General features: G+C 44.1%; 1 protein-coding gene across 1 annotated transcript; it reads left to right on the plus strand.

The window, feature by feature from the left end:
• Positions 1 to 8,147: 8,147 nt before the first annotated feature.
• MTAP (methylthioadenosine phosphorylase) lies at positions 8,148 to 60,739 on the plus strand. The gene is made up of 8 exons (XM_037167991.2): positions 8,148 to 8,295; positions 22,659 to 22,745; positions 23,906 to 23,964; positions 25,886 to 26,053; positions 48,281 to 48,383; positions 52,959 to 53,198; positions 57,290 to 57,412; positions 59,844 to 60,739. Exons 1-8 carry the CDS (start codon positions 8,263 to 8,265, stop codon positions 59,880 to 59,882), a joined length of 852 nt encoding a protein of 283 aa, XP_037023886.1. The 5' UTR covers positions 8,148 to 8,262; the 3' UTR covers positions 59,883 to 60,739.
• Positions 60,740 to 60,948: the final 209 nt, after the last annotated feature.

The following is a 60,948-nucleotide window of genomic DNA, read 5'->3' on the forward strand; positions in this document are numbered from 1 at the left end:
AACAAAACCCATTTAATTTCTAAACTCAGCCCACGGGCCCACCTTTGCAGTGCTCAGCTCTGATGTCCATCCACCTGTAGGACTCTACCACATACTCTGCCACTGAAATACCTACCTGTGCTCTGTCCATAGGCTCACAATGGTTGCTCTGTAAGTGCATGATATCAGCTCTCATGTGCCCTTAGTCACTCGTTCCCCAGCCCCGCCTGTAGTCACATGTTTGCAAGCCCCTTCTTGCCCCCTCCCCATCCTTTTTTAACTGCAAATGTTAGATAGGACAAGGGTCCTAAGGTCTGGGCAGTCCTTAATGTTCTTTCTTGCCAAATGTGAAAATGGAGTGTAGTATTTTGTAGATTCAGCTATAAACAGGATGAGCCGACAAGAACTCAAGGGATGAAAAGTACCCAACTGCAAAGAAGAAATCAACATGTAATTGACTGAATAGTGTATATAAGCAATGGCTAAGCCTTCCTTCAGAGAAGCAGAGCATTGGATATGAATCCAGTCTCATTTACCTGCTGCAAGCAGATAAACCTACCTTGCAACAATAATGTCTCCTTGAATAGAGCACCCCAAGAGGTGAACCCCTTGAGTTCAGTAACACAAACACATAGTCATAGTTCATGATTCATGAAATCTGATTCATGATTCAGCTCAAGGGCCCTTCCTCAAGGCCTCCCTCCCCTCTACCCAGGCCATACTCACCACACTGTCCCACATACTCTATTCCCCAAATTCTATACAGTGTCCCTATTGTGCCTGTAATATTTCATTCTTTTTTATTTACCCAACTTCTAAAATATTCTAAGCTCCCCGAAGGCAGAGGCAGTATTTCACTAATCTCTGTATTCTTAGTACCTAATACAGTGCCTGGTACATCATCATCATCATCATCATTAGCATGTACAGTACTTACTGTTCCTTGCGCTTTACTAGTATGAACTTGAACTTTCACACCAACTTTATACTCAGATCCTCATTTTACAGATGAGGAAACTGAAGCAGAATGTTTCAAGATTAACCAGCAAATAGTGGAAGAGTCAGTGACCATGCTTCCCCCCCATTTCCTGCCCTGTGAAGCAATGTTACTGCCACAGTGTTGTGCCATTACATTACTAGTCACTCCTTAAACTGTTACCTTTCTTGTCTTCTCTCATGCTCACCTGACAAAACAGGCTGAACTCATCAGGAAAGGGTGGAAATTCCAGAGCAAGCTAAGCCTGCTGGCAAGGACCAGATGAGAAACCCAAGGACCACAGCTAAGAAATGAGTCTGCACCAGAAAGATTCAAGATGGTGCCATAAACCCCTTCCCAGGTGACCTGTAAGGAAATTTCCCTCGCTGGTATGCTAAATATCATGCCTATTGGAGACTTAACATTAAATGAGACATGTGATGCCTGGCTGGTGTAGCTCAGTGGATTAAGCACAGGCCTGCAAACCAAAGGGTCGTGGTTCGATTCCCAGTCAGGGCACATGCCTGGGTTGCAGGCCAGTTCCCAGCAGGGGACACATGAGAGGCAACCGCACATTGATATTTTTCTCCCTCTCTCCTTCCCTTACTCTCTAAAGATGAAAAATAAAGTCTTCTTAAAAATTATTTTTAAACAATGAGACATGCGATGCATGGCCAGGCATGTTCCAAGCATGTTTAGAAACTGTGCGTGCTCCCCTCCAATTTAGAGAATTCAGAGAACGCTCCACATTTTCTCAGAAATCTGTACCCCTGAACCCACACACCTCCCACTAACCTTTTAGACTTTCTTGACTTCCTCAAATCAGGGAAAAGGTATCTTTAGACAAAGGGGTGTCAAACTCAGTTTCACCGAGGGCCACAGCAGCCTTGCGGTTGCCTTTGAAGGGGCAAATGTAATGTTAGGGCTGTATACATGTAACTGCTCCTTAAGCAAGAGCTCAGCACTGCTGCCAGGTGGACATAAGGTGCCAGGCCCGCATAAAACAAGGAGGGCTGGATTCCGAATGCAGGCCTTGTATTTGCCACCTGTGCTTTAGAGCGTAAGCTCATCCTTCTCCATTCTTTGATGAAAGAATAGTTTTTACTGTGCTTTACAGAATACAGCCCCTTCTATTGGTGCAAGTGACTCTGGGTAGAAGGACCTTATTTTGGTGTCCTTGAACCATAAAGTTTGAAGACATTATTCTTTGGAGATAAAATTAAATCTAAGGGTCATTTCTTAATCCCTTTCTTCTGTATCTTTCAGTTGCGAGTCGAATAGAAGGGCTCAGAGACTGTTTTGCTAAAAAGGCAAAACTTTACTTAAAAAGTAGTCTTCAAAGGACCTAAACCCACCTAACTTTCTGAGTTTATCTGCCCTTGATCCAGCCCTGGAGAAAAACAGTGCCACCTGACCCAGCGATAACCCCACTACGGGAGTTTCTTTTGGTGCAAAGAGCAATTTAAGCAAATAGGCCTGTCTGTTTTTTCTAGAGCACTTTGTTATTGTAGTAAAATCCAAGTTGAGCTTCATGTGATGGGAAATCAAAGAGCCAAAGAAAGGGGACTTTTCATTATGTGCAGATATGCCACAGAATGCTTTTTATTCACATTCAAGCAATTATTACTTCTCTGCTAAGGGATGGAAGATGCCTTAAAAAGACACTGAGTGCCAGACCAGTCTCTGCCTCCTCGCCCCGATGGAAGCTGCACAGACCTTTTGAAGTTTCAGAGCAAGTGCATTCAGTCTCAGAAATCAGCAGGTCTGCATTTTCCTTTGCATTGAAAGTACTCAAACAGGAAGCAAGGGAGGGAGGTGGGTTTGGAGAAGGTGGGGGAAAGGGGTGGGGAGAGAATACAGACAACTGTAACTAAACAAGAGTAAAATAATTTAAAAAATAAATAAAAATGCAAAATAAAGTACTCAAACCTCAGACATTATTCTTGTTTTTGATCTGATTATAAATATCCAACTAAAGTAGTTAAATGTTTAGAAAAGGTGAAGACCTGATAATACGTAAGAGACTATTAGTTACTCTGTTGACACTTAAATCATGTAGCCGAGGACAACGCAGGAAGTCGTTTACTGCTATTAATCAGTAATCCAAAAGCACTGTGCCTGTGTGCAAATGTCCTTCTCTTGGCTAACATCTGGGGATTGATTATTGAAAAGTCTGATAAAGGAACATTGTTAAAGTACATAGTAAAATCCAAATGATTTCTGTCAATTACAGCTCACCTTCTCTGAGGCTCAAACTTGGTATTTTAAAACATTTTAGTGCTTGCTTCAAAATGAACGCTGTACCTGTGGTTAAAATTCTACTTCCTTTTCATCAAGATATTGAAGGACTAAAAAGCCCGATCCCTACTTAATAGTAACTTTACTTCTGTAGCTTTTTAAATAAAGATTTCATGTCCAAATATACTTAATTTTTTCCTGCAAATCTTGTTCTGTATATATTCCTGATCCTTGAAAAGTGCTGCCATCTGCTGACCATTGGTATATAACTACATGAACAATTTGGGGTTCTTGAGGAACTAAGTAAAACCACACACATTTTCCTAGAAGCCACTGAAGTAAATTACAGTAGAATACACTTGCCTTTCAGAGTTGACCTTGAAACTGTAATGCCCATCTCTCTTTCTCTTTCTTTTTTTCCTTTCTCAGATGAAGCCACCCTGACTCAAGTATTAGACACTGTTGACTCGCAGGTAAAAGGAAAAAAAAAAGCAAATATTTGCTGCCCCCTGCTGTTCAGGTGCGTTGCCATTTCTGACATTTCTTTTGCTGAAACTGAAAACAATAAATGTTTTTTCATTCAATAAATGAATATAAGCTGTACTATGCACCTATAACCATGCTCTATGCAAGGACTAGGACACAAAACTGACCAATGTGACAAAGAAAAATGAAGAATTTCAAGGCAAAATTACATGAAAATCTGTTTTTAAGCGTACCGGAATCCATCAGATCAGTCGTATCAAATCTGTGATGCCTGGGCTGAGTAATAGTCTGAAGGAGAGAGGGAAGGGGGATGGAAGCAGAGGACAGGCAAGCAGTGGGAGGGAGAGGGGAGGGCGGCCAGGCACGGTGAACGCAACGCGATGTAATGCAGCCTTGACGGCGTGGAGAGAACACGTGTGGCTTGCTCACTATTTTAAGTCCATTATAAGCACAAAACTTTTAAGTAAAGAGCTAAATAAGTTAAGAAGGAGTGTGTTCTTTTTGGAGCAAGATTTGTACTGATGTTTTATTGTCAGATGGTCCAGAATAAAACTTTGCATCTGGCACAAGATTTCTGGGGAGACCTGTGTAACTGAGTAGCACGCCACTTTGTTTCTCTTACCTCTGCTCCTTTTGACGAGCAAGAGATAGTTTCACAGTTTGATCAGAAGCTGCCTCAGTGATCGCCAGTACTTCAGACCTACTCTTCAATCCAGGCACTTGGAATATAAGGCGATACCACAGAGGTGCTGTATCTCCATGAGATATTAGCCCTCGGTTTAACACTTGACACTTACCTCTCCTTTCCTCCCCCCTCCCTCGCTCCTTTACTTAGCTGAGTAGGACCTGTCTTTCAGGACCCTAATCATATATGACCTCCCCTGGAAGTTTTTCCTGAATCTTCCCAAGCTACCAATTTGATGAGCAATTCCCCTCTTCCATTTTCCCTCAGCATTTTATAAATATATTTTCCACTGCACCCTCTGAAATGGTTGTTTAATAAGCTCCTCTACAAGCTCAACCTCCTTCCAGATCATCCATTCCATCTCCTTGACTTTACTGAAACTGTGCCACGGTTTCCCACCACAGGCCTCTGGTGAGGATGTGTATATACCTCCCCCCACAGCAGGAGACTCTGGTGAGGTGCAGCATTCTCCTGGTTCCTCACTGCCACTTCCAAATGCTTTGCTCCCATGACCTCTATAAAACTATGACTATTGTGAGGTCTCTACCGTCTTTGTAGCATCTCTGACCATCCTTATGGCTCCATTTGCCAGCCTCTCTGGCAATCGGATCCAGACTGACCCTCCCCTCTTCCCCAGGCCCTGCCATTGTTCCAGAAGATGCAGCATTAATGAAGCACACACACACACATGCACATACACACAAACAACTTCCACCTTATCTGATTACCTGATTCAGTTGTTCACTTCCTGGATCTTGTCATAACTTCAGGTTACAATTCTTCTAAATCTTGAGCTTCCATATCACCTCCCATGACCCTTCTCCTTCCATCTTCCACACCCTTTCATTTTACCATCACTGCTCTTAGATTCCTTCAGACTTCTAGTTCCTCAATCCTTCACTTCCACCTATCACTCAGCCCCTTCCTGGCTTCTTTGCTTTCCATAAGGCTAGACTGCTCTAGCTGATAATATCAACCCACCTCCCAAACACCTTCATTCCTTGAACCCCCATCTAATTGATAAATAGGGGTCTATCAGGTAAAGTTATAAAGGGATTCAGAACAGGCCTCCCCAAGATGTGCTGCTTTGGCATGTGGATTACTTGGAGCTGAAGGCAATAGAGACTGTGGGCTCAAGAGAAACCTCTGTTCCCACCTAAATACCTGGAAAATTAAACTAGGTGCCTGGTCCATAATAAGAGTTATTACCAGAGATAACTTTTTCCTATCAAACTATTAATTATTTTCCTCTTCTCTGATTAGTCAAGCCTCTCACCTCATTCCTTAGCCAACTGCCAGGATGTCATATATACCTTATTTTACCTTTCTGTCTCTGAATCTCTCATATATGTGGGGTTCCCATACATATTCATGTAATGAATTTGGTTATTTTAGCTTGTTAGTATATCTCATGTGTATTTCATTATTAGAGTAGCCAAAAGAACCTAGAAGGGTAGAATAAAATTTCTTTCTTCCTCACAATTACATATACTCTAGCAGATGGGCACCATTTCAAATTCATGGTCCCTGATCTGACATGGTTCCACAACCATGCCAAAACTTTGCCACCAATTTTTAAACCCCTAGTTCCCACTTTGCTGAGAAAATTAGGCCATCAGGAGTGATGCCCTGTAGGTTTACAAAACCTAGCCTTAAATGTGTCTAGAGTTCCCGTTTACCCTCTTTCTTCCAGGCCCATGTCCCTGTCCTCTGATGTAGCACGATGCCCCCGGCCATCCCTCTGGAATTCTTTGGTATCTTGCACCATTAGTCTCCTCATTCTATCAGTAGTATCTTCCAATTTTCCTTCCATGTGAACTTCCCCCTCTGCTTACAAATATATTAAAAACAGTGACTTCCTATCCTTTTCTTATCATGTTCCAATGTCTCCTCCCTTTTCATCCAAACCTGTTGAAAGAGGAATCCACCATCTCTCTTCCTCACCTCCAGACTGTCCCTCATGCCCTTCAGTCCGGCCAGTTTCCACTCTCGGTAGAGTAAGCAATGTGAGTATTTTGTTTCCGTGTTTGCTATTCTGAAGTCGAGGGCTCTGCAAGGAAGTGTTTAAAAGCTATTTGGTTTTAAAATTAACATTCAATTTATTAAGGTCACAAAATCAAAAACAAGTCTTCCTTAAGTATTTAAGTTCAACTTATAAATTTTACTATTCTATTTCTAAATTGGGTATGATGAGAAATATCATCAGTTTTTCAGTGATTAATCTTTTTATACCAAACAGAATAATTTCCCTCAATCCTCCTTTGTAATTATCTCAAATATTTTGAGCGTTTTTCAAAATTTTAACACATTTTCTTTCATTTTTAAGATTTTCAAATTCCTGACAAGACAAATTTATACCTATAAGCAAAATATTTTCAAGAACTCAAATATTTTTGAAAGAGAATTATTTGTATACTTGCAGAATTATCTACATTATTCACAAATATAGCAAACAATTTTTTCCACAGCTTATTATTGTCAGGCTAGAAGGGAATGCAAGGACTTCAATAATAGCAGCTGCTTTTATACTCAGATACTTCCCAACTCTATATATCTATCCCATCAGAAAAATTATTACTTTCGCACCATGAATGGTTTCAAGAACCATTGATCTGTCTCTTAATTCATAAACAGCCAATTACAAAGGTCCATCTAGCATTCTTTAAGTTCCTCCAACAGCCAATTACAAAGGTCCATCTAGCATTCTTTAAGTTCCTCCAAAACAGAATATAGATCACCGATAATCCTACCTGAGATTATTTCTTAGGAAATCTCACTATCTGATCCTTGTGGTCAAAAATAGTATGACCACCACTAATGGGTCGAGGCACTCAACCAATTTAATGGGACAGCCCCAGGGGTGCCTACACAAAGGGGAATCAACTATCATGCTAGAAAACCAAATATTTATGTAAATCACTCTGTAAATGGTTTATAAAAACATTTAATGTGGAGTCTTGCCATTTGAACTGTAAATGACCATATGTAAGTAATCAAGTGATTAGTGTGTTGCTTATATCTTGGATCTTGAACCTACAAAAACCTTCTTACCCTTGAAGCCACTGACACTGACTCGGGAATACATCTGTGCCCCCTTTCCTCTGATCACGACTCCCCTCCTCAAGTCCTGCTTGTCCAACTCCCATATCTCTGTTCTTAAATTTACTAGTCAATTATGACACTGTGTGTGTGTGTGTGTGTGTGTGTGTGTGTGTGTCTGTTTTGGAGGTGACCGACCAATGTGAAATGATGAAGACAGGAGTCTGATTCTGAATCTAGGTGTATTGGATGTTGCTTTGGGTGGGAGGGGTTACAGATGCTCCAGGCACTGTTGAGTCAGGACGGGAGAGTTAGGCAGTCTCATCTGCTTAAAAGACGCCCTTCAAATTGCAGATGAGTAAGCCATAGTGCGCCCCCTCCTGGTGATGGATTCACTCTCCGTGAGAACTGGAAGGCCGACCAGACAGATTTCACAGATGAGGCAGCTAATAGCTGGCAGAGCTGAGTGCAGCTCTTCCGTGTAGGGTTATTAAAGTTAACGGAGGTGATTAAAGGGCGGGGTAAAGAATCTAGAACCATAAAAGCCTCAGTAAATAGTCTCCATTATCATGATCATGAACCCGTTACTTATAATTGGGGATGGAATAAATAAACAAACACACCGACTAAGAAATAGAAAAGTCTGCAAAGGGGCGGACCGCGGGAACCTGGAATTGAGGAGGAGGGGAGATCCCACGCCAGCAGCCAATCCAGCTGTTCCGGGGAGGAAGAGGAGGAGCCAGAGCTGCTCCCGGATGCGCACTGCTCAGTTCTGCAGAGCCAGCTCTATCCCGCTCTGTTACTTCGTTTAGCGCGCAAGCCCCGCGTGCCCACCCTGCGGCCTCTCCCTGGCACAGAAATGGCCTCAGGTGCCACCCCTACAGCTGTGAAGGTGAGATTAACCATCTCAGCGGCTACCATCCACCCTGCAGGTGCTGCTTTGCTCCTCCCTCGGGGAAACGCGCCACGGGGCAGTGCGCCCCCGCCGCGGTGGGAAAGGTCTGAGGCACCGCAACCCTGGGCGGGTTTGGCTAGGGGCGGGGAGTGGGGCGTGAGGGAATGCTTGCAAACTTGCCCCCTCCACCTTTGGTCTGAGCTGTATCCTCCCCGCGCAGGACGTGGGCAAGCCCTTTGGGGAAGGACTGTGGGCCAGAGTTCCGCCCGCGCTCCAACCTTTCCCGAGCACTACTTTCCGGGGAGGTGGGTCCGGCTGAGGTGTCGGTGTGCTTGCAGCCGGTGAGACGGGCTCAGCGTGCTCTGCTGGACTCCAGCTTCCGCTGTGATTCCTCTCCGACTGCGGCCCACGTGGCGGGACGGCCTGCTTGCTTCCGGCTTTTCTTTTCATTGCAAACGTAGGACTTCCCCTGAAGTTTTACCCTGCAGCAGTGCTTCAGGCATCCGGAGACTTTTGCAGCACCAAAATGGAGTAGAAGGCGGCGCCCAGTTTGTAGGCCTCTGGCTTTAAACTGCTTTCTTTGCAATCTTGAAAGTTAGAGATCAGTTTCGTGGTGCTCACGGAATTCAGAACTCTTGGTACTAGAGATCTTGTTGAGGTAGGATCTTTAGCCCGAGGAGAGCACGAGTTCCGAAGGGTGCCCGGAGTTTCCCCGGGGCCTTTAAACATTTCTTTCCTGGTTGGTGTCTTCAGAGAGAGTGTGGAATTATAGTGCATAAGGAAAGATTGATCTTAAGATCTCGTCTCAGATCTTTATGATTTGCTAAGATGTCAGTTAACTTGAGAAATTTTTGCGATAGGGATTGGGGCCCCGCCGTCTATCCAAGTATGTCTTGGTTCCTCCGGAGAGAAGGCAAATCTCTGCGGTCTGCGTGTAATCAGGCAGAGTGATTATTAGTCCCTTGCAGCTTTTAATGAGACAGTTATGAAAGGGAGTGTGGCAGTCACACCTAAGCTATGACACTCCTTTTGCAATTTTGAAACGAATCTTGCGTTCAGAAATGTTTGTAGAACGCTTCTCCCTTTCCAGTTATGGAGAGCAAAGCAGAATTTTTATGAAATTCATTTGCAAAGTGAGTTCCTTAGGGTACCCATCCATAAAGTGGAGACTTTACTGCAGGGTTTGCTGGGACGTTTAAAATTGTATAGTCTGGCTAGCGCATGGTTGAAATTCGTTCAGTGGTAGTGCTTTTAAGTGGGGGAGCTGAGATTAATTCTGAATATCTTTTCTCCAACATACTATGTTGGTATCATGATAGGTATTATGATAGGTATCATGGCCACTGCTTTCAATGGGCAAGCAACAAACTCTTACCTTTAATATTACACTTACAGTGATAGTAAAAACAGAGAGGGGTGGTATTTTAAACAGTCTCATTTGAATCTGGTTCAGCATTCTCCCTGCCACACAGTTTTCCTGTAAAATCAGTGCCACGCCTTCAAGTGGAGAGAGGGCACTGTGATTGGAGCCTGATGTAAGTATTGAATGCGGTATATTTTTGGTCTTCTCAAGCTGCTGAAATTCAAATTAAGAAGTATAAACAAGGCCCTGGCTGGTGTAGCTCAGTGGATTGAGCTCAGGCATGCAAACTAAGGGATCTCGGTTTGATTCCCGGTCAGTCAGGGCACATGCCTGGGTTGCAGGCCAGTTCCCAGCAGGGGACACGGGAGAGGCAACCATACATTGATATTTCTCACCCTCGCTCCTTCCCTTCCCCTCTAAAGATAAATGGATAAAATCTTTAAAAATTTATTTTAAAAAATATATAAACAAGGTTAGGCCAGCCTGTTGCTTTCTGTCTTTGAGGTTAGAAAGGTAATAGTGCCTTTGCTGCTGAGAATCCATGGTGCTAACACCAACTTTCCCAGACTGCTGAGGCAACATCCGGTCTAGAAAACAGGAGGTGCTAATGCCCAGAGAAAAATAGGCTAATAAAACCACATCCTGTCCCCAGACCATGGAATGTAGAGCTGGAATGTCCCTGAAGACCAGATAGCCACACAAACCCCTTTTTGTGGATTTGAAACTGAGGCTCAGAAAGGTCAGCTAGGGTGTCCAGCATTATACAGTCAGACCTAGATAGTGACCGGATGGGGCCTAGTGCCTGACGTTCCACCACGTAGGTGTTCTGAGGCATTTCTAATCTGGCATGTGATCTCTGTGCCCGTTTCATTGTGGGTAGAGCCTTAAGGATCTAGAGGGAGTGTAGAGTGAATGCACAAAGCCAGCTGCCTCCCTGTGCTCAGTGGACGCTCACCCGCCATACTAATAACAGCCAGGGTCTGGGAGAGCCTCCATCATCAGCATTGGCCGTGGCCAGGTGGTATGCTTGACCATGCAGAGGGCTGAATGGGTCAGTGGGTTCAGACACAGCATTCTGGAGGCCTCCTTCAATGGGCTGTGTGTGGCTCTCCCACGTAGCTTCCCAGCTTTCACTCTGGGGAGTTAAAAATAAGTCTTATTTATCATGGTTGCTATGACAGAGAGAGGGTATAGTTCCATTACAGATGGGTAATGGGCTGTTAACAAAATGGTACTAAGAGGGGTGGGTAAGTCATGGAGTCTAGACTTTGGAGAATGGGCCCCTTATGTTCATCTCTTGGCTGTCTGAGTGTAGTTGGCAAAGTCCTTCAGATTGAAAGTCCTTGAGTGACCCTCAGAAAGTGGGGGACAACCCGCATGCCCCAGTTGGGTATGACCAGCGTGCCTTTATTTTTTGCCCAGGGACATGATGGCATTTTGGTTAGGACAGTTCCTCCTTTCATAGGACTATCCTGAGTACATCCTTGGCTCCACAGCCAACCTACATACCCCGCCCCTCCCTCCCCCCCCCACACACACACAATGTGCCAGTAACACTCCTTCAAATCATCGTGACAACCAGAAATGTCCCCATGGGTGTCTAGACACCCCCAGAAGGGCTGGTTCACACTTGGTTGAGAGATCCTGGCCTAAGTCCCTGAGGCAGAGGCTGCCTGGTGAGGAGATGTAGGAGCAACCAGGTTTGTGTCCTGAATAGCAGAGACAAACAAAATAAAAGAGATCTGTGTTGCTTTGAGGAAGTTTATTTTGACCTTGTCTTTTGCTGAAGGTAGAATGGTATGCAGGGATAGTGACCAATACTAATGCATTTGATTTTAATAATTCTGGATATCTTTTTTTAAGACTTATTTATTTTTAGAGAGGGGAGAGGAGAGATAGAGGGAAAGAAGCATCAATGTGTGGTTGCCTCTCGCACGCCCGACAGCACTTACAGAGATAACATGAACTTTTTCATAAACCCAGACAAAAAAAGTATATTTCACGTTAATAACTTGAAGAGACATTAACTTAATATAAACTATCTATTTGGATTCTTGGCGATTTCTGCATTTCTAAAGTGTGCTCAGAAGTCAGCTGTTTTATTATCAAATGCTTGTGGCAACTCAAAGCAGCCTGGAGAAGAGGCGGGGGAGATACCAGCCTTGGGCTTGTTCCTGGGACCACAGCTCTTGGGCATCTACAAGGAGGATTCAGAATGTTTAAAAGACTCATTTTTGTAATTTTTTCTTAGTTTTACTGTCTGAGAGGAGAATGAGATCTCCCCCCCCCCCTTTTTAAACCATGAATTTTAATCCTTTCTGAGTAAAATCCTCATGGTATAACAACATGAAAGTTTGTACATTAGAGATCTTGTCCCATTACCAGGCCTTTGGCAAAACAATTTGAGATCAGACTGAGCCATTCCTTTCAAAATAGAAACAAGAACAGTATATAAAGCAAAGACAAAGTTTAAATATGTACATGAGTATGCTCAAACTAAATCCTCTAAAAGTGGGACTGGGACTAGCCTTAGACTCTTGTCTCACACCTACCAGTACCGCGAATGACCCTGACGAGATCCAAATGCTGGAGGCTAAGGATTCCCAGTATGTACAAAACAGCAGAGATCAAACCAAGTTGCTAAAAGATAAGAAAGCAAGCAAAAAACTGTAACCAAAGTTTTATTTCAGACAGGTAGAAAAGTTGAGAGTTCTCAAACAGAAACAGACTTGTTCCTACAAAGGAACAGAGAAACCAAACTAATAGATGATTAAAAAGCAGCATGCAACAAGAAAAGCAAATAATATGCCAACCCAAACCAGAAAAGTGCTCCAACCAAATCCCACACTTGGGAACTACGATTTTCTTCATGTTGCTGACTTGTGCCTCCTGCTGAGCAGCACCTGTTGACTCCTACCAAATCCCAAATGGTCACAAGGAACCCAAGTGGTAGGGCAGGTGCTCCCGGGTGTGCACGCCAAGGAGTTACCCAGTCTGGGCTCCTCAGCCCAACAACCTGTTTCCTTTCACCAGCAAAGCATGTAAAGGTGGCTGATGCCTTGAGAGGGAGAGCAGGAAGAGTCCCCCAAGTAAAGAACGCTTGGCAGCTCCTGGGAAATTCTTGCAGTCCCAGGCACAGGGTCGTCCTGCCACAAGCGGCTGGGACTCTAGTCTGGGCCCTCTGGGCCTTCCGGAGTTCATGTTTTCCCATCAGGGTTGCCAAAAACTAATCGAAATGCAGGTCCAGCCAGCTGTTGCTACAAAAGCCAATAGTCGAGAGGCAGGTGCTGATGTAATGGAAAGTGGTTTATTCAGGTGCCAGCCAGCTGGAAGATGAGGGACTCGTGTCTTGAAGCCCATTTCCTGGGAAGATGGGAGACTCACATCTCAGCCCATCTCCCTGTCTCAGTGGAGGCAGAGGTTTTTATAAGGAAGGAGAGGGGAACAGAACAAAGAGACCATGGGAGGGGGTTGCAAAGTCCTCCACGTGCAGACGAGCACAGTCCATTCCAATACGGCAAGTGGTGGTCCAGTGTGCATCCTGGTTCAGTCATTCTGGCTTTACAACATCCTGGTTGAAGGTCAGCATATTTCCTAAAGTTGAGATGCCTGAAGGTTGGGGGATGTATCTTTTGATACATCCTAGTTAGTTCCTAGGATTCTTATGCAAACATGCTTTTTTTTAAAAGATTTTTACTTATCTTTAGAGGGGAAGGGAAGGAGAGAGGGAGAGAAATATTAATGTATGGTTGCCTCTCTTGCGTCCCCTGCTGGGAACTGGCCTGCAACCCAGGCATGTGCCCTGATAGGGAATCAGACATCGATCCTTTGGTTCACAGGCCTACGCTCAATCTACTGAGTTACACCAGTCAGGTGAATGTACTCTTAAAAGAAGTCAATAAATAAAGTTAATTGTGGTAAAATAAAAGCTTCCATTTATCCCCAGGTATGCTACTTTACCATTTTAGCAAAGATCTTACCTCCTTCAGATAATGTTCTTTAAACATTTTTTTTTACTTTTTCAAAAAATTTATTAATTATTGTTCAGGTATAGTTTTCTGCCTTTTACCCCCATCCCAGCCCACCCCCCCCAGGGCTCCCAACCTCCCTCCCATTTCCAGCCCCTCCTTAGTTTTTGTCCATGTGTCCTTTACTCTAGTTCCTGTAAATCCTTCCCCTTTTCCCCCTGAAATTCCCTCCTCTCTCCCCTCTGGTCACTGTCCCCCTGTTCTCTATTTCAGTGTCTTTGTTTTTATTTTGCTTGCTTGTTTGTTTCGTTGTTTAGCTTCCTGTTAAAGGTGAGATCATATGGTATTTGTCTTTCAACACCTGGCTTATTTCACTCAGCATAATGCTTTCCAGTTCCATCCAAGCCATTGCAAAGGGTGTGAGCTCCTTCTTTCTTTCTGCTGCATAGAATTCCATTGTGTATATGTACCACAATTTTTTGAGCCATTCATTTACTGATGGGCACCTAGGTTGCTTCCAACTCTTGGCTGTTGTAAATTGTGCTGCTATGAACATTGGGGTGCATAGGTTCTTTTGGATTGGTGTTTTAAGGTTCTTAGGATATAATCCCAGCAGTGGAATTACTGGATCAAAAGACAGGTCCATTTTTAGTTTTTTTAGAAAATTTCATACCGTTTTCCACAGTGGTTGTACCAGTCTGCAATCCCACCAACAATGAACTAGGGTCCCCTCTTCTCCACAACCTCTCCAACATTTGTTGTTTGTTGCCTTGTTTATGATGGCCATCCTGACTGGTGTAAAGTGGTATCTCATTGCGGTTTTAATTTGCATCTCTCTGATAGCTAGTGATATTGAGCATCTTTTCATGTATCCCTGGATCTTCTGGATGTCCTCCTTGGAGAAATGTCAGTTCAAGTCCTTTGCCCACTTTTTAATTGGGTTGCTTGTCTTCTTAGAGTGGAGTCGTGTAAGTTCTTTGTATATTTTGGAGATTAAACCCTTGTGTGAGATATCATTGGCAATTATGTTTTCCCATACAGTTGGTTGTCTTTTTATTTTAATACTATTTTCTTTAGCCACGCAGAAGCGTTTTATTTTGATGAGATTTCATTTGTTTATTCTTTCCTTTATGTCCTTTGCTCTGGGGGACATGTCAGTAAAAAAGTTGCTGCGTGAAATATCTGAGATTTTCTTGCCAATGTTCTCCTCTAGGACTTTAATGGTGTCATGGTTTATATTTACAAACATGCTATTTATTTACAAGCTACATATTAGTCTGTAAGAGACAGCACTTACAGAAACAATGTCAAAAGAATGGTAAGGTGATTTTCCGCTGTTATGCACCCACCTGAGTATATATTAGAAATGCAAATTCTCAGGCCTCACCTAAGTCCCGAATTAGAAGCTCTAGGGGTTCCCCGGGAACCCCACAATCTGGGCTCAGAGGAACCTCAGTCTGTTTAGGTGCCCACTCAGGTGTGGCAACCACTGACCCAGGGAACTTAGAAAAGGCTGAACTGACACGTGCACCGGCTCACAGTGCCCGCGGCATCATGGGTGAGACGGGAGACAAATTCACACGGACTACTGAGTCCTGTGGAGGAAAAGGGACAGCACTGCTACTCTCTCAAGGGTGTTTTTTTTTTTTTTAAGATTTTTATTTATCTTTAGAGGGGAAGGGAAGGAGAGAGGGAGAGAAATATCAATGTGTGGTTGCCTCTTGTGTGTCCCCTGCTGGGAACTGGCCTGCAGCACAGGCATGTGCCCTAACTGGGAATTGAACCGCGATCCTCTGGTCTGCAGGCCCCTGCTCAATTCTGTCAGCCACACCAGCCAGGGCTAGACAGGTTTTTATTGGTTTTTTTGCACAGGAGTTCAGGTACAACTTATTAACCACTGTCAGGCAGTAAACAGTAGATAGCATACAAAGAACTATTAGAGCTTCTTCTAAGTCAGGGTCTATCAGCTAAAAGGCTACAAAACTTTGGAAAACAAATTCATTTCCTGCTCTGGCCTTGATCATTTAACTAAGAGCATTCCTTTCTCAGACCCGATCACCCAGGGCCCAGGGCCATTCCCAGCACAGGGCTGCACCACACTCTGTCATTGTTTCAGGCTTAAGTCAGGCAAAGGAGGCAGATAGCCGAGGAATTCTCGGAGACTTACTGCAGACAGACAGGGCTCAGGCTTCGTCAAAGCCAAGGGGCGAGGGTCCATCACCCCCTTTCTCCATAGCCCCCCAAGTCCTTCCCTGGTTCCTCCACGTGATCATGCCTGTCTTAGGTCAATCCTCCCTTGAGGAATTTCACCCATCATTGACTAACTGACCAAGCATTGGGGGCAGTGATGGATGAAGCAGAAGCAGCGCTCCTGCCAGGGAGATAAGCTTTGTCTCCTTAGTGGCTCACAGTCCAGAGGTTGCTCACTCAGCCTTATTTGGGGGGGGGGGGGGGGTTACAGCTCCTGAAACCAGGCGGGGCAGTTCCCATCACTGAACACCTGCACTTTAATCGGCTCCTCGGGTGATTCTTAGTGTACTAGTTTCCTGTGACCGCTGTAAGGGTTACCACAAACCGGATGGCTTAAAACAAGGCCCACGTATTCTCTCACAGTTCTAGAGGTCAGAAGTCCATGAGGAGTGCGATGGAGCTGAATCAAGGTGTCATTGGGGCAGGGCAGGTTGCTTGGAGCATCTAAGAAAGAATCTGTCTCCTTGCCTTTTCCAAGGTCTAGGGGTCATGGGCAGTTCTTGTCTCTTGACCGGTATCACATCGCCTTTTCTCTCTCTGTCCATCATCACATCACCTTCCTCCATATTTGATCATCTCGTAAGGACCCTTGTGATTGCATTTAAGGCCTGCCAAGATAATCCAGGATAATCTCCTCATCGAAAAGTCTTTAATCACAGGAAGTAATAATCACAGATTCTGGGGATTAGGACAGATAACATCTCTATCAGGGGCTATTATTCAGCCAGTGACACTCCTTATTTTAGAATTTCACTATCTAGCCCTGGCTGGTGTGGCTTAGTGGTTTGAGTGCTGGCCTGCAAACCAAAGGCTTGCCAGTTGGATTCCCAGTGGGGGCACATGCCTGGGTTGTGGGCCAGGTCCTCAGTGGAAAATGCATGAGAGGCAACCACACACTGATATTTCCCCACCTTCTCTAAAAATAAATAAAAATGTTTTTGTTTGTTTGTTTGTTTGTTTCTGCTGTCTAGCCCTGGCCAATGTAACTCGGTTGGGGCATCATCTTGTAACTGAGGGGCTGCAGATTCCTTTCCTGGTCGAGGCCATGCCTGGGTTGCAGGTTCAGTCCCCAGTTTGGATGTGTACAGTCCCTAGTACGGGCACATGCAACCCCTGGTCCAGGTGTGTATGGGAAGCAACCAGTCAGTGCTTATCTCTCACATCGGTATTTCTCTCCCCTCCTCTGTCTTTAAAAAAGTAATGAAATAATGTCCTCCGGTGAGGATTTCTTTAAAAAAATTAGAATTTCACGAGAGCTAGGTCCTGGAGCAGGGGCTCAGTTCTGGCTGCACATTTGATCCACCTGAGGAGTTTTAAGTAAACGAATTCTGCCTCGGCCAACTCATCAGAATCTCTGCAGTGTGTGGCCTGGGCTTTGGTATTGAAAGCTCACTGGTGAGTCTAATATAATACAGCAGCGGACCCAGGGGGACGCTGGGAAGGAGCCTGCTGTTCTCAAGCAGAGGCACACTTTAGACTCTAAAGTCTGCAGGGGTGTCAAACTCACTGTCACTGGGGGCCATGTCAGCCTTGAGGTTGCCTTCAAAGGGCCGGATGTAATTTTAGGACTGTATAAATGTAACTACTAGGGGCAAGGAGCGAGCTCGGTGCTGTGCCTGATAAAACAAGGTGGGGGTCCTGATTCGGCCTGCGGGCCTTGTGTTCGCCGCCTCTGCTTTGGAGATTACAGCAAGCTCTCAGAAAAATCCTCAAAAAAGTATTGACTGTTTCAGGAGTTGAACCGTATCTCCAAGAGGATGTCTACCCCTTAGAATAATATCTTGACTTTGCAGTTGGTGAAATAAAAACTATGGATGTTCTAAATTCTCAGTTATTCCTGACCAAAATATATAGTCTTACTCACTTGTTTATTAGGGCTACCATAACAAAGTACCATAGATTGGGTGGCTTAAGCAACGGAAATTTATTTCATCATGATGCTGGAGGCTGGAAGTTCAAAATCAAGGTATTAGATTTTATCTGAGGCCTCTCCTCTTGGCTGGCAGATGGCCTTTCTGTGTCTTTACATGGTTGTCCTGCGTGCCTGTGCCCTAGTGTCTTATAAGGTCCCAGTCGTGCTGGATAACGCCCCCCCCCCCGCCCTCCCACCTCCCCCAAAGACCTCATTTAACTCTGTCTCTTCAAATAACCTATTTCCCCAGATAGTCACACTCTGAGGTATTGTGGGTTAGGGCTTCATATAGATATGGGGGACACAGTTGAGCCCATAATCATCACCCACAGGGGTGGCTTATACAGGGGTTATCTTGTCAGAGATGGAGCCAGCAGCTCTTTCCATGGACATTATTGCAGGTTTTGAACAGGCCTTCCACCCTGACAGAACTGTAGCCACATTCTCCCCATACAACTGGACTTCCGGGATCTATCAAGGCCCTGGGAGGCCTCAAAACCAGTTTGGCTCAATAAGGAGGAGGGCTTCCGTCCGCTGCACTGGCCAGACTTGTCAGTGGCAGCCAGAGCTGAGGGACTGAAGAGCTCAGACCAGCGGTTGCTGCCAGCTCCAGCTCTGGCTCTTTTGCTTCCTGAGCTTGAACACTCAGATGCGGCCCACCCGCTTGGCAGGAGCTACTCTCAGCTGCTCGGGGTTCTGGTGTTTGGAGAGTGGTACCCTGGAGTTCCTTAGGTTGTGTGTCCAGGTGTCAGTGATGGTGTGTGGTTCCTGAAACCAAGCGGAGTGTATGGAATCTCCTGGGTCCAGGTTTAGTATGAGCCCTTTCAGCATTGCTGGAAGTAACCATTCTGCCCAAGTAAGTCAATATTTAGTTACGTAAAATGCTTTCATAGTGTCTCAAAAAGTCAAATTGTCTCTTAAGGACACTGGCTTGATGGCTGTCAGTGGGAAAGTGTGGGATGAATTACTAGTGGTTAAAATCTGGCATTGACCTTGGTTGGCCAGGAATCCCTATGCAGAACTTTGTCTTGTGTAATGAAGAAGTCCTGGCAGGGCAGAGTTGGCCCAGAAGTTCCGTCTCAGTGCTGGAGCATATTTCCTAGGCAGGCAGCCAGCCAAGATGTGCCTAGACCCAGGGCTGTTGCTTCTGGCCCAGGAGGCCTGGTAAGATTGTCGTTGCTTCCTGAGCTGTGCGAGGTCACTAACAGAGAGTCCCCCAGCCCTCCAAGGTGGAGGGCTGATACCCGGCATCACTGTTTCTAAGCTTGCTCGGCGACCTTGGTCTACAACTTGACCTCTCTGAGCATCAGTTTTCTCACAGGATGGAGACAAAAATTGTCTAATAGGGTATGATGTTGTAAGGAATCCCAGGGGATATTGGAAGGTAGCACATCGTAGTGGTCACGCTTGAAAGACCAGGGTTCCTATTCCGGCTTGGCTCCTTGTGATTGGCTCATAGAGGGGGCTTTTAATTTTTATGCTTTCTCTTTTCATTTTGTAAAATGGGTACAGTACTGTAAGGTCTGTCCTGTAGGAGAGTTGTGAAGATCAAACGAGGTAAAGGCCGTTGAAGCACGTAGCATAGTGCCTGTGACGTGTAATAGCTCAGATACAGTTTTTTTTTTTTAAGATTTTATTTATTTATTTATCTTTAGAGGGGAAGGGAAGGAGAGAGGGAGAGAAACATCAATGTATTTTTTTATATCGTCACCTGAGGATATGTTTACTGATTTTTAGAGAAACTGAGGGAGAGGATGCAGCGGGAGGAGCAGGGGGGAGTCATCAGTGTGACAGAAACATCCATTGGTTTCCTTCTGCGCTCACCCTGTCCTGCTCCTGACCTGGGATCGAACCCTGAGCCTAGGTACCTGCGCTGACCAGGGATTGAACCCACAACCTTTAGGGCAGCACTGTTACTTTTTTTTTTTTTTTTTTTTTTTTCATCAAAGCATTACCAATGCTGGCATTGAGTTGACTTGAATTTAGAAGTTGCAAAATTAGGCTATCCCTGCTTGGAAGTTTCGTCCTCGTGGTACTTTACTGTGGGGCCAGCAGGTGGCGACATTGCCACATCTTGGCACTGCGGCCTCAATCTACAGCTGCATGAAGAAAATGGTTAGATGGGAGAAATAGACAAAAAACTGTACTTGAAAAACAGCTAAATAAAATTAATTTAAAAAAAAAGAAAAGAAAATGGTTAGAAATTCAATTCCCTGGGGTGGCAGTACTCACTTGCTACACTTGTTTTGTGTCTCTTGTAAGGTAAATGTTTCCATAAACAACTAGCACCAGTTTGGGGACTGGATGGACTCTCCTGTAGATAATTCCAGGGCCAGAGACCACATCCTGGCCTTTCCGGCTAACAATAGCAGCCCTTGCTTTCATGCCGGGTACTACATGTTCCTTGCAGAGGGCTGAATGACCAGCTCCCTGATGCAAGGTTATCATGTAGCCAGTGTGGTGTGGGCTGGAGCTTGGGGCTGCTGAGGATGGACGGACTCAAAGGCCCTGAACTTCAGTAGGATCCCTGTTAGCATTTCTTATCTGAGCCTGGTTTCAAAACAGTCAGGTGTGTTTTGTGTATATGAGCCTGACAGTCCAGAATGTGAGATGCGATGCCCCAGGGGACATCCAGAAACAGCCAAGTCAAAAAAGGTCATGTGTTTAAAAATAAATGGAGGTTTTCGCAGAGGCTGAATCCCTGAAGATTACACTGAGAATAATTTCAGAGTCAGCAGTTCAGTTCCGTGGGGCATGTGCCAGACAGTTACTAGTCAGTCCCCTGTGATCGGTGGTGCTACAGAGGGACTTGGAATGAAGGATAAAATGGAGAAGCCAGCCAGAGGATGGGTTAGGGTTGCATGAAACTGTGATCTTTAAAAAGAAAAAATTCTGTTGGACTGGCATGATTTAAATTCAAATGTTCCTTTGAGTGAACATTTCAGTTGATTTAAAAACACTAAATGTGGCCAAGTGGTTAGTCTGTACCTTTGATGTTAAAAATTGTAACAAGGTAAAGACATGGGGTTGGCATAGATTTTTTAAAACTGGTTTAGGCACTTGAGGAAGTTGGGAAAGTTCTACATCATTTAGCAGCCAGGCCTTCAGCAGAGTCTTACCAAATTGCCCTTATTTTCTCTTTTGTTGACTTTTTTTCTTGAGGAAACTGAGGGCCAGAGAGGTAACCATTTTTCCTTATATGCTAATTTTATATTTTCACTTATATTAATATAAACCAGCTGACCTGATCTGGAAAGTACTCAGATGTTCAGTTAATTCTTAACTCACAATTTTTTTCCCCAAGGAGCTGCTTTCTTCCATTTAGTGGAAATTTTTCTCAAGTGAAAATAGATTTAAAGCTTTTCATTGAAAAAAAAAATGTTCAGCTCAATTTCCATTAGGTTTCTTAATAAATTGTCATCTCTGTTGCCTGTTGCTGACAGTTTTTAACATTTTTTAGAAGGAGAGGCATTGATTTGCTGCCCCACCAATGAATTTATTCATTCATTGGTTGCTTCTTGTATGTGCCCTAACTGGGGATCGAACCTGCAACCTTGGCATATTAGGATGAGGCCCTGAGCTACCCAGCCAGGGCTCTTGCTGACGACTGAAATACCAAGATTTTGCTGGGAACCTAACCTCTACAGGGCAGGGTCTCTGAGGAGTCAGGAGGATTGGGGTGGTGGATCCCCCAGGATGAGAGGTGCCGGTCAGTCTGGGGGGGTGTGGCGGCCCTGGCCCCTGGGCCACACAGCAGCGGGGCCTGAGCTCTGCAAGGTGCCGTGCCCGGGAGTCTAAGAGGGGCCATTGCCTTCCCCTAGGGAGCAACCTTCCTAACGATTTCATTTATTTAATTTTTAGTTGGCTGGCTAGTTAATATTTTTGTTATCTTTGTAATCATTCTTGTTTGTGTTTCTTAGTCATCAAATTAGAGTAAGTCTAGACAGCAGCACCTGGTTTCTTTCCCTCCGAGTGGTTCCTGAAGACAAGGACTATTCCGTTGTTTTCTGGAAAATGCAAGGCAGCGCTGGGATTTTTTTTTTTTTTAAGTTAGGACTACTTTGAATGACTTATTTATATTTACATTTGGGTTTTGTAAGTATATGTGAGGCTAACTTTTTGTGCTATTCCATACTCTCCTACCTGTGATCCCTGGCAGTTCTGATTTGAGTGGCACAGGAAAGAGAGAAAATCTGTTTTGTTTCTTCAAATAGGCATATTGTAGAGAAGTGGGGAGAGAGAATGAGAGAAACAAACTTTGATGTGAGAGGGAAATATTGATTGGCTGCCTCCCATACACTGGTGAGGACTGAACCACAGCCTAGGTATGTGCCCTCACCAGGAATCGAACCTGCAACCTTTTGGTGTAAGGGACCTTGCTCCAACCAACTGAGCCACTCCAGCCAGGGCTCTTTCTTGTTCCTTTAACTAATGGAGCAGTGAGAAAGCATGACAGAGTGCCTGTACAACATACTTTCTATCTCGGTAATCTTTTGAATACTGTTTATTCTGTAGCCCATTTGGTAGAGAGTGGAAAATCAGAGAGTACTCTCTGCAACCACATTTGCCTATTTTTAAGTTTGGTTTTCTGTTTAAACTAAAGTACTGTTCACTGCTAATTTTTCAAATTACCAGCAATAAATGTGGTAAAGTCCAAAAGGGTGACCCACATGTTGGTTATTTCTGGAATACAGATGGCCTTCAAATGGTTTCTTGAATGACTGTTTTTCAGTAATTTCAGATTTTTAAAAACAACTAGGGCTTAGCAGGAATGGAGAGGAGCAGCGCGTATGAGGAAACAAGTTTGCTTAAAATAATGATTTTTGTTTTCTAATGAAAAATCTGGTATCTTTTTTTCCTCCCTTAGATTGGAATAATTGGTGGAACAGGCCTGGATGATCCAGAAATCTTAGAAGGAAGAACTGAGAAATATGTGGATACTCCGTTTGGCAAGGTTAATACCCAGTTAATGGAGACATACTGGCTTTTTCCTGTCTCTTTGCTGACTTTGTTGTTCAGTTTTTAAAAGTTTTTTGATTACTTTTGTCTTATCTGCCCAGGACTGCCTGCCCCAAGCCGGGAGGGGCCGGGAGTCCTGTCCCGGGTCCCGCCAGTGGGTCCCACCAGCCACCACCCCCCCCCCACAGGGTCCCTGAGGATGGCTTGCACTTCTTGTTCTGAGCATGTGCAGAGTACTTCTCACTTTATATTCCTAGAAGCCACCTACTCATTTTAGACATAGCAACTGTACCCTTCCGTTCTCTGCATTTAAATCAGTTGCTAATTTGGAGCCAATAGGTCACGCATCATGGTAACCTAGGAGATGGACCGTGGGAGGGAGCGTCTAACGAAGTAAAGCCCTGGCCCAGGGTGGGATTCGTAACACAACTGCACAGCCAAACTGGAAATAAAACCCTCCTTCTCTGTTGGAAGAGGCAGCTTGCTCTCCCAACCCCCGAGTCACCCAGCTCCGGTCAGCTCCTAGTTTCACGGGGTTACTTCCACCCATCGCTGTTCTTTGATCCTGCTGTGAAGATCCCTGCACCTGCCAGTCCCAACCCAGCCCTCTGTTTCAGCCAAATTCTTACAGTGACTTCATGTCCCCCAAGTTGTGCTGTAAACTTGGTTCACTTCTTAGCCTTCTTTTTTCTCCCCCCCCCCCCCCCGGAATCTCAGAACGTCACCTCGGGGCATCCATGAGTGTCTCCTAGCTGGTTAGCAGAGCAAACAGCTCCAGTGCCGAGTCCTTAAATCCGCTGACAGCAGCCTCCCCTCCCCTCTGGGCCTCCCTCTCACACCTGACAGGTGCCTCAGCACAGCTGTATTTGACCAGTCTGCTGTCAGAGTCCCCCTGGGGTGCTTGCTACAAATAGGTCTCCCTGCATGACACCTACCCTCGCACCTGTGGCAGCCTTACGAGTCCTCTGCTTGTAAAGGGCTCAGTAAATATTTATTGAGTGATTATCTATCACATCTACACTCTTCTTTAAAGTGTATCTTCAAACCCTGGGTGTCCATGAATCTTTTCAAGGTCGAACAATTAAGTGACAGCTTTTTAATTGTTTATACATGTTTTCAAATCACTGAGTCGTAACCATTATTCATTATGTGCAGCCTTCTGATGCCTTAATTTTGGGGAAGATAAAGAATGTTGATTGCGTCCTCCTTGCAAGGTAAGGTGTTTTAAGGTTTTTGAGTGTTACTGCTAAAGGAGAATTTAAATTTAACTTAAAATCTGGAAAGAGTTTTGTGTGTTGAGGGAGCCAAAGCATTTCCGTCACTTTTACTGACCACTTCCAGTTTGGGGCTAAGTTCGACCGCCTTGGGACCATCCTGTGAGCAATCAGTTTGACTAAACATGAAGCTCTGGTTTCCTTCGCTTCCGGCTGCAAGAGGAAGTGTTTCTTCTGTTTTTGTTTTTTTGTTTTGTTTTTTCTCTACTTAACAAGAGAAAGAAAAACTGCTTTATTCATGACCCCTTGTGGATGTTACTACAGTTCTAAGTTTGTGGGGAGTGGGTTGGACTGAAGTGGGTTCTCCATGGTTTCCACACCCGTGTTTCCTTGACAAGTCTAGTGCGGTTCTAGACTGTAGAGAAAGAAAATAATTTGTTACCACGTTGTTAGAAGCTACACGTATTAGTTTTCTATTGCTGCATAAGAAATTACTGCAAAGTTAGCCGCTTAAAACAGCACACGTGATCTCACAGTTTCCAGAGGTCAATGATGAGGGCATAGCTTAGCTGGATCCTCTGTTTGGGGTCACACAAGGTAGATTCAAGGGTTTGTTTTCATCTGGGGCCCCAGATCCGCATTCAGGCACACATGGTGGCTGGCAGAATTCAGTTCCTCGAGGTTGTAGGACTGAGGCCGTCGGCTCCTAGAGGCCGTCCACCTTCTCCGCCACGTGTCCTCTCCATGGGCAGGCGGTTCCTGAGACCAGCCTTCTCCTTCAAGGCCAGCAGGAGGGTCTCTGCTGTCAGGGTGGAGCCTAACCAGGGGCATGACTGCCAGTGGCAGCTTTGCTGTCTCCTGTTGGTTGGAAGTAAGTCTCACATCTACCTAGTGGCAAGGTGTCAGCAGGATTGGTTTCTTCTGTGGGCGTGAGGGAAGGATCTGTTCTGGGTCTTTCTGGCTTGTAATGACCATTTTCTTCCTGTATTTTCCCATGTTCTGCCTTCTTTGCATGTCTCTGTCCGGATTTTCTCTTTTGCTAAAAGTGCCATTTATGTTAAATTAGGGCCCACTCTAATGACTTCATTTTAACTTAATTACTCTTCTTTTTTTTTTTAAGGATTTTATTTCTTTTTAGAGTAAGGGAAAAGGAGGGAGAGAGAGAGAGAGAGAGAAACATCAATGTGTGGCTGCCTCTCGTGCAGCCCCTACTGGGAACCTGATCTGCAACCAAGGCACTTGCTCTGACTGGGAATAGAACTGGCGACCCTTTGGTTCACAGGCCAGCACTCAATCCACTGAGTCACACCAGCCAGGCCAATTCCCCTATTAAAGACCCTGTCTCCGACTATGATCACATTCTGCTTGTGCTAGGGTTAGGAATTCAACCTGTAAAGGGGGGTCACAGTTCAGCCTGTAATACGGGTCATGTGTGAGGTGATCTGTTCTCGGAGGAGTCCTTCTGACGTCATCGTAAACAGCTGGGAACCCTCATATTCTAAACATGTCAGTAACTTATTTGGGAAATGGGGCAGAAGGAATGGAGAGATTCAACTGGGAACTTGAGTTTTTATTTCTACTTTGTCTTTATTGGCATCACTCGTTTTCTGTGTCATGGCTCATGTGAGAAAGGATGCCTCAGATTGGGAGGTTTTGGTGCCACAGAAAATAGACACAATGCATCTTCCTAGAGAGGGCGTTCTAAGTAAGTTACTACCTATTCCTGGTAGGAAAATAAATATACAGAATGTAAAGCTGGCCTGCATGGTAGAGTTGGCTGGTTATCATCCAGCCTTTTTTTTCTTCTGCCAATGAAAGCGCCTTGGTGGAAAAGGCTGGATGGCACCGCTGCAAACTAGCTTTCTTTTCTAGCAGTTAAGATGTGCTGCTGTCTCACCCGCCGTGTCAACCCTTCCCGCAGGCACGGCAGGCAGCACACCATCATGCCTTCCAACGTCAACTACCAGGCCAACGTGTGGGCTCTGAAGGAGGAGGGCTGCACCCACGTCCTGGTGACCACCGCCTGCGGCTCCTTGAGGGAGGAGATTCAGCCGGGCGATATTGTTATCATCGATCAGTTCATCGACAGGTGAGCAGTCCTCTGGGACACGTTAGGTGCCGGTAAGGTCATTGCCAGCCCACATGAACAATGTGTGGGGGCTTGGGGGTGGAGCACAGGCTCAGACTTATTTTAAGCTTTTTATTTTGGGGGGGTATTAAACAAATACAAAATAGTATAATAATCATAAACTCTCAAGTTCCCACTTCCCAGATTCAATATTTATCAATTCACTGCAGTTTCTAACTTTGAAAAATACGGAGTATTTAAAAAACAGAAAAGTTGCTCAATGTTTCTTCAGTATTAGATGTCTAGGCAACGTTCTCCTTTCCCCTGTTGTCTCACACGCTTTCTTTTTATAACTGGCTTGTCAAAGGAAGGCCCGGGGGGGTGGGGTCCACTGGTCACACACCCAGCGTGTCACCGAGCTTCTTTGTCCAGAGGTTTCCATCCCCTTGTTCCCTTTCTTGTCCTGGGGACTTCCCCCACAAGCTGGGTTTGCTGACTGCATCCCTGAGTGTCACTGGGTGTCTTCCACTGTGTCCTGTTGCGGCCGTGAGTCAGTGGTCAGCTCCGGAGGCCTGATCACAGCCAGGCACACGTGCTTGGTGGGAACCCTCTGCGTCATAGCAGGCGGCACGAGATGTCCGCTTGTCTGCTCCTGGTGTAAAGATCCACGGTTGGCTCAGGAGGTAGTAGGGGTTTTGCGTTACCGCACAAGTAATACGTAACATTTTCTTTACCCCCCACGTTAAATAAACAATGACAGGCTGCCACGATCCTGAGCTGCTTCTGCCTTTAGAAGTAGTTGAAGAAATCACAGAGAAAGTGGGGGGGGGTCCTGTGCGTCCCCCCCACCCCGCCCTGTTCCTGGTGCTCCCAGGGTGCTCTGGACGGAGACGGGCGACTGCTCTGCACCTTGATCTGGAGGCGGAGAGAAGTGCCAGGGGGTGTAAAGCATTTGGTGGTTCCCGCCAGAGGCCCCCGTTCGATCACGGCCCGCAGCCCGTCACTCTGCTGCTTCCGTCCATTACCTCTGCACCCGGTGCCTCTCCTCTGTCTTCTGTTCGGGGAGGAAGTTTGTCCATCCCAGGTCTGTGTGTCTTCCGCCTTCCCGGGATTCATTATAATTCGTTGTCATTGGAAGCATTCCTCATTGTTTCCATGTGAAATCAAACTATCCGATTCATCCATATCAAGTTGGCCGTGCTATAAACTAGAAATGCGTGGAGATCCAGTTTCATGGGGTTCCACCCAATACGTAACAGGGTAGACTGAAATCAGTCCATCCCCCGCCCCTGGCATTTTTCCTGGCATTTTTGAGCACCTGACACTGTATGCATATTGTCCGTCTTCTCTAGAATTTAAACTCTATGAGGGCAAAGACCCTTGTGTACTCTGTGTGACCGTTTATCCCCGATACCCACAGTGCTGCCTGGTCTGCAGTTGCTCAGTCAGAGTTTTTTGAGTTTTTTAAAAATCCTCATCCAAGAATATGCTATTTTGATTTGAGAGAGCAAGACGTGAGAGAAACATCAACCAGTTGCCTCCGGTGTGTGTCTCCAACTGGGAATTGAACCTGCGACCTTTTGGTGTACGGGGCAATGCTCCAACCCGTTGAGCCTCCCAGCCAGGGCAGGTCCATAGTTTTTTGGTTTTTTTTTTTTGAATGATTGGATGAATGCGATTACTTCAAGGGTGAGGGACGCCAGAGTTTGTGTTTAGGGGACACCTTCCTCAAAATCCCCATGGCTGTCAGAGTGCACATGTTTGGAGATAGTGGTTCAAGAGAATGGTTGTAATGTGCCCTAATAAAGCACAGTGTAAAACTCCATACTCAGAACGACCTGGATTTGTAAAGTGTTCCAGATGATATAGAGAGGAAAGGCTGACATGGGGGCCGAGCCTGGGATTCGTTTGTTACGTCGTGTGCTACGGGGCTGTCGCATTGCCCACGTTTTTCTCCGCGAGTGCTCTTTCAGGAGAGCAGGTGCGGCCATCAGACCTGGTTTGGTGGAACCCTGGTACTTCTTAGCAGTGCGAACCTCAAAATCTTCTGCTTTCTGTTGTTTTTCGTGTGCTGTGTGGATAAACTGCCTTCTTAGTCTTGCCTTGAAAGTTCAAAATCTCCAGCAAGTGCCCTTCGTGGCATCCAGCGTGTTTCACCTGCCCAGTGTCTGGGCGCCGTGGCCGTGGCCTCGGGTGTGTTGGCTGAAGGAGTCCACAGTCGATGTTACTTAGCAGCAACAAAAGACAAGGTCTGTTAAAAGAATCACTAAAGGAATATCATTTAGAATGAAATATCAAATTTTATATTGACTATGTATCACAATGATAACACTTTGGATGCCTTAGGTTAGATGAGATATTAAAGCTGATTTTACCTGTTTCTCTTTTACTTTGTAATGTGACCACCAGAAAATTTTAAGGGGCACAGGTGCCTTGCAGTGAATGGCTCCTAGGGAGTGTCTTCTAGGGGATACTGCCAGGGCTTGGGCCACGAGCCCAGGGCCACCGTTTGGTTTCCACTGGCCCAGAGGCTTGGGCACACACCTGCTTCACTGCAGGTGGCAAAGTCTCGGAGAAGAGAGTCACAGCTTGTTGCCTGGGGAGTAACAGCCTGTGTCGTAGTGATGGGGCACTTTTTTAATGAAGCAAATCTTGGTGTGTTGAGGCAGGCGACTGGTGACTCCCCTTGGTGGCGTCAGCCGGGAGAGAACAGTGAGCCTGGAGGCTGTGCTCTGTGCAGCCTGAGGCTCCCGGGTAGGCAAACCCACAGCCTCCGCTTGTTTGACAGAAAGCCGCGCAGTGGATTGCAGCCCAGGTGGGGTGGGAGCAGCCCTGGCGTAGGAGGCTTTGTCTTGGCTCTGATTGGCCTTGGCTGAAACACTTGACCTATGTGGCCCTTGGTCCTCCCTTCAGAATCAAGGGTTGAACTCCACCATCACTTAGCTCCTTTTTTGTGCGCTGTCTGAATTCTTCTCCAGGGACTGAGCTCAAACCATCCATGCTTGCTTGCCGCTATATGCTTTGCCAGCAGGTCGTTTTAGCAAAACTAGCCTCATTCTGAAGTGGGCTTCGGAGGCTCCCTAAGATAAATTTCTGGTGAAGGGAGAATCAGAATAGGATGGCATGGCTGTTCTCAGTTAATGGATGGGGAACCAGAGCACGTGGCCTTCCCTCCCTCAGTGCCCCGCACAGGGGAGAGCAGCACCCCAGCCCAGCATATTCTGTGCGGGCCTTAGAGGTCACAGATCCAATAACGACAGCTGGCTCTGGTTTTTATGGTTGTTTTTTCAAACATTAGATTTCTACTCTAAAAATGAAGTTCACCCTTGAAGGGGTCTGATGGGCTAGAAGCTTTTTTCTAAGAAAACGGGGTCATTCTCTTCTGAAAATCTTGTTTTTCTCTCATGCTCCACAACAGCATTTGAAGAGCTGAACATCTGGGCATGAGAGGAGGGGAATTCTGGGTGTGCCTGACTGGAAGAGTCAGGGCAACAGACAGGTGGGGGGTTTGGTGGGGAGTTCCAGGTATTTCTGAGTGTGTGTAGTTGGTCCTTGCATCTGTTTCACAGACATGCAATGATGGAGCTAATGTTTAAAGTAAAAATAATCTTTCATTTGTGCTTAGGGCAGCCTTAGAAAACAAAATATAGCTTGGTGTAGGTTTTACATAGTAAAAGGAAGTGTTTTTGTCATTTTCCCACTTTGTTGCCACAGTGACAGGTTCCTTAACTCAGCCTTGCCCGGGTTCTGGGCTCCACGCACCCTGTTCTTCACAAACCCAAAGTTAAAAAGAGCGATTCACACCAAGAACTTGCAGGTGGCGCGGGGACGGAGCGCTTCCTCAGTGCCTTCTGTCTCTCGCCCTGTTGAGTTTGATTAATTCGTTTCTTCTACCTCGGTGGGGCCTCCAGCCTCAGCCACAGGTCATGGGTTGAGAAGAGTCATTGGTTCCCCATCTGAACTGGGGAGAGAACACCTGACCTTTCGTCCATCCCAAGAGAACGGTGTGAGGCTGTTTCTGCTTTAAACAGACCTTATAGGGGAGTTGCTCCAAGACTCATGTTTGGGGGTTCTTCTGCTGTGATACAGACCCTTGCCTGTGCAGGTTTATCTGCCTCTCAGTGGCACCTGCGAGGAACTGAAGCAAGACTGTGAGTGGGAGAGGGGGAAAACCTCTGAGCGAGTCCTAGTCCGTTCCCCTCCCTAGAATCACCTGTCCCCTTGCTAGTTGGTTCCGCCCCTACCATTTCTCCTGGTGGTGACTCTTCTTTCTCTGAGGAAGCCACTCGCTGCCTGTGGCATGGCGAGGGCCCCATCAAATTCCGAGACAAGATTTGGAAGTTTAAGACCATCGCTGTGGGTTTACTTGGCTTCTGTTTTTGCTTTCAGCCTGGCTTCTGGGAGGCACTGCCCTCTCTACTTTTAAAGCTTGACCTGGCCAGTGCACTGTAAAATGGGGCCTAGAAGTGATTTATTTTTTTACTCAGTCTTTTTTTTTCCATTACCATTCAACCCTCTTACATCCCCCACCACCCACCATCACCACACTATTGTCCATGATCCCTAACCCACTAACCACCCCCTCCCCCCACTAGTTGTCATCTGCTTTCCATCTACGTGTCTCTGTTTTTGCTTGTTAGTTCAGTTCGTTCATTAGATGCCACATGAGTGAAATCATATGGTATTTGTCTTTTTCTGGCTGGCTTCATTTCATTTAGCATAATGTTCTCCAGGTCCATCCATGCCGTCACAAAGAGTAAAAAAAATTTTTATGGCCCAGCAGCATTCCATTGTGTAAATGTCTCCTAGTTGTTTTATCTGTTCATTTACTAATGGGCACTTGGGCTGCTTCCGTATCTGGCCATTGCAAACAATGCTGCAGTGAACATGGGGGTGTGTATGTTCTTTTGAATTAGTGTTTTGGGTTTCTTCAGATGTGTTCTGAGAAGTGGGGTCACTGAGTCAAAAGGCAGATCCATTTTTGATTTTTTGAGGTATCTCCATACTGTTTCCACAGTGGCTGCACCAGTCATCCTTCCCACCAACAGGGCAAAAGTGTTCCCCTTTCTCCACATCCTCGCCAACACTTGTTTGTTGGTTTATTGATGATGGCCATTCCGACAGGTGTGAAGGGATATCTCTGGGGATTATAATTTCCATTTCTCTGATGATTAGTGCTGTGTTGAGCATCTTTTCATCCGCTGGCCATCTCTACGTCCACTTTAGAGAAGTGTGTGTTCATACCAAGAATTTGAAGGCAGCTAGGCCACCGTGAGTTTCCTTTGCCCATTTTTTAATTGGGTTGTTTGGTTTTTTGGTGTTGTGTTTTATAAGTTCTTCATGCATTTTAGATATTAACTCCTTATCAGATATATCTGCAAATATGTTCTCCCACTCTATGGACTGTCTTTTTATTTTGTTGATGGTCTCCTTGGCTGTGCAAAAACTTCTTAGTTTGATGTCTTCCCGTTTGTTTATTTTTTCCTTTTGTTTCCCTTGCCCAAGGAGCTGTATCAGATAAAATATTGCTACAAGCAATGTCTGAGAGATTCTACTACCTATGTTTCTTCTAGGATTTTTTATGGTTTCAGGTCTAACATTTAAGTCTTTAATCCATTTTCAATTTATTTTTCTGTGTGTTGTAAGACAGTGATCTAGTTTCATTTTTCTGCATGTATCGGTCCAATTTGCCCAATACCATTTACAGAATAAACTACCTTTAACCCATTGCATGTGCTTGAGAAGCAGTTTCTAATGAAGTTTCGGCCTTTGTTGCAAGACAAGACTGCCCACTGGCTGCTTCGGTCAAAGCATGAGGCGTTTTGTTGTCTTCCTGTTTTCCTTCTATTGCACACCCTCCACTGTCAACCCAGTTGCTGTTGGATACTTACACAAACTCATTTGTCTTGTGGGAAACTGATTATGTGGTCTTTTATTTCACCCTAAACTACTACTAACTGTGCCAGGAAAGGTGCACACGGGCAGAGAATTCCAGCAATTACCACACGACTTTTTTCCCCTTCCCCATCATTTACAATTGCCATCATTTAAAAGAGTCCAGTTCACCATATTTATAAGGCATCTATTAAAAGGCACAGCTAGGCCCTGGCAGGGTAACTCGCTCAGTTGGTCCAGGTACACCAAGGTTGTGGACTGGATCTCCACTCAGGGCACACACAAGATATTTCTCTCTCTCTCAAAATCAATAAATAAAAATTTATTTTTTAAAAAAGAACATTTAGGTCTGTAAAATGGAAAGGTGCCTCCATTATATTAAGTTTTTTAAAAATATAGGCTAATAGGACCTCTGAAAGTACTTCACTATCGGAAACGTCTCAAGGTGAAGCTACCAAACATTTATCAGGATAGAAGGGTGCGGAATTTGCTTTTTAGTAGTGGTCTTTATCAGGAATGCTTTGCAAATAAAGGTTTTTATTTTTCCAATGAGAAAAATACAACCAAAGAATTAAGATCAAGAAAAGGAGAGTGTAATTCTTGGTGCCAAGCGTTTTCTGCACAATGCTGTCCACACATCGGCCTTTTGTTCCCGAGGTCTCCAGTTGGCTTCTGCTTGAAGAATGCAATGGGAGAAGCCTCGTTTGGGAAGTGAGGACATCCAAAATTTTCCCTGGGTCTCCCCCAAATTCCTTTGTCACTTGGTGTTCTTATCTGCTAAGTGAGGGTGTTGGATTGACCCCGAAGAGTTCCGATGTCCGCCCTCTAGAGACAATTCTTTTGTCTCCAGAATTAGGAGGAGTTGGGGGCTGGTAAGCATTTGCTGGTGATGCATGCTTACTCATCAGGAAAGTCCCGCTGTAAACACAGTGGTAAGGGATTATGTCAGGTTATTTCCACCTCCCAAAGAAACAGCCCTGCCTTGGGCTTCCCCTACGATGTTATGTGGGGTTATTCTTTCTCACCCTTTCAGGCACCAGCCCAGGAGGTTCAGGTGTTCCCTGATGTCAATGACATCACTGTTTCAACTTCTTGGGCAGAGCGAGGATTCTTAGTAGAAATTGGAGTTTATGGTAAAGAATTACACAGGAAGCCCTTGCTTAGCTCCTCCGCTCCTGTCAGCTGCTATTTTAAACCCTTACAGTTCTCCTGCAGCTTCCTGGCCGGCTCTTTCATTCCTGGTTGAGAATGTCACCCTCCTTCGCCCATCACTTGCATCCCTATTCGCATCTTCCGGCGGATGGCTGTCCTGGAAGTGGGGGCAGCTATTCCCTGTGGGAGGAGAGCTCTTCTTGTGTTGTACTCGGCAGCCTGGTTCTGTTATCACATCACTGGATATCCTCGCTATTAATAAAAATGCTGATAAGTGCCCAATTTTTGAGTTTCTAGCAGCTGCCACAAGTCAGTCTTTGTTTACCACATACAAGGGTACTTTCCCCATTTTATGGTTGAAGAAACTTCAGCTATTTGCTGTTTGGTTATTTGCTAGTAAGTGGGACCTGTGGGGTTTGAATTCGGGTTAGTCTCCACAACCCGTGACTTCAGCCACCCTTCACACACAGACGTCCAGCTCTGCCCTTTCCCTCAAGGTCCACACTGGCTGTAGGACAAGGTCCTAAAGATCCCTCACACTTCCTACATAAGATTAATGTATCCCCTCGATTGTCCTCTGACTTCACACTCCTCCTTCTCCCAAACTCCCCATCTTTCACATGGTGAATTACTGAGCTGGCGGCCCTGGCCCTGACCTCCACCCGGGCTGCTGCAGAGCCTTCAGCCCTCCGTGCCGTCTCTGAGTCCCGCAGGCAGCTCCCTGGAGGCCTGCCCCCGGCCCTTCTCTGTCACCACTGCCCTTAAGGATTGGAGTCAGTTCTGAACATCACTTCTTCCCATCACTTCTTCCCTGCTTGACTGCCCTCAAAGCTAGTTTGCATACTACCACCTAAAAAACACAACAGAAACAAAAATACAGTGAGACGGGTGCTGGAAACCCAGCATCTGCTCCATCCTGTGGGGCTTTTCCCCTGAACCTGACCCTGGGGTATATGTGAGTGGTGATGAGCACCTGCTTCTGCCAGACTTCTGAATTAAACGTAGTTGGGGGAGGGATGTCCTAATTTTTTATGTAGAACACCTCACTCAGCTCTTCCTGCCATTTGGTGTAATTTTTTCCTAGTTCCTTTGGTCATTGATGCTGATGATCTTTGACATGTACTTAAAAATATCTCGTCACCTTTCTGGTGGTTTCTCCCATTGCTTTTGTACTTCATATCTCTGCTCAATTTCCTCTGCCCAATAAAATATTAAAGTTTATTATCTGGCTACATCTGGTTTTCTGAATGTAAAGAAGTTATTTCTGGATAATTCTGAAGTGAAAGAAAATATTGAGCTCTTCCCACAGGTCAGGTGTCAGGCACTAGATAATTAACATTCATATACCTATTGCTGGTGGTGACGGTGAGAACTTTTTCAAAAGGCATTCTGACTCATTAAAGTTTAATATAAGCATGGCTGCCATGGCCAAGTGCCTCAGCTGGTTGAAGCATCGTCCAATACACCAAGGGGTGGTGGGTTTGATATCTGGTCAGGGTACGTGCAAGAAGCAGCTGACCAGTGTTTCTCTTACATCAGTGTTTCACTCCCTCTCCTCTCTCCCTCTCCCCGGCCTTCCTCTCTCTCTAAGTCAATGAACAGGTCCTCAGGTGAGGATTAAAAATATATATGTGTGCATGTAAGTCCATGGTTTATAAATGTACATATAAATACTGCTTTCCAAGCAGCCCCCACATTTGCATTTTGCAATCCTAGGAAAAGCACCAACCAGTGCATTTTTCCAGCCACATATCAGGATGTGTGTATAAAGCAGTGGTTGAGCAACCATCCTGTGGGACATTGTGAATCCGTAAATAGGTTTGTTGAAGCTTCATGTGGTGCCCTGGCTGGTGTAGCTCAATGGATTGAATGAGGGCTGTGAACCAAAGGGTCACTGGTTCAATGCCCAGTCAGGGCTTATGCCTGGGTTGTGGGCCAGATCCCCAGTAGGGGCACTTGAGAGGCAACCACACATTGATGTTTCCGTCCCTCTCTTTCTCCCTCCCTTCCCCTCTCTCTAAAAATAAATAAATAAATAAATAAATAAATAAATAAATAAAGTCTTTTGAATGAATGAATGAATGAATGAGCCATTATTTTTTTTTTAAAAAAGCTTCATGTGGTGACCTGGAGCAGTGTCTGGTACTTTGCAGTGAAAACAGAGATGACAGTCCTTACTGTGTTCCTGGTGCTAATTATCACAGCGTTAGGTGGCATCCCTGACATGCTTTATTATCCTCTTCTACAAGTAAGAAAACTAAGGCCCAAAGACATTGTTACTCACCACCTGCGTCAGGGAGCAGATTTTTTTTTGATTTTTTTTTTTTTTTGTTCTTGCATGCTCTATTGATCAAGACCTGAAGAAAAATAGAAAATACTAAGGGAAAACTGTTACCTGTATATTGAGCAGTTTTACCTCATTGGGATATGAACACCCATTGGCTTTTCTTTCCAAAGGCATCCTGAGCAGGTAGCGACATTCCTTAGATCAGGCCAGGAGGATCTTAGTGACATTGGTCCAATTCATAACCTTTCAGTTCCTTTTGGTTAATAGAACAGATTCATTCCATTTCTTAATTTGCTGCCATCTGTGCTAAAATTCCTGCTTTCCCCACTGTAGTTTTGAACTCTTTTCCTTTCCCCTTGAGCCCTTTGTACCCTGGCTCCCTGACCTGAATGTTCTAGGATTTGACCCCCTCATTTACATATAAGTTCTTAACCGCGCTGTCCATAAATACATATGCACACACCCACGCAAATACACACCAATTTAGAAGGCTCTTTCTTAATCCTCTTGATTTTAGCATTATGCAAATTGTCTAGGGTATTAATATCCTTTTATTCTAACCAATTGGTTGCTTGACTTTAAATTTCTTGCCATCTCCACCCATTCATATACTTTGTGTTTAACTAAACTGATGTCTTTGGTGTTCTAAGTAAACTGATATTCAACCTGCACATCTGTGTTTTGTGAGTAATATGTGTTTGTAATAATATGAAATGTAGATAGCGTAGGGAGATACAGGGTAAACAGCAAAACTCTCCTATGTTTCTGGAAGGTATGTACCCTGCTGTAGCCCATTGAAAGGCAAATTTGTAAGATCTACTATCAAACTTGACAACATACGTGGCTATTGACCCAAATAGTTCATTTTCTTGAGAAACACATGCACAAGGGAGCTCATGCGGAGATGTTGGTTATGACGTTTTTAATCACCCATTTATTGTATAGTAATGAAAGTTCTGGTTTGTTTATCCGTGGCATTCTCTGCAGCACTTAATCAAGTGGATTATAGCTGCTGGTATAGGGAAGTCTCCAAGATACATCATTAACTAAATCAAGCACATTGTAAAATAACCCATATTGTATACCATTTGTGTGTTTTAAACACAAAGCAAAACTATCTTTGTGTGACTAAATAGGAATTCCAGAAAACTTGCTGTCTTCCCTTTGAATCATATCTCAGCTTTCTACACTTAGAGTCAGACCCCACCGTGGTCTTCCTCACAGCCACACACTGTTCTGTTGTTGGGTATCTGATTTATTTCAGCTGGCCTCTGAGTGGGAAGTTTGATTTTTTGGCTTCCTGTAAGTATTAAGTGTATGTCCTTAGGTAACATGTATGTGTCCTGTTACCTTGGTGTGAACATAGCCTCTTGGGTAAATGGCCAGCAGAACTGCTGGCATCGAGGTGGCTGTAACATACTCGCTGTCAAGAGGCCTTCTTGCCCTCGGAGCTCAGGCTGTAATGAAAAGAGGGTGACGTGATATCGGGTTCTGAAAATGGAACTTGTCTCTGTCCGTGCACATTCCTGTTTGAATATCTTTATTTAAATATTATATTGATTATGCCATTATAATTATTCCAGTTTTTGCCCCGTTTGCCCCCTCTGCCCGCTGCCCCCATTTTACCACCAGTGATTTCCCCCTCCCCACCCCCTGCCCTTAGTTCATGTCCATGGGTCACGCATACAAATTCATTGGCTTCTCTTATTTCCTATATTGTTCTTAACTTCCCCCTATCTATTCTGTACCTACCATTTATACTTCTTAGTCTCTATACCATTCCCCCATTCTCCCCTTTCCTTCTCCCAGCTGATAACTGTCCAGATGATCTCCATATGTATGAATCTGTAGCTGTTCTGGTTGTTTGCTTAGTTTGTTTTTGTTTTTGCTCTTTAGGTTCAGTTTTTGATAGTTGTGAATTTGTTGTCGTTTTACTGCTTATAGTTTTGGTCTTCTTTTTCTTAGATAAGTCCTTTAGCATTTCATATAATAAGGGCTTGGTAATGATGTACTCCATTAGCTTTACCTTCTCTGGGAAGCAATTTATCTTCCCTTCCATTCTAAATGAGAGCTTTGCTGAATAGAGGAATCTGGGTTGTAGGTCATTGCATTTCATCACTTTGAAAACTTCATTCATTCAAATTCTTCTTGCCAGCCCCTTCTTGCCTGCAAAATTTCTTTTGAGAAATCATATGATAGTCTTATAGGAACCCCTTTGTAGGTAACTCTGCCTTTCTCTCGCTGCTTTTAAGATTCTGTCTTTATCTTTAACCTTCGACATTTTCATTATGATGTGTCTTGGTGTGCACTTCTTTGAGTTTAACTTGTTTGGGACCCTCTGTGCTTCCTGGACTTGTCTATTTCCTTCCCCAATTTGGGGAACTTCTCTTTCATTGTTTTTTCAAATATATTTTTCAACTTCTTGCTCTTCCTTTTCTCCTTCTGGCATCCCTATGATTTGGATGTTGGCCCTTCTGGAGATGTCCCAGAGTCTTCTTAAACTCTCCTCATTTTTTGAATTCTTGTTTCTTTATTTCGTTCTGTTTGAATGTTTATTGGTTCTTTGTGTTCCAAATCATTGATTTGAATCCTGGCTTCCTTCCCTTCAGTGTGGGTTTCCTGTTGATTTTTTTTTTATTTCTCTTAGTGTACCCTTCATTTTTTCTCTTATGCTTTTGCTATATTCAATGAGATCTTTGAGCATTCTGATCACCAGTATTGTGAACTATGAGTCTGATAGGTTGACTATCTCTGCATCACTTTGTTTTTTGGGAGATGGTTCTGTTCTGTTCCTTCATTTGGGCCATATTTCTCTGTTTCCTTACTTTGGCAGCCTCCCTGTGTCTATGCTGTGTGCTAGGTAGAACCACTTTGATTTCCAGTCTTAGTGCACCTGTTAAGTTGTATGGGGCGGAGTATTAGGTATTCGCCAGGGCAGGGCAATCTGCTTTGCTGCTTTGTGGCTCTGCGTGGGGGGAGGGAGATCGAAGAGGGGGCAGTGCCACTGCTGACTGGGTTCTGAGGGCTTGCCTGGCACTCGCACCTTTTCTGGGCACTTCACCCACTTCCCTGATGAGACTGGCACCTCTCCAGCTGCCATCCTGCTGCTTGTGGTTCCCAGAGTGGCTGAGTCTGCCACAGCCAGAAGTTAGGAAGCTTTATTTTCCTGGCACCAGAACCCTGGGCTGTGTGGTCTCACCAGTGTCTGCAACTGCTGGCTCCCAAGGTGTCCCCCCATTTTTTTCCACCATGTGTGAATGTGGGACCACCCATTCCTCCCAGGTGCTTCTACCTGGCTGCCACCATACCCTGTCCTCTCTGCCCTGTCTCTCCATCTCCACCTCTCCTACCCACTTGGATGAATTACCTTCTTTAAGTCCTTGGTTGTCAGGCTTGGTTGACAGTTTTGGGTGTTTTTCTTCAGTGATTTTCCGGAAGTTCTGGGTGTTTTGCATTTTTAAGTTAGTTATGTTCTTTCTTATGGTTGTTCAATGAGGCAAAGTATGTCTACCTATGCTTCCTGTTGACTGGAAGCCTGGTTGAATATCTTTTAAGTGACGTGGTAGAATCAGTTCCCCTGACCCACTCTCCTCCTGGGCAGCCAGCAGTCGGCCCTGCTTCACTGGTGAACTGATCGACTCATGCGCACTGAGGCTGGTGTGGGCATGGGCCGTGCTTCTGCTATACAAGTGTTTTCCTTTTACTTGTTTGCAACGCAGAATTTCCTCAGAGGAAAAAGATGAATAAAAGGCGATCTCTGAGTTGACTCAAGAGTCTTGATCCAGAAACAACCCACCAGTCTGTCTTTCTGGGGGCTTTCTTCCCCCTCTCTCTCAAGTACCCCGTGTTCCTTCCTTGGTGTCCAGCTCACATCATTTGCCAGTCCGCATCCTTTTTTCTCCTTCACTCCTCGGGCAGTTTTTGGTTTCTACGCTAACTTTTTTTTAGCATATGTCCCAGTCTGGCAACCTTGAGCAGTTAACTGGGTACCCTTGACTTGACCCTTCTGTGTGTTGTCCACTGAAGTTGGCAGGTTTTCCATAAACAGCAGTGATGAGTGCTGAGCACTTGCGTCATGTGTTCTCATTCAGCCTTTGCACGCACCATAGAAGGTGTATGCAGTAGAAGATGTATTAATTCCCCATTTTAAATATGTAAAAACTGGTATAAACTGAGGTATAGAGAGATCAGAGTTACGATCTCAAGGCACACAGCTAGCAAGCCAGCCAGATCAATCAGTCTCTTGAGTCTGTTTTCGGGTGAATGTCCCAAACTCCCGGGGAGGTGAAATTGGCAGTCACCTCGCTGAGCGGGGAGGGTCACAGTTAAAGCAAGAATTACAGTCAGACCTTCGTCGTCATTTTTTTTTAAAGATTTTTATTTATCTTTAGAGGGGAAGGGAAGGAGAAAGGAGGAGAAACATCAATGTATGGTTGCCTTTTGTGCATCCCCTGCTGGGAACTGGCCTGTAGGGAACCAACCTGCAACCCAGGCATGTGCCCTGACTGGGAATTGAACTGCGATCCTCTGGTTCGAAGGCCAGCGCTCAATCCACTGAGCTATACCAGCCAGGGCTTCGTTGTCATTTTTTTATTACTGCAGAAACCATAACTGAGTTAACTATATCTTAAATCATATAAGCATCTGTATTAGTTTCCTATTGCTGCTATAACAAATCACCACAAACTTAGTGACTTAAACAATGCAAACTTACTACCTTATAATTCTGTAGGAGACTTATGCAGATGTCACTGACTAAGATCAGGGTATCAGCAGGGCTGCATTTTTTACTGGAAACTTGGGTCGGGGGGAGTGTTCCTTATTCTTTGCCACCTACATTCCTTGGCTTTGGCCCCTTTCATCTTCAAAGCCAGCAGTCGTGTGTTGAGCCCTTCTTGCACTCTGACATTGACTTTCTGCCTCCCTCTTTCACATGTAAGGGATCTTGTGTGACATTGAACCCATCCACTTAATCCAGGATAACTTTTCACTTTATTGTCAGCTGGTTAGCAACCTGAATACCATCTGTAGTCTTAGTTCTCCTTTGCCATGTAAAATAACATAGTCACAGGTCCTGGGCATCAGGATGTAGATACCTTTGCATAGGAGTGGGTGAGGCTTTATTCTGCCTGCCACTACTCGTCACTTTCACAATCCATTTCACAGCCACCACTCCTGAACACTCTTGTCCTTGGTCTAGGGTACTTCCAGCAGGAGTGGGATCCTTCACATTCTTCTCAGCACAGCTTCCCACCAGGCCCAGCTTGGAGCAGATTTAACCGTGGACCCAGGAATAGACTGCAGTTCTATCTCTTGATGGGAGGAAGAATAGATTCCATCAAGGGCTTCATTTATCAGGAAAGGTGCCCACCCAGGCACTGTTGCAGACCTAGTTTCTTCCTTCAAGAAACTAGCTATAGGCCCTGGACAGTGTGACTCAGTTGGAGTGTTGTCCCATAACTAAAGGGCTGCAGGTTTGATTCCCAGTCAGGGCACATACCTAGGTTGCGAGTTCAGTGCCCATCTGGGAGTATATGGGAGGCAACCAATCAATGCTTCTCTCTTCCACTGATGTTTCTCTCTTTCTACCTTCCCCTCTCTCTAAATAAGAAAAATAAGCAATGAAAAAACGTCCTCGGGTAGTTATTTAAAAGTAAACAAGAAGGGGGTTCTAGCCAAGAGGGAGGGATAGGTAGAAACACTTTACCTCCTCTCACAAACAAAAGATGGATAACCAATTTACCAAAAACAACAACAACCAGAACTGCCAAAAAATCAAACTGTATGAAAGTCCAACAACCAAGGAGTTAAAGAAGAAGCATCCATCCAGACCTGTGGGAAGGTCAGAGATAGGCAACCAGGGGGAGAGGATGTTCAGCAAGGCAGCAGCTGGCGGACCAGGTAGGTGGGTGGGACAGCAGCTGGCAGCCGGGTAGTCCTACATGTGGATAAAAACCAGGAGGAACAACTGGGGAGCGAGACAAACCGCACAACCCAGAGTTCCAGCACCAGGACAATAAAGCCTTTGAACCCCTGGCTCTAGAAATCTGTGGGGGTTGCTGCGGCAGAAGAAATGGCCAGTCTCTCAGGACAGTCTGTCGGAAAGGCCCATGGGGTCCTAGAATGTACACAGGAACCCCACTCAGGGAATCAGCACCATGGCAGCAGTTAGAAGGGCGCCAGTCACTTGCAGGAAGTGGCAACTGACAAAGCTGGGCAAGAGCTGAGCAAATGCCATTGTTCCCCTCCTCACCTCTACCCCACATACAGCACCACAACTGCATTGAAGTGGGTTGCCCTGCCCTGGCAAACACCTAAGGCTCCATCCCTTAACAACATGAGGGGTGTGACAAGACAGAATTATGGCCCAAATGAAAGAACGAATCAAAACTCCAGAAAAAGGAAAAAGTGATAAGGAGAAAGCCAACCTATCAGATGCAGAGTTCAAAATACTGGTAACCAGGATGCTTACAGAAATTATTTTGCCCTGGCTGGTGTGGCTTAGTGGATTGAGCACTAGCCTGTGAACCAAAGGGTCACTGGTTTGATTCCCAGGCAGGGCACATGCCTGGGTTGCAGGCCTGGTCCCCAGTGAGTCTCATGAGAGGCAACCACACATTGATGTTTCTCTCCCTTTCTCCTTCTCTTCCCTTCTGTCTAAAAATAAATAAATAAAATATTTTAAAAAGTTAGTTAATTAACTAATTAGTTTGAGTACAACTGCAAAATAAAGAAAAAAGTGAAGGCTATGCAAAGCAAAATAATGCAAAATATACAGGGACCGAACAGTGATGGGAAGGAAACCTGGATTCAGATCAACAATTTGGAACAAAAGGGAGAAATAAACATTCAGTTAGAACAGAATGAAGAAACAAGAATTCAAAAAAGTGAGGATAGGCTTAGGAACCTCCGGGACAACTTTAAACATTATAACATCGGAATCATAGGGATGCCAGGAGGAGAAGAGGAAGAGCAAGAAATTGAAAACTCATTCACAAAAATAATGAAGGAGAACTTCCCCGGTCTGGCAAAGGAAATAGATTTCCAGGAAATCCAGGAAGTTCAGAGAGTCCCAGAGGAGTTGGATCCAAGGAAGCACATGCCATGGCCGTGGCACATCATCATTAAGTTACCCAAGATTAAAGATAAGGAAAGTATCTTAAAAGCAGCAAGAGGGAAGGAGAGAGTTACCTACAAAGGAGTTCCCATCAGACTGTCAGCTGATTTCTCAAAAGAAATCTTGCAGGCAAGAAGGGGCTGGAAAGAAGTATTCAAAGTCATGAAAGGACCTACAACCTAGAGTACTCTATCCAGCAAAGCTATCATTTGGAATGTAAGGGCAGATAAAGTGCTTCCCAGGTAAGGTCAAGTTAAAGAAGTTCATCATTGCTAAGCCCTTATTACATGAAATGTTAAAAGACTTATCTAGGGAAAAAAAGATAAAAAACTATGAACAGTAAAATGACAACAAACTCTCACAACTATCAACAACGGAACCTAGAAAAATAAAAACAAACTAAGCAAATAATTAGAATGGGAACAGAATCAGAAATGGCAGGTCACATGGAGGGTTATCAGCAGGGATGGGGACGGTAGGGTGAGAGAAAAGGTACAGGGAATAAGTTGCATAATTGGTAGGTAGAAATTGGGGGAGGTTAAGAATAGTATTGCAAATTGAGAAGCCAAAGAACTTATATGTACTACCCATGGACATGAACTAAGGGGGGCGGTGAATACTGGAGGGAATGGGGGTACCAGGCATAAGAGGATAAAGGGGAAAAATGGGACAGATGGAATAGCATAATCAATAAAATATACAAAAAAATAAATACAGCAGCAGCAAGAAACTACCTGCATGTTACTGCCGTTGATGTACTCTGTTTTTGCTTCTGCTGCACCTACATCAGTCTCTAATGTGACTTAATTGACCCAGTACCTGGCACAGGTACTGGGTCAATCTCAAAGCAATAGAAGTAATAATAGTTTTTCCAACAATTACTTGATCCCCAAGTGCACATATTTGCCATATAAAATAGATGTTACTGCATCTAAGTGTATTGGGATGTAACTGCTGAAAGGTTTTGCGACCCTGTTGTCATGATTAAACAAGGGCGTTAGTGCAGGTGTTGTTCTTACCTTATGAAGAAAGAACTCAGGGAAGTTAAGTAGTTTGTTCAAGACTGCACAAAAATTTAGTAACAAGGTCCAATCAGCTACAAAACTGCATTTTATGTTTCCTCCCTGTCACTGATAAAACTCAGCGTGAGAGTGAATTATACTGTTAGGTTAGAAGAGCTGCTTTGGCTGAAAATTGCCAGTCACCAGGTCTGCTTCCTCCTAGTACTAGCTCAGTCAGGTCACTTGTCCCTATGATGTGGGACTTGCCTGACATTTATTTCTGGCATTTTGCTCAGTTTTAAAAAACTCTCCTCCCTCAGTTAAAAACCTTCATGGAGCCCTGGCTGGTGTGGCTGAGTGGACTGAGTACCGGCCTATGAACCAAAGGGTCACTGGTTTGATTCCCAGTCAGGGCACATGCCTGGGTTGCAGGCCAAGTCCCCAGTAGGGTGTGTGCGAGAGGCAAGCACAAACTGATGTTTCCCTCTCTCTCTCTTGATCTCTCCATTCTTCTCTCTCTAAAAATAAATAAAATCTTTTTAAAAACCCTCAGGGAGAATAAGAGCTCTTAAAATTACACACATTTTCATTTTAGCATTTCCCTTGTCTGGTGCCCTCCACTTACCTCATTGTGATTGGAAACCTCATAGCTGAATTTTTTTCATCTTTGAGCATGCCTTGTCGTTTTATTCCGTGCCAGAGTGTTTATAGTGATTTAATTTTAGATTAGTAAACTCTTCATTGAACGTGTCGACACTTCATTAATGTAAAACACCACAAACAAGTGCCATCCTCAACCACTGCTTATCCTTGGTGCTGGCTCCCAGTTCTGTCTCCAGCCCAGACCTTGTTTCTGAGCTGCTGTGCGATACCTGGACTTAAGCTTCTGAGAGTCCTTGTCAGTGAGTGGATAGACACCATATTTTGTGATTGGAAAATGGAGAATCAAAGGGATATGGCAGTTTGCTATAAGCCAGATAGCTAGTAATTCGGAAACTGTTTAAAGAGAAAAATGCACAATATTCCACTTGAGGGAATTAAACCTATAGTCAATAAGTGTCACATGTTGCCTTGGCTGGGTAGCTCGGTTGGAACGCCATCCCATACACCAAAAGGCAGGGGGTTGAGTCCTGGTCAGGCGCCACTCTTACCTCAGGTTGTGGGTTCGGTCCCTTGTCGGGGTGTCCACAGGGGGCAACTGATGGAATTTTCCCTCTTTCTCTTCTTCCTCCCTCCCTGCCCCCTTCCTTTCTCTCTAAAATCAATCATAAAAAATATCCTTGGGTGAAGATTAAGAATACTAATAAAAAGTAAGTATCACATATTTATAGTATACCATGAAGCATGAATAATGCATGTTATGTTTTAAGGTGAAAGTTCAGAACAAATGGGAGTAATTAGACAAAGCAGGGAGGGAGGTAGAAGAGAGGGACAGAGATAGATAAGATGGGGGTGTTATCACGTGGATGTATAGTGGCTCTATGTCCATGTTCAGTCACTGTTGTGAATAGAGATGTTACTAGTACTTGACTCACGAAGGCTGAAATCAAGCCAGAGCTGGAATAAATGGTGCCACGGCCTTTTCTTTGAGACTCATTCAGTGTTTTCATTCCTCCACAGCACTGAGGCCTCATCTTTGAGTGAGGCGGCAGGTAGACACGCCAGCTGTGTACACTACTGGACTGGGAAGGCTGTTTGCCCCGTGCTGTCCCCCGCCCTCCTGCCCGGAAGTGAGCACCAGGTGCTCTGCCTTCCCCTTGGCTTTGCCTTGCCCCGCCCCTCCCCTGTGCTTCCCTCTGTAGGAAAAATGAGGACGCTCTTTCCTGTGTTACTCATGAGTTCAAGCTTAGAACAATATGATGAACTCAGAAAATGGTTTATTCTGAAAATTTCTGGTGAGAAATTGCTGGGTAACTTGGCACTGAGTTTTGAATTCAAAAATATTTTATTAAAAAGTGGAAGTAAGAGACTTCAGAAGTAATTACGATGGGTAGAGGAACAAGGCAGCAGAGGTAAATTCCTGACCTTGCAGCAGAACAAAATGCTTAGGTCAGAGGCATAGAAAATGAGATTGAGGGTAGACGAGAGAATTACTCTCAATTTTATTTTATTTTTTAAGTATTTTTTTATTGATTATACTATTACAGTTTCCCCAATTTTTCCTCCTTTATCTCCCCTCCACCCTGTCCCCCCAACCCACCAGCATTCCCCCCACCTTACTTCATGTCCATGAGTTGTACATATAAATTCTTTCAGTTCTTCCCTGTACCTTCTCCCCCCCCCCATTCCTCCCTACCCCCTCCCCACTGAGATCCCTCCCTGTGATGCCAGTTTCTCTGATTCTGTTCCTGTTCTGGTTGTTTGCTTAGTTTTTGTTTTCATTGTTTTTCTTTTCTTTTAGGTTCATTTGTTGACAGTTGTGAGTTTGTTGTCATTTTATTGTTCGTATTTTTTATCTTTTTCTTAGATAAGTCCCTTTATCATTTCATATAATAATGGCTTGGTGATGAAAAACTCCTTTAACTTGACCTTATCTGGGAATCGCTTTATCTGCCCTTCCATTCTAAATGAAAGCTTTGCTGTATAGAGTATTCTTGGATGTAGGTCCTTGCCTTTTATGACTTCAAAGACTTCTTTCCAGCCACTTCTTGCCTGCAAAATTTCTTTTGAGAAATCAGCTGATAGCCTTATAAGAACTCCTTTGTAGGCAACTCCTTCTTTTCTTGCTTCTTTTTAAGATTCTTTCCTTATCTTTAATCTTGGGTAACTTAATGATGATGTGCCTTTGGTGTGTTCCTCCTTGGATCCAACTTCTCTGGGACTCTCTGGGCTTCCTGGACTTCCTAGAAGTCTATTTCCTTCCTCAGATTGGGGAAGTTTTCCTTCATTATTTGTTCAAATAAATTTCTGATTTCTTGCTGTCATTCTTCTCCTTCTGGCACCCCTATAATTCAGATATTGGAACATTTCAGGTTGTCCCAGGGGTTCCTAAGCCTCTCCTCACTTTTTTGAATTCTTGTTTCTTCATTCTGTTCTGGTTGCGTGTTTATTTTTCCCTTTTGTTCCAAATTGTTGATTTGAGTCCTGGTTTCTTTGTCACCATTGGTTTCCTGAATATTTTGCTTTATTTCATTTTGGGTATTTTTCATTTGTATTTTCATTTTTTGACCAAGCTCAGTCAGATCTGTGAGCATTTTGATTACCAGGGCTTTAAATTCTCCATCAGACAGGTTGGCTATCTCCTCATCGCCTAGCTCTCTTTCCGGAATTATGCTCTGTTCTTTCATTTGGGCCCTATTTCTTTGTCTTGGTGCACCTGTTAAGTTGTAATGGGGCGGGGCCTTCGATATTCACCAGGGCAGGGCAACCCTCTTTGCTGCTCTGTGCCACTGCCTGTGGAGGAAGGGCCAGAGAGGAACCGGTGCTGCTCGCCTGCTCATCTCTAAGCCTGCTTTCCAACGAACTCTCGAACTCATGAGAGTTTCTCCCACCATGGCAGCCGCCATAGTCCACAGTCAGCTCTGAGGCTCAGTTTTGCAGCCAGCCAGCCAGCCAGCCAGCTTGCACGGTCTACTGCCTCTGCCGCCTGGCTGAGGTTTTTCTCAGCAGGCCCCTCCACATGGCCTCACCACGGGTTCTTACCGGTCTAGTTGTTCTGGTTGATTTTTTTCTTTAATTCCTTGATTGTCAGAGTTCCATGCAGTTTGATTTTCTGGTTGTTTATTGATTTTTAGATTGGTTGTTATCCTCCTTTTGGTTGTGTGAGGAAGCGAAGGGTTTCTGCCTCCGCTTCCATCTTGGCCAGAATTTCCCATGATCTTTTTTTAATGTATTGCTGGATCCAGGTTGCCTATATTTTGTTGAGGATTTTAGCACCTGTGTTCATCAGTAATACTGACCTGTAGTTTTCTTTCTTTGTTGTATCTTTACCTCATCCCTGGTTGTCAGGAGCCCTGGAGCCATATTCCTGGTCTGCTGCTTGCTCTTCCTAGAGAAGGGTCAAGTTGTACAAGCAGAGCTCGCTCACCACCAGCGCAGAAAGGCGGTCACCATGCCAAGTGACCAGATTACTCGTAATTTTAAAACCTGACAATCAAATGCAAAATGAGGACTTTATTTGGACCCAAAACTAAAGTAACTTTTTTTGCAAAAAGTACATTTTTGAGGACATCAAGAAAATTTGCATATGGTCTGTGTATTAGCAGATCCTGAGGAATTGATGTTATTTTTATTAGATGTGATACTGGCATTGCAGTGGAAATAGTCCACGTATTTTGGTCCATCTGAAGTAGGGGTAAAATGACAAAATCTGGGGTTTACAGCCATGGAGATACTAACAGATAAAGCAGATTTGACCCAGGTTTGGAAATTGCTGAATCTAGGCGATGGGTATAAATGGGGTTTGCTCTACAGCCCTTTGCGTTCACAACAATGGGGAGTTTTCACATTGACTTCTTAGGTGCTTTCCCTGCCCTGCTGAGCCCACAACTGAGTGGTGCCTGCAGGCCAGTGTGGTTATCCTGTCTCAGCCACGAGACCACGGACACTTGGTCCGTGGAGCCCTGTGGCGGAAAGTATGTTGCCACCAGCCTGGAGCCCGAGAAGCCAAATACCATCTCGAAGCTGCTGTTTTACCAGTTGCCTTCAGCTTGTCCACAGCCCTTGCTTCTGGGTTGTGGACCAAGGTGTCGACCTAGATACAGCTGATTTCGCTGGCCCTCAGAGAATGTAGAGGTGGCTTTCTTTAAAAAAAAAAAACAGCAGCAGTGAAAAACCCTTTTCATTTTATTTTGAAGGACCACCAGAAGGCCTCAGACCTTCTACGATGGGAGTCATTCCTGTGCCAGAGGAGTGTGCCACATATCGGCGGCTGAGCCATTCTGCCCCAAAACGAGAGAGGTTTGTGCCCTTTGTGGGAGGTACACCAAGATAAACCATAAGGGCTTAGGGTGGCATCCAGAGTTAGAGTAATTGGCTAATAAGCACGTGGTCCCTTATCCCCTCTGGAGTTCTTACCCAAGGTTTTATAAAGAGTTGTTTTCCTTTGCTAATAATGCCTCTACTACTGTCAGTCATTTGTAAGCTGAATCACTCAATGTGGCAACCTACCTTTTTTTTTTTTTTTAAATAAGTTTTGATTTCCTGTCAGGATACCCTTTAAATAATTTAGTGTAGACTAACCAATTAGTCAAGAGTATATAGTCTGCAACCAGGTTACTAGGGATCCAATCTCTGCTCTTCAGCTTAATAGCTGTGTGTCATTGGATAAATTACTTAACACCTCTGAGCTTCCGTTTCCTCATTTGTAAAATGAAGGTAATGATTACGTGTACATCATAGGACTGAGGGATTAAAGAGTTAATATTGACAAGGTGCTTTGGACAATGCCTATTAGTATTGAAACATCCAATGACTACTAACTGCTTTTATGAATTAGGTTATTATTATTGATATTTTATGAATTGTCAGCTTGGCATCATTTGTCTTTGAGCCGAGTTGGGCCATTACTCTCCAGCCTTCTCTCTGAGATTAAAATCTCAGAACAAAAGAGACAGCCTCACAAAAGTCAGAATCGTGCTGCGATCCCAGGTTTGAAAGCCGCGTGCCACACAACAGATTAGAGGTGATTTGCCTCATGATATCTGCTTTTAAATTAATTTACAGAATGTAAATACCTAAATATGTTAGTCATTCAGCTAACTTTAACATTTGCATATGGATCGCAGATTTGTTAGAGCTTTTATATTCACCCCTGCATAGCCATGAAAACTCGTTTGCTTATAGTTAACAGCAAGGGCAACTTAACCTCACCCTGGTCTTAAAACAAAAACAAAAACCTGGAATGCAAAGTCACGGGTTGTGGAGAGCCATTTGAGGTATACCGCTGTATATGCATTCTCTCTGACCTCTGTGAAAGTACATATTTTACATGTTTATAAAAATGGCAAGTTAAGCCCTGGCTAGTGTAGCTCAGTGGATTGAGCACAGGCTGCGAACCAAAGGGTGGCCAGTTCAACTCCCAATCAGGGCCCATGCCTGGGTTGCCGGGCAGGTTTCCAGTAGGGGGCGTGCAAGAGGCAACCCCACTGTGATATTCCCGCCCTTCTTTTTCTCCCTCCTTTCCCCCCCTCTCTAAAAAAATTAATAAATAAAATCTTTTTTTAAAATGGCAAGTTAAGTTTGTATGTATGTATGTATGTATTTGATATATCTACTTATCAGTGAAATACATATATCAAAATGTTGCTGGTCTTCCCACTGAAACACAGACCTGTCCACATAATGAATTTACTCTCTTGGGAAAACTAGATGTGTATAAAATTCTAGTTCATTTCAAAATGTGGGCAGTTGCCCTGGCTGGCGTAGCTCAGTGGATTGAGCGCGGGCCTGCGAACCAGAGTATCGAGGTTCGATTCCCAGTCAGGGCACATGCCTGGGTTGCAGGCCAGTTCCCAGCAGGGGACAAATGAGAGGCAACCATACATTGATATTTCTCTTCCACTCTTTCTCCTTCCCTTCCCCTCTCTCAAAAAATAAATAAATAAAATTAAAAAAAAAATGTGGGCAGTTTGGGAAGAAATAGACTAGGGAGACAGTATCATGTCAGTAGGAAATTTAAGATCTTGTCCCAGGTAGAAAATAGTGACTTCAGTATTCTGGGTAGATGTGGGCGAAGGAAATACCAGTGATGTATACAGAACACATGTAAATGTGATAGCTGGGTGATACTTGCCAGGAATGAACTTGGCCTCCCTTGATAGACAATGGTTGTACCATATCCTTCCATTTGTGTTAAAATGTGTGTGTGTGTGTAAAGAAATTAATATGAGAATATAAAGAAATGAGTATGAGAATATTTATGTGCCAATAGAGTGTATCTGGAAAGTTGACCAGAAAGCAGTGGTTTCCCTTGAGGTGGTGAACTGCATCGCTTGGACGTGGGTGGAGGAGTGATACCATTTTGTATGATGTAGGTTTTACCTCCTCCAAAAATAGTGTCACTTCTAGTCATTTTAGGAAGTAATTTTGAGTACACTCTTTGGGAGTGCTGACGCATGAAATATATTTAGTCTGGTGATCTAATATTGCTAATGTGTAGGGACGGTTGCAGATTGAGGAGTTCCATTATGATTAGTTGAGACATGGAAACAAAAGCAGCTTCGCCTCAGACCCGGAGATCTCTCAGCCTGCCAGTTATAATTCTGATACCTCATGATGATGTTATCTGTTCTCGCAAAGTGCTGGTTCGAGTGGCGAGGCCCCAGAGTCCATCTGCATGCCCAGTCCACACCTCTGCATTCTCCTCCTCCCGTCCCCATCATGGCACCCGCCTCCCAGGGTGAGGACATGCAGCCACAGGCCACTGTCACAAGCTGACTATGGTCTTCCTTCCGTCACCTCTGGAAGTACTCTTCAAGTTGTGGGAGACATACAGCTTGGCTGTTCGGGATTTTTAAGGACATTTAATGAAGACAGGACTAGGCTGGTTATATGTTAACTTAGAAAAAAATGAGGGGGGATGTGAGTTAGGCCCTTGCATTTATAACCTGTACTCTTTCAGGAAAATGTTCGATTAAGTGTAATCTTACTTTTAGTATATAGAGAACAAGTAAAGATGATGAAGCAGCAACTATTTGTTGTCTGTGCTCGTCATGGTTCTAAGTTTGGAAATGCCGTGGCTCTAATTAAAATTCTTTCTCGCACTGTTGTAGCATAGTATAAGTTATTTTTAAGGAAATAGATTAATTTGCTAATGGGGCTCAGACATAAGCAGGCAAGACTTCCCTACATTGGAACCTTCTATTGACTTTGAGTTGATCCATTTTATATTTATTTATACATATTCATATCTATTATGTATATATACTTACACATACATAAATAAATATAATCTCCCAGGAACCTTTGCCGGTTTATTTGGTTAGCCTGTAAAAGCTGCCAGTACAATAAATCCTCCTTTAACCCTGTCTGTGGGTTCTTGGAGATTGCGATTTTAATGCAAAATGATGAACAATGAAATCAGTTGTACAGAAGGCTGCAGTGAAGGAGAATCGAGTTCTTACGACGTATTTCTGGTGACAAAAAATATCACTAAAGTTCTAAATATAAAGATCCAAAACCTTTCTAATATTAAACATTGAAATAAATGCGAGCTATACATGCATTTAAGAAAGACGAATAAAAACAGGTAAGATCGTTATTTTCCAACCTGCTTATTCTAGTTCAGGGTCGTGGGTGGCCAGAGGTCATCTGCCGGCAGCTCAGGGCATCGGGTGGGAACCCACTCTAGACGGGAGGCCCTTCCACCTCAGGGCGCACTCAGCACACCCACACTCACGCAGAGCGGAACAGGCTAGAAACCACCTAATGTCACATCTCTGGGATGTGAGTTCCCAGAGGAAACCCACCCAGTCTGCAGACTGCACACAGACGGTGGCTCACTTAACCATCATACAGTGTTACTATTCCCGTTCTACAGGTGAGAGAGCTAATTCATACAAAGGTTAAGGGAATTTTCAGCAGTGCTTAATTAACAGTTAAGTTTAAAAGACTAGTTTTTTTTAATTAAAAAAATGTTGAAGCACAGGCCAAGAAAAAAAATGAAATTAATTAATAACCTGAAGTTTAGATGTTATTAGACACTGGAAAAAGTGATCAAACTTATGAATAATGTTGCTAAAATCCACATGCAGCCTTGCCAACTAAAGGGATGCTAAGATACATTTTTCCTTGGACAGAAAAAATGAGCCTGACCCCTGAAAAAAATAGTGTGCTGTTTTTAACATGTGTCCTTGGAGAGGCAGCAGGCAGAAGAGATTATGAAAAAACTACTTTCTAGTCAAAAAAAGCATTTACAGAAGTCTTCAGATTTTATACAAAAGAGCAGTGAGAATGAATTTCTCAGGAGCTTGGAAACAGTTCTCAGACGTCTCTTCGAGGAGATGTGGACGAGGAGCAGCAGCTCAGCTGAGCCGTGGAGGTGAAGAGCCCAGACTCAGGTCCTTGTGCACAGCCCAGCTTAGTCTCTTCAAGCTGTTAAGAAAGAAATGACCCTGGCTGGTACAGCTCCGTGGATTCAACACTGGCCTGAGAGCCAGTGGGTTCCCGGTTCAATTCCCAGTCGAGGGCACATGCCTGGGTTATGGGCCAGGTCCCCAGTAAGGGGCATGCAAGGGGCAACCACATGTTGATGTTTCTCTCCCTCTCTTTTTCCCTTCTCTCTAAAAATAAAATCTTAAAAAAAGAAGAAAAAAATAAAGGAGCTTAAAACATGTCAATAAATTCTTAGTGCTTAGAAAAACTTCAGTGTTTGCTCTTGTAGCTGTGAGCTCCGTGTGCAGGGGCTGGGGAGACAGGGTATGGAAGTGGGTGAAGGTCTGGGAAACTGGGATCTTCCGAGTTATCTTTTTATTGCTGTTTGAGTACAGTTGTCTCCATTTTTCTACCACCAGTTTGTGGTTCTTTCTCTTCTAGGTCCTCACGGAGTCTGCGAAGAAGCTAGGACTGCGGTGCCATCCGAAGGGGACTATGATTACAATCGAAGGACCTCGATTCAGTTCCCGGGCAGAAAGTTCCATGTTTCGAACCTGGGGGGCGGATGTTATTAACATGACCACGGTTCCAGAGGTGGTTCTTGCTAAGGAGGCTGGGCTTTGCTATGCCAGTATCGCCATGGCAACAGATTATGATTGCTGGAAGGAACACGAGGAAGCGGTAGGTGGACTTCTCTCCAAAGCACGCATGTTTCTGGGTGCCGTGAGCACCCGTAAGAGAGAATCTTAACTATTTGTTTCTATTGCGTTAGTTCCAGAAGCTGCCTTTTTACCAGGTTTTAAGGTCAACTTTTAATGCATTGTCAGTTGTATTTTCAGATATTTTCAATATCTGAAAGGCACAATATCTGAAAGTGCCTAAGAAAAAGGCACTTATCCAAGAATTAATAGTGAATACTACATTGTAGGCATGTAAGTATGTTGGGAATCATATCGAGACTTGGGCCTTTTATGAAGACTAAAGGTTTTTGGTTATGATTTCCTTTGTTCTGTGCTGCTGTCCTGTTTTGTTTTTAAGAAAAAACCTTAGTGTTTCTTATTACCTCTTTCTGGTAAGTGGCCTGTATTCATATCTTACCTGTTTAACCTACTGTGACTGGATGCATTGCTCAGTGAGGAGTATGACAGCAAATGAAACAAGTGTGTCAGGAGTCAACACTCTGGGTTTTTGGGGGAGTGGTCAGAGATTAAGCAACCAGTGTGAGAAAGCTCGGGGTTATGAGGAAGTAGTGTGCTGAGTCTCAGGAGTACGAGTCCAGTTCAGTCGACTGAATATTAGACGTCTGGGACCCTTCCTTACGAGTGATGGGAAAGGTGGCCCTGCCTGAGTGGTGTGGCGGGGCTGAGGAGACGTGTATTTCAGAAGGGAAGTCAGTTGGGGTCTTAGGCAGGAAACACAGCAAGGTCCCACTGGTGTCTGAGGATACCGGACTGCCGAGGTCGGGCTTCCAAAACAAGCGTTTTCGTTGTTGAAAACTTGAAGCATCTGCGAAGGTAGATGGGCCTCGTACGATGAACCCCAGTTACCCGTCACTCAGCTTTCCGGCTCTCAGCCACCGCCTGCTTTGTGTACTGTCTCTGTCCCTACCACTTCTCTCTCACCCGCCTTCATTAGTTAGAAGTAGTTTTCTAAAAGGCCTCTTTTCTTTTTTATAAAATAATAAAGAACCACAGGACCATTATGGTACCAAAAATATTTACATTAATTCCTGAATATAAGCAAATATCCAGGCTGTTCACATTTTCCCTCTTATCTCATCATTTTCAGCTATTCAAATGGGTCCTTTATAATCCACATGTTTCATTTGACTATGTCCCTTTTAACCTAATATTCCCTTCTGTCTTTTTATCACCTGCATTTTACTTGAAGAAGCAGATCATTTGTCCTATTTTAAAATACAGAAAGGGACAGAACTACAGTCAAGGAATTTTGAAGTAAGAAAAAAATGTAGGGTGGCTGCTGTGAGCACATTGAGGACAGGTGACATCTGCAAGGGGACCCTTACCACCATCTCTGCTGCTTGTTTCAACATCCAGTTTCATGTAAAACTGGGTAGGATATTCTTGCTGTCTGTCCACCCTTGTATGTGGATTGTGGGTCATAGATGAACACAGGTTCTTTGTTTTGTGTAATGCCTTATCCTGACCACTCAGTGTCATTAACTACAAGGATGCTTTCTAACGTAAGAGATTTATTAAATCCCGACACAGCGCAGTCCCTGACTTGCCAGCTCTGATCACCTAAGGGACAGGCCTCAGTGTCTGCCACCTGCTGAGAACACAAGGTTTTCTGCCTGTGGCTTTCTGCTAATCCAGGAATATTTCTCCTCTGCAGAGCCAACAGTGCTTTCCTTTAGTGGGCCACACAAGGTTTGAAAAGCAGTTGATTGGAACTACTTCAGTTAAAAAAAACCAGCCCCGTCCATGTCAGGTGACTCAGCTGGCTGCAGCATCATCCCACATACCCAAAGCTTGCAGGTTGGCTCTCTGGTCGGGCGTCTGTCTGTCAGAAGGCAGTCTGTCAGTGTGTGTCTCTCTCTTTCCCTCTCCCTTTCTCCTCCTCTCCCGGTGCCTCAGCTCCCTTGCTCCCTAAGATTAATAATGATGTCCTTGGCTGAGGTTTTGTGTTTTGTTTTATTTGGTTTTGGTTTTCTTTTGAAAAAGTAAAGCCCTAGCTGGTGTAGCTCAGTGGATTGAGTGCCAGCCTGCGAAACAAAAGGTTGCCAGTTCAACTCCCAGTCAGGACACACTCCTGGGTTGTGGGCCAGGTCCCCAGTTTGAGGCATGCGAGAGGCAACCACACATTGATGTTTCTCTCCCTCTCTTTCTCCCTCTATTCCCTACTCTCTAAAAATAAATAAGTAAATCTTAAACAACTTATATTTTCTTTAAATACACCTTATCAAGTTTTAATTTTTTTAAGAAGTGAAACTAAGTTCTGTGTAAGTGATAAGGCATGAAGGCAAGTAATGTTAAGTGGTACAGGAAAGGTATAACAAAGAAGGCCTCGTCTCAGCCGGCCATGAGTATCATTGTGCTTCAAACCAGATGTACAGCCTGGCATGATAGAAAGGTTTTAGAGTCGCCAACCCACCTTCAAATTCCTGTTGCTCCATTTGCTTGTGATACCTGGCATGTTATTTAACAAGGTACTCCTCCATAGGTTGGAGCCAGGGCTTTGGAGTGGGGGGTGTAGGTTGCTCAGTTTCGATCTTGACCTAGGTGGATTACTGAGAGAAGCGAGCCAAGTTGTGTGAGTAGAGCAGCTAGTACAGTGCTCGCTCCCAGGAGAGTAGTCATGGGATCGGAGCAGCGATGGAGTTGGGAGTGGAAAGATAAAAAGTTTGTGAAGGAAACTTGAGATTTGAGCTGTTCGAGGATTAAATTTGATTGTGAGGAGGTTAACACGTATTTCGGGTAGAGCCCAACAGCAGGAACCAGGAGAAGTCGGAGTCTGTATAGAAGTATCAGTCACAGGAAAAAGAGTAAATATGAGGTGACTCCCTTGTGTGCTTTAGGACCCTGTATTCTCAGGCTCCACTTGAAACGTGCCTGCAGCTGTGCCTGGCAGGCACCAGCTGGCCCCACTTTGTGTTCGCACAGCAGTGGGACTCCCTCTGCTACGGTCCTGACCATTTTTCCTAAAGACTTCTGGATGTTTATGGGAGGGACCTGGGCTTTATACTCCAGGAAATGGGATGAAAGCTGTAACCATCGTGGCCCTGAATCCTGGATTTCTTCTGAGTACAGCGCAGTGTGACAAGTACTCCTCTAATCACGCATTTTATCGTAACAACCTTTTCTACATTTTCCTCATGGAGCAATTTTAGTTACATACAAAGTAGACAGTACCATGGGTTTCCATGGATCCATCATCCAGCTTCAACCAGCATGATTTCAACTTACAGCCAATCATATTTCATCTGTACTCTGACCCATAACTTTGTCCATAAACATGTGAGGGAGTATCTGACAAAATAACATTATCGTTAGCACATGCCAGCCGTAATTCCTTCATATTCCCAGGCAAAGTTCAAGTTTCTAGTTATCTCAAAAAACTCAAGTGGTTTTTTTCTCCCAAGTTTCCTAAAAAGAAACCAATGACTTGACCTATAGTTTCCCCCAGTCTGAACTGCTGCAGACACCTCCTCCGGGTACTCTCACCAGCTTCTCTGTCCTCCGTATTTTGTATAAATTGGCGGCTGGATCTAGAGATTTGATCAGATTCAGGTGTCCTACATGGTGTTCAGTTTTCCATCAGCAGAGTGGGTTGTTTATTTGGTTGGGGTTTTTGTTGTTATGATACGTGAGCAGCCTACCCATTAATTTCTTGAGAGCTGTTAAAAGAAAAAAAATGATACTTTGATTCCATCATTTTCCTTTATTAGCTGGAAGACTTCTCTAAAAAGAGATGTTTATTATCTGACTGTTTGGTTACCCAATGTAGCAACAGTTTTGACTGGAATTCATCCTCTGGATCTGGGGAGAATGGCCACAGCTCCCTAGACCAGGCTACCACAGAAGACAGCTGGGGTAGCCTCTCGGACCCCATGCTGAAAATGGGGCTTTTCAAAGCTATCACTGGGTTTCTCCCCGTGGACCAAGATCATCTTAATAAATGCAGAACTTGGGCTCAGGGGATGGAAACAGGTAAACTGACTTTACAGATCAGATAGGAACTTAGGGAAATGTTCCATAAGAAGCAGTGGAATTTGTACTTGCTGATAACATCCTGTGCTGTCGTTTCCCCAGGTTTCAGTGGACCGGGTTTTAAAGACTCTGAAAGAAAATGCCAATAAAGCCACAAGTTTACTCCTCACTACCATACCTCAGATAGGGTCCATGGAATGGTCAGAAACCCTACATAACCTGAAGGTGAGTATCCTGAACCATCTGCAAGCAGACACTTCCATAGATCCTCCACTGCCTTTCCTCTTATTTGCAATTCACCTTTGGTCCATCTCCTAATGTCTTTATACTAGTCTATGTGTTTTCCATGAGCCTTCATCCCAGTTACTACAACAGTAAGCATCATCCCAGTTACTGCAACAGTAAGCACCACTTACGAAATTGTGTAGGCATATTTGGCTGGTAATGCATTGTACCTGGCCTGCCAGAGTCTTGGCATGGTTTTGCTCTTCATTGTGTCTCTGAGCCTTACTCTGAAGGTGAATAGTGCCTGCTCTGCATGTGGCCTACATTGCTGAGGAAGCTGTTTTTTCTTTCGCAGATTCTTGCAAAGCAGTTGCAGCCTTTAAAGCTAAAACTGACATAGCAGTAGTAACAAAGTGGTGCCAAGGAATATCTGCCTCCTTCTAATGCTGTGCAGAACTAAGACGGTGATTAATGGTAACCATCAGATGGGTTGTAGATTGGTCACTTCTCAATGCTGGTATTAATGCCCATAATACACAGGGTGGGGCAAAAATAGGTTTATAGCTGTTCGTTTGGAAAATAATAGAATAATAAATAATAACACAAAAACGAACTCTGTGTTTTGCAGACTCACAACTGTAAACCTACTTTTGCCCCACTCTGGAATTTAAACTAACCGCCAAGCTCAGAAATGTATGATAATTGTTTGGACATCTTGTAACTCTTGATTAACCATATTAGATACAGAGTTGCCTCAAATTAATCAGATATCACATTTACCTAATATCCAAAGAGGGAAGCCAAGTATACCCTGAGGTCTTCTAGAACATACCCTTACTCTTAGGTCTTATGGCTGTAGTCGAGAGAGGATTTGAAAGGTTGATAATAAGCCCTCTCTACCCCAGTTACCGTCAAGGAAGCCTGGATGAGCCACAGTTTTAGTGTGATAAGGATACAATATGGTAGTAAATGATCACCGCTAGGCATGGAGGTGTCATGATTTGTGGTGTTTGCCAATTTATGTGGTGTAAATGCTCCAGCACAGGTGATTTCAGCCGGCCAACATGAAGCCACTGATAAGCTGGGACAGAGCACGCACAGTAGGTCCTTGCACCCGCATGTGCAGGCTCCCGCACACCACGGAAACGAAAGTGCCTTTAGTACTGGCAAAGTCGGGAATATGGGAATTTGTCATAAATCTTTCCTGGTAGACTTTTAAGTCCATAAGGAGCAAGAAACATCAGCTGATTTCAACCTGTATACCTAGGAGAAAAATATTCTTTAATAAATAAATGATAACCCTTTTCCCCACGAAGTGTTGCATCCTAATTGAAATACAGAAAGCCTTGTTCTCACTGTGAAGAAAAGGGGGTAGAAAATACCCAGAACTTGGGGATGCCAGTCAGAAACAGCCACATTCACCTGAGTGCAGTGAGTACAGTGCGCAGAGCAGCACAACTCCAGCCTGTCCAGTGAGCACTCTGTGCTTTCTGGGAACTGTGGCTCATGCTTTTGCTGCTGCTGCTGAGGTTAATGTCACCTGCAAGACTCCAGCTGACCATAGTCTCTTGAACTTAAAGATAATTTGTCAAACAATACATTTATTATTTCAGCTCCATTTTTAAGTAAAAATTCTGGGTGATAGGAATCAGTGTTCTCCCCTCCTTGAAACTTCCGAAAGTGTGTATAAATTGTGTAGTTTCTATGCATGCGTTTTTAAAGAGGGTATGTATAGCTTTCATCAGATTCCTAAAGGATATGTGATATAAAGAGAAAATGAAGAAAATTGCTGATCTAGACAAAATTGAGATTCCTGGCTTTCGATATATGGCATTAAGGGAACGAGTGCCTTATAGTAATTCCTTATTCTGTGGTAGGATTTTTCAGTTCTCTCAGCACAGAAATGTATATCATTCATTCACTAATTCATTTCATAACCGGTAAGTACCTACTATATGTCAGGCTGTGGTTTACAAAGATACATAAGACACTGTCATGAAGAAGGTCCTATTCTTTTTGCAGATAGTAATGTATTAAACTTGCAATGATTTTTTTCCACTGGGGTAAAGGTGAAAGATGGAGGTTGCATAAACAAAAGCCTGGCTGGCGGTTTGTGTGTAAGATGTTTCCTACATAGGGGATGGAGACAGGTGAGACCCTGAGAAAGTGTTCTGTGAAGAGCAGTGTAAACCTTGCTTTCCAGGAAAGATGAGTGAGGAATCAGTTCTGAGTAATGTGCAAAGTCCCACATCTGGTTCGTGATTTTCACTTTGGTGAACATGAGCATTTTCTGGAGAGTTTATAAAGTGCATATCCCATGAGTCTGCACTCTAAAATATGGTTTTTAACAGCATTCCAAGTACAATAAAGTCATGCATAAAAACCAGTAAGTGCTTGGTTAATTATAATTTGTGCCTACTTTTTCCCTCAGAATATGGCCCAGTTCTCTGTCTTGTTACCGAGACATTAAAATAACCTGGCTGCCCAGAAGGCAAGAAGACTTCGTAAGTCTAGTCATTTCGGGAATTCCTGCTTAATTTGAAATGTGGAAAGCTTTCATGCCCATACCCGCTGAGGAAGAACATGTGATAAGACAAGACGATGCCAACGTGAAAGGTGCCTTCTGAAAGACATGGGCTGCTTCAAAAAAGAGGGAAAGCAAATGACCAGGAAACATGGAAAAATTCCTACACTTCAGAACAAAGACAAGAAGAGAACTAATCACCCTTCCCCCATTAAATTCATAACAAGGGTGGGAGGTAACATGCAGTTTCCCACGTTGCCAAGAAACACGAAGACAAGGGGGCTGTTAGACTTGATTGGTGTCACTGCAAATTGGTGCAGTCTTCTGGAGAGCAGTTTGGTAAAATGTATCAAAAGGCTTAGAAATAAGTATACACTTTGTGCTGGTTTCTCTACTCCTTTTATCTTTAAAAAATTAGAAATGCATACAAAGACTTATGTATAAAGAAGGATGTTTAATATAGTGTCAGTTTTAATAGCAAATATTCAAAACGATCTTAATATCCAAAAATTGGAGATGTATTATAGTTTAGCCCTAATTAGATTGTGAAGCAACCAGCTAAAGATCATGTGTTTATGTAATATTTAATGTCCCAAAGAATTGGATGCTCAATGAAAAAAGGATGTGTAAGCATTTCACAGTACCTGGTTTTGTTTTAAAATTCTACATAAATGTGCAAAAAGTCGAAGAAGATATAAAATCTTTCATTGTATTTTGGGGGTATACTGGATAATTTAAATTTTCTTTATATTTGTCTGCATATTTTTTTCTACAGGAATATAATCAAATAGTAAAGTTTTTTTTTAATAAAAATTACTTAGAAAGATCCACTTGTTGAACACATTACTTCTGGTAATGAAGCAAAAAATAAGATAATAATACTAAGAAGACTTCTTTTTGAGTTCATCTTTATTTTATTATTATTTTTTTTAAATAACATGGGGGTGCTAGCTGGTGTGGCTCAGTGGATTGAGTGCTGCCCTTGAACAGAAAGGTCTCTGGTTTGATTCCC

Source organism: Artibeus jamaicensis, unplaced genomic scaffold (assembly GCF_021234435.1).
Source record: "Artibeus jamaicensis isolate MK-2021 breed Jamaican fruit bat unplaced genomic scaffold, CSHL_Jam_final scaffold_1964, whole genome shotgun sequence".
Lineage (NCBI taxonomy): Eukaryota > Metazoa > Chordata > Mammalia > Chiroptera > Phyllostomidae > Artibeus > Artibeus jamaicensis.

Coding starts and splice junctions, on each gene's coding strand:
- MTAP (XM_037167991.2), top strand. CDS start 8,263: ATGGCCTCAGGTGCCACCCCTACAGCTGTGAAG. Junction 8,296..22,658: donor CCACCCCTACAGCTGTGAAG/GTGAGATTAACC, acceptor TTCCTCCCTTAG/ATTGGAATAATTGGTGGAAC. Junction 23,965..25,885: donor GATTGCGTCCTCCTTGCAAG/GTAAGGTGTTTT, acceptor CCCTTCCCGCAG/GCACGGCAGGCAGCACACCA.